This window comes from Telopea speciosissima, chromosome 1 (assembly GCF_018873765.1).
Source record: "Telopea speciosissima isolate NSW1024214 ecotype Mountain lineage chromosome 1, Tspe_v1, whole genome shotgun sequence".
NCBI lineage: Eukaryota > Viridiplantae > Streptophyta > Magnoliopsida > Proteales > Proteaceae > Telopea > Telopea speciosissima.
In genome coordinates, this window is record NC_057916.1 from 1126183 (window position 1) to 1186303 (window position 60121).

At 39.4% G+C, this 60121-nt stretch overlaps 3 protein-coding genes across 4 annotated transcripts; 1 reads left to right on the forward strand and 2 right to left on the reverse strand.

Annotated features, from left to right (window-relative positions):
* The first annotated feature begins 1456 nt into the window (after nucleotides 1-1456).
* LOC122639380 (nuclear speckle RNA-binding protein B-like) lies at nucleotides 1457-2318 on the forward strand. The gene has a single exon (XM_043832226.1). The coding sequence runs from the start codon at nucleotides 1474-1476 to the stop codon at nucleotides 2245-2247; it is 774 nt and encodes a 257-aa protein (XP_043688161.1). The 5' UTR covers nucleotides 1457-1473; the 3' UTR covers nucleotides 2248-2318.
* Nucleotides 2319-9029: 6711 nt separating this feature from the next.
* On the reverse strand, nucleotides 9030-14892 carry LOC122646493 (uridylate kinase). The gene is made up of 7 exons (XM_043840066.1): nucleotides 14596-14892; nucleotides 12085-12232; nucleotides 11928-11981; nucleotides 11609-11700; nucleotides 10268-10494; nucleotides 9621-9797; nucleotides 9030-9538 (listed from the first exon to the last, which is right to left on the reverse strand). The coding sequence occupies exons 1-7, from the start codon at nucleotides 14796-14798 to the stop codon at nucleotides 9435-9437; spliced, it is 1005 nt and encodes a 334-aa protein (XP_043696001.1). The 5' UTR covers nucleotides 14799-14892; the 3' UTR covers nucleotides 9030-9434.
* Nucleotides 14893-18729: 3837 nt separating this feature from the next.
* Nucleotides 18730-41875, reverse strand: LOC122648866. Of its 2 annotated transcripts, XM_043842151.1 has the most exons (7): nucleotides 41645-41875; nucleotides 32604-32689; nucleotides 20721-21044; nucleotides 20244-20480; nucleotides 19932-20153; nucleotides 19702-19826; nucleotides 18730-19627 (listed from the first exon to the last, which is right to left on the reverse strand). In XM_043842151.1, the coding sequence occupies exons 1-7, from the start codon at nucleotides 41645-41647 to the stop codon at nucleotides 18945-18947; spliced, it is 1680 nt and encodes a 559-aa protein (XP_043698086.1). In that variant the 5' UTR covers nucleotides 41648-41875; the 3' UTR covers nucleotides 18730-18944. The 2 variants fall into 2 exon arrangements, with proteins under 2 accessions (XP_043698086.1, XP_043698085.1); XM_043842150.1 differs by having other exon boundaries at nucleotides 20244-21044.
* Nucleotides 41876-60121: the final 18246 nt, after the last annotated feature.

Consider the following 60121-nt stretch of genomic DNA (forward strand, 5'->3'; position numbering starts at 1 on the left):
CTAGTCTACTGCGTCTCTCTCTCTCTCTCTTAAATTTCTTTCTAATGCCAAAAGGCATAAACAAAATCTTATTTCTTTTGAAGTCAAAAACGGGGACCGGTTGGCTAGGGAGACGTGAGAACTGTGAACGCCATGTAGCTTATATGATAAGATAATAATTACCCAAAAACATATCTCAGTCCTCCCTTGCTGTAATAAAATAAAAAAGAAAAAATCGCGTTCAAAGTTTGTCTTACGTCACCACTCCCCTTATCTGACGTGGTACAAACACACACCCACGTATACAATTTCAAAGCACCACGATAACCCTCCCACACTCCACCTATCTATCTATCTATCTATCTATCTATCTCACCCCGCCCAACACCAAATTGTTCGATCAACAGTAAAAATTATGAGGAAACGGCTCTCTAAACATGGGTTTTTTAATTCATTTTCTTTACAAGAGAAAAATTATAAAATTAAAAATCAAATGTGAATGCATGATTTCTATACCTCGTGTTCAGATAGACTTTTCTCAAAAATTATAATAGACTTAGTTTTCCTTGTCTCCTGAATAAACATGTTTTGCTGGTGGGATAGGATTCAATGTGGGTATTTCTAACCTTTGACAATAGAAGGAGAAGGTTCTCAAAGCAAATGGCATAAAGGAATTCACCAATGAGATGTGACAAAACAATATATTATATAGGAGACTCAATCGATTAAAGCTTGACATTAGGCTGACCGGTTTGTAATAAATTGCCTGGTGCTGGGTCTAACCTGATTATGGACTGTGTTGTTCTCGATGTTCGGCTTAGTCCAATGGACACAAACAAGACTAACCGGCATCATTAACCGATCGTTTAGGGCCCGATTAACCCGTTAATGGCCCAATTAGCCCACAAAGGACCTTTTGAAGCCCGATTAACATGGGTTCGATTAAAACCCATTGATCATCTGACCGGTCCACCAGATGGAAACGTGTTTACGCCTAATCAAATAAAGGGTCGGTGATGGCGAGGGCCTTTCATTGATTGGGCCCGAGCAGTTGAGACTTCTAATTAAGCTAGCCAATTCCTTTGTTAAAGTGCATTGACTTTGTCAAAGTATTTACAAATTAGTACTGTGCATCAATAAATTAATTATGTATTTATATCGGGAGAGGGATCTTGATGCCGCTAGTGCACTCTGTGCTTCGATCGCACACCAAGCCACCATCCACCAATGAGAAGGGGTGACGGCGGTTCGGTCAGCATGGAGCAGGGAATGGATCTAGCGGCGTGTACACTCCTTTTCTCATATATATAAATGAATATATTTGTAGAGATATTTATATATCATTTATCAAACAGCTGCCCTGCCCCTTTTATTAGTAGTAGTCTCAACTTTCAATAGATTCTGATCATTTCTATTTCTGTCTCTGTGATTGATTCGTTGAAGAATTCAATAATATCTATCTGTAATTGTTTTCCTCAAAACCCTCATCCATTCATGGACTCTCCTGAATTCCCCACCAGTTCTTCATCTCCGCCGAGGAAGGAAATTCAGATCCAGGGCCCTCGACCGGCGCCGCTGAAAGTTCGTAAAGACTCCTACAAGATCAAAAAGCCACCTCTCGTACCACAACAACCATCTCAGCTGCCGCCACCGCAACCGCCTCGCCAGCCGGTGATTATCTACACCGTCTCACCCAAGGTAATTCACACCACTGCAAGTGACTTCATGACACTAGTCCAACGTCTCACTGGCCCCAATTCATCTTCTTCTTCCTCTTCTTTTTCTTACACTACTGTCTCATCATCATCATCCTCATCGTCGTTGTCGTCATCTTATGTTGATAATACTGCTAGTGTTCTTGCTTCGCCGGCGGCACGATTCGCCTCGATTGAAAAGGTTAATAATAATAGCCCTACTTTCCAAGCGGTGAAATCAAGAAAGGGAAGTGGTAGTGTTGCTGTGGTGGAGAGCAGATTAGATGAAGACATTAGAGATGCAAGCGGTACAGTTGAAAGGACATGTTTGTTCCCAGGGATACTATCGCCTGGTCCATCTTCTTTCCCTCCCATCTCTCCCAACTTCTTCTCTCCAACACCTGACCCCAATTCATCATCACTTGCTTTCTTACAAGATCTAAGCCCTATTTTCCATGGAAACAGGAGTTATATAGATGGTACCATGGTGCCAAGCCCAACAACCTTCTTTTCTTCTGCTCCTTTAACTTCTCCTACTCCATTTATGGATCTCTTCAATCAATTTGATTTATAATTATGTTTCCATAGAGATCAGAAGAGAAGGGTTGGGATTGAAGAAAAAGTGATAGTGAATTTCTGTTTCTTTTTTTTGTAAAATCCAAAAGATTAATAATTAGTCTGTCTTGTATTGATAATACAATGAATGTCAGGGGGTGGTGGCCTGTGGGAGGAAGGGGAGAATGGAAGGAAGATTAGTCAGTGGTGCAGTTGGAAAGTCATTAATGGGACTTTTAATGTGGTGGGCCATTTGATGGGTATATTATTAACAGGGTTATATGTCTCTCACAAGTCAATCCACCTTCTTCATCACCCTTCTCCTTCTTTCCTCAGATACAATTTTTGTGTTCATCAAGTAGCTAGGTGTGGATTGTAATTTATGCAATAAATTAAAGCCCTTTCTAATCTTATTTATTTATTTTAAACTACTGAAACCTTTACAACTTACGTGGTTCTCTGGCAACTTGCTTTATTATATAGTTAATAAATCTCTATGAGAGTTACGTTTATGTTTTTTCTCTTTAAAATCTTAATAAACTCATGAATTGTCAAGAGCATGGTTCTAAGTGTTGGTATTGTATCACCGTATTAGTATCAGTCACCAATGACCGATACAGATGAATCGGTTATATCTTCAAAAGAAAGTGCTCCATTTATTTTATTTACACCAAATACAACCCAATCTGTACCATATCGGTATTAATATCGGTGTTGGCCAATATTGATATGGATATCGAGCACAAGTTGGTGGAACTATCCTTGATGTTAAGGGTAGTTCTGTAAATTTAAGATTCCACATCTTAATTATTATTTTTCTTTTTAAGAAAAAGAAATCAAGATACTGACTGATGCCTTTTTTTTAATAATGATTTCATAGATAATGTCAAAAGCTTAATGGGAGTTGTTAAGAATAAACCATGTTCAATGAAGACAATCACTCAAAGAAGCTTAAATTTGATATTTTTTTATGGACCGAGTTAACTTTGTCCTTATTTTATTAACATTTGATTAGGGCAAGCAATGCCTATCTATGAACAAAACACATTAGGAGTGTGGTAGGACTTTTTTCCATCACAAACAGAAAAATGTTTACGTCTGGGTTTCATACATTTATCATATAATAAATTAGGGATGCAAGTTTGACCCAGCGAGCTCAAGCCCGTTCCAAGCACGTTGGCGGCTTGGGAAAGGCAGGGTGGCCTTTTACAAGAGCATGGGAGATAGACAAACACAGCCTAGACAGCCATGGAGGGAGCTGGAGAGTCCAGCCCCACTAAATGACAGCAAAAACAGGAGTGTGCTGGTCATGTCACAGGTGGATCCCACTTGAGCCCCACCTATGAAATGACCAACCCCCCCCCCCCCTTTGAGCTGGTTTCTAAGTGCTGGACCCTCTAACCCTGGCCACGGCTGGCGGAGAGCCAGATCCCCCTTGCAGGGTGCCCAGACTTTTCCCATAATGTATACATAATTAATGAAAAACAGGGTCAAACCCGACCTGCCCTGAGCCTGACAAGGTCGATCCTAGGCTGTGATATACCATCTCTTCCTATGGTCAGGCTGGGCTTTGGTTTTCTAAAACCGGCCCAGCCCAGTACTGTTGCATCCCTGTTATGAACAATGATTTTGAAATCATGTAATCTTCAAGTGTAAAGGATGATAATTAGCACAACAATCAAGTTCAAGTAGGAGCAAGCCAAAGACAAGCAAATAGATTTAACTAACCTAACCATAGGTTTCTCACGCCTTTTCAATAATCGGTGTTCGTGTCATTCTCGGCCAATACAGATCGGACCGTATCAGGCAGATTCTGTACCTGTTTTGATTTGGCTGATCCAAAAACTGATATGATACCGATACAGAGCAGGTTATATTGGACCCTATCGGACAGATCCATACCATTTTGGCTAGGCTAATCCACTTTTCGACCAAGACACCTGACCCATATCAGTATCGGGCTCCGGCAATACCGAAACATACAGACATGTATGATACCGATACCTATAACCATGCATGTGGATGGCCCCATGGAACCACAGGTACAATGTTATGAGCACGGGTGTGAGATCGAGTGATCCTTGTAAATGAATCCAAGCTTCCTTGGACTGAGTCTTGAGCCAAGAGGGATAGTTCACGATGACGGCCCTTGTTCTTATTTCTACCTATGGTGATAGATAAGATGAGAACAAGAAGATAGAATGCAGTTTTTTCGAGGGAAACTAACCTCCACAGTAGCTTGTTACTTGGATAAAATCATACCCTTACATTATTGGCCGAGCCCTTTATAGACCTCAACAACGTTCTACTACAACTACCTTTCTAAAAGATAGCAGCAACTTCTCCTAAAGAATAGAGCTTATAGCAAAAGAATATGACTTACAAAAGACTTGGACTCCACTCATAGCCGTTACCCACAACGGACTTATTTTAAAGCAGGAAAATAGAAAAGCTAAATAGTCACGTAACATTCCTCCCTTCTCAAACAACACCCTTGTCCTCAAGGGTGATCTCGGGAAAACGGATCTTCATCTGTTGAATATCCTCCCAAGTTGCATCCGATGGTGGGAGGCCTTTCCAATGAACCAGAACCTCTTCTCTCGGTTTACGAATTCGACGATCCAGTAGAGCTTGTGGCTGAATGATAATGGCATCTTCCCCTCTTCTTGAATGCTGGGTAGCTCACCTTGTACTTGGACATTGTCTCCCACCTTCTTTTTAAGACACGATACGTGAAATACGGGATGTATTTTTGACCCACTTGGTAACTGCAGTTTGTACGCCACTTGACCCACCTTTTGAATTATTTCAAACGGTCCATAGTAGCGTGGTGATAGCTTGAGATACCTTCGAAGTGCTAATGAAACTTGCCGGTACGGTTGAAGACGTAGGTAGACGAAATCCCCTACATTGAAACTTCTGTCCGTATGATTCTTATCATACACCTTTTTTAATTCGATTCTGCGCCACTTGTAGATGTTCCCGTATTTGTTTGAGAGCTTGATCTCTTTCTCGACCGACTCCACTTGAGTTGTGCCTGGGATGTATGACAAAAGTGTGAGTGGGGTACGACTATATAAACTACTTCATAAGGCGTTGTTTTGGTCGCAGAATGCAGGCTAGTTTTGGTCCAGGGATAAATCTGTCCATATCTGGGTAGGATTCCTTGTGTCGCTGACACGTGTCACACTGCTTAATGTACTCCCTAATTGTGCTCCTCATTCCACGCCAATATTAGAAGACTGATTGTATACGCTGGTAGGTTTTGTGGTAGCCCTCGTGAGTGCTACAATGTAACTCCTCCACAATAATTGGAACTAGGGGAGAGTCCTTCAACAAATAAATATAAATAAATTCTGTTTTTAAAAATCAAAATCAAAATCAAAATCAAAATCCTTTCTCTGTAGTTCCATGGATGATGGACCCACCGCTTCTCCTTGCTGTATGCGACCAATTATGTCTTGCAACAGTGGATTCCCTTTCAATAAATTGCTGACCCAGTAAATAATGTCTCCATCGTTGCACTGCCAGGACCAACGCTAGCATTTCCTTTTCATAACTGGATAAAAATAAATTCTTACCACTTAATGCATGACTGAAGAAAGCTATTGGTTTCTTATCTTGATTTAGTACCCCTCCAATTCCCGATCCTGAGGCATCACATTCAATAACAAAAGTCTTAGAAAAATCTGGAAGGGCTAAAACGGGAGCAGCGTAATTAATGGGTCATCACCTGTTTGAGCTTTCTCAAATGCTTCTTCTCACCCAGATTCCCACTTGAAACCTCCCTTACTTCAACATCCTGGTAAGAGGAGCGGCAATCCGACCGTAGTTTTGGATAAACTTAGGGTAGTACCCTGTCAATCCCAAGAAGTCTCGCAATGCTTTTTCTGACTGTGGCTTGGGCCACTCGAGCATGGCTGTTATCTTCTCTTGGTCTACTGCCACTCCTTCCTTGCTGATCACATGCCCCAGATATTTCACCTTCTGTTGACCAAAAACTACATTTTTCCTGTTTTTTGCATACAATTGGTGAGATCGTAAAATTGAAAGTACAATGTTGACATGTTCCACATGCTCTTTCAAAGTCTTACTATAAATTAAAATGTCTAATCAAAGAATACTAATAAAAACTTACAAAGATATTCCTTGAAGATACAATTCATTAGTGCTTGGAAAGATGAATTGAAGGAGTGTTTGTCAATCCCAACGGCATCACCAAGTATTCATAGTGACCTCGATGTGCATGCGCAAAAGGCCGTTCTTCTCAATATCCTGCGGATGCATGCGAATCTGGTGATAACCCGATCTCAAATCGAGTTTGGTGATGAAGCTCATCCAACAGTTCGTCAATCATAGGCATAGAAATTTAATCCTTCACAGTACGCTGGTTGAGCGCTCTATAGTCCACGCACATGCGCCATGAGTTATCATGTTTCTTAACTAGCAATACCGGTGAGGAGTACGGATTAGTGCTTGGACGAATAACACCCGACTTCAGTAGCTCTACCACCATTTTCTCAATCTCATTCTTTTGATAATGAGGTTAACGGTAAGGTCGAGTTGAAACCGGTCCACTTCCTTCCTTTAGTGGAAGCCCTTTTGGTTCTTGGAAAACGTCCTCATAGGACTGCAACAATTCCTGGAATTTAGCATTATTAATACCACAAATGTCATTAGAAAAATCAAGACCTTGTTTGTCTTGCACTTGCATGGATAGGGAATAAATGTGAAGCAAGTGCCCCCTTTTTTTTTCTTCTTTTCAAACTCCTTATTAAACTCATCAACGTCCACCACTTTATCCTCTGCTGATTTCAAACCTTGTCCATGTTGAAGGACACCTGTAACTTAGAGAAATCCCACATAATGGGACCCAATGTACTCAATCATTGAGCTCCCAAGACAGCATCATATCCCTCCAGTGGCAGTAAATATAGATCTACTACAATTGGGATTCCTTGTAACGCCATATAAACTCCTTTGCAACGTCCAGAGCTCCTTTACTTCTCTCCATTGGCCACAGCCACTTCAAATTTTCCTTCACCATTAGGAACCAATCCCATTTTCTTAGCAATATTAGTATTCAAAAAATTGTGAGTACTGCCAGAATCAATCAAAAATGTTACCCTTTTGTTGCCCAACCTCCCTTGGACTCGCATGGTTTGAGGGTTTCGTACCCCTGAAATGGCATGAATAGAAATTTCTGGTATTTCTTCTTCTGGTTCTTCATTCACAGCAGCCTCATCTTCCTCATTTTCAGACCATACACCTTCAATTTAAAAAACCTTTTTACACCGATGGCCGGGGTTCCATTTTTCGTTGCAGTTGAAGCACAAGCCCTTGGATCGGCGCTCGCTTAGTTCAGTTGGTGACATTTTTCTGATTGGCATGGTGGAGCGACTTGAATTGGGTAGATTTGAGAAGGTCTTCCTCGGCTCGGTTGGTGCAACACGCTTCGTGAACTGGTTCTTAGCCTCATAAACGCGGGCAAGACCAATCGTAGCTGAGAAGCTTGTTGGTCTACAAGCTTGCACGTCCACCTTCAAGCAGTCCTTAAGTCCAATAATAAAGCAACCCACTTGTTGCTCTTGCGTCAACCGACCTGCCCGAATTAGCAGCGTTTCCAACTGGGTTTGATAGTCTTTAACCGTTCCTGTTTGCTGCAACTTAGTTAGAACTCCAAAAAAATCCTGAAAAAGGGTGGCGCCATACCTCATGTGAAGTGCCTCTTTGAAAGCCGACCATGTGATGGTTCCTTGCTCTTCTTTAATTTGCTGGAACCATACCTGGGCATCACCTTCCAAATTGAAGGACGCCAGTGGAACTCGCTCTTCATCGGTTGTTTGGTGAAAATCAAAAAATTGAACGGCACGACAAATCCAACTCGTTGGATCCTCTTGTCCATTGAATTTAGGGAAATTTATCTTCACCATTTTAGGAAGATACGTACCAGCAGTTCCATTGCTTGCCTCAGAATTCTGGACGGTACGATTGCGACCCTGCGTCACGTTATCCAGCCTCGTATTGACAGCTGCAAATAGGTGTTGCATCGATTCCATCATCTCCGTAAATTTCTTGTCTTGCGCAGCTGCGAGACTCCCCAACTCAGCCTGATCAGCCATGTCTGGCTCGGATACCAAATTGTTATGAGCACGAGTGTGAGATTGAGTGATCCTTGTAAATGAATCCAAGCTTCCTTGGATTGAGTCTTGAGCCAAGAGGGATAGCTCACGATAACGGCTCTTGTTCTTATTTCTACCTATGGTGATAGATAAGATGAGAACAAGAAGATAGAATGCAGTTTGAGGGAAACTAACCTCCACAGTAGCTTGTTAATTGGATAAAATCATACCCTTACATTATTGGCTGAGCCCTTTATAGATTCCAACAACGTTCAACTACACCTACTTTTCTAAAAGATAGCAGCAACTTCTCCTAAAGAATAGGTTATAGCAAAAGAATAGGACTTACAAAAGACTTGGACTCCACTCATAGCCGTTACCCACAACGGACTTATTTTAAATCAGGAAAATAGGAAAGCTAAATAGTCAAGTAACATACAACTACATCTATGCAAGCATACGGAACTGCAATAGGTGTTGTGCTAAAAATACGGTTAGATACATCTTAAAATCTACTTATCATATTACAACAGAAATACCATATTTTGATCCTACATTTTTAATCTAAAATCATTATTTTAAACTGCTAATTACAGTAGGGTTTTTAATCTTATTAGTGCCTACTAAAATTAGGCCAACAGGCTTAGGGCTGCCACCGAAGTTTAAGTTAAACCACCGATAATCCGGAGCAACAATTCAAAATGTCAATCTTATTATTCTCAAGAAGATGATTTTCAATATATAGTCCCTACACAAACCAAATACAAAATCTTCTTTTCAAAAATGGAATGCTTCAAATAAGTTTCATAGACAATGATTCTAGTAACCCTATAGAAATTATCTTGTTATTTACATAACCAAACTGCACTAGTCATCATCAGTGCTGAATCAAGTACACCAGATAGTCAAAACCAATCCTCCAAACTCGGAGAACCATTATATTTCATCTTGCACCTCAGCCTCATTCTGCTGTTGGTTCAGTTAGGCCTCAAAGCCATATGAACACTGTCAGCAAATTCACAACTTCAAGTCACAGTAAAAGGGCCACCCCAATCGGTAGGGTGAGAAGTCCTGCCTTTCACATCTATGCCATGAGTTCATTCCAAGACCTCCCAATCAAAGTGCCAACTCTTTCTCCCATAATGGCTTTGGAGATATTACCAGGTTTCGTTAGATTGAAGACAACAACTGCACCAGGAAAAGCATTGGTTTACAATCAGGGATTCACTTATTTATAAAAAATAAACCAGATAATGTCATCCAGCCATACCAGGAATGTTGTTTTCTTGACACAAAGTTATTGCCGTCATGTCCATCACCGAAAGATCCTTTGATGTCACGTCCTGATAGCTTAGATTGTCTAGCAGGCAGGCGCTTGAATTATGCCTAGGGTCATCATCATAGACCCCATCAACATTTGTAGCCTTCAGCAAAACCTCTGCATTAACTGGATCACAGATTTCACGTCTATATTCAGTTAACAAAGTATCAAACGTGATTGTAAGTATCAACATAGTTGTGCTCTAGACCAAAATGAATGGTTTGAATTATCTTGTCCTCTACAAGATTTACCTCTGAAATTTTATATTTTGCGTATTAGCTAGTTGGCAACGATTTTACAAGTAATGCTTAACTAAGTTGGTATTAAAATATGTAGGTGTGGCCGTGGCTCAGCTGGTAAAATCTATGGCATGTTGTTGCCAAGACCTTTGATCGAGTCCAGCCTTCAGCTTACTACCTACCGAGGAAAAAACGGATAATTTCCTCAACAAATGTTCTTATCAAATTTGTTGGGACATAGATTCTTTACAGCCATACCCACCAGTTAGACAAATTGGATTCCCACCATGGTCTGCAATTTAGTCCATATACTTTATATTACCAATTAGTAACTCAATATAGAAAAATTTGACTTACTTTCTGCACAACGGAGGGCTGCTGCAGTATCTGTTGTGAAGAATGGGTTCCCAGTCCCTGCTGCAAAGATAACCACCCTTCCTTTCTCCAGATGCCTGACAGCTCTTCTTCTAATGTATGGCTCTGCCACTTCAGACATGCGGAATGCAGTCTGAACCCGCGTCGGGATGCCAATGCTCTCCATTGTTGCTTGCAGGAATATTGCATTCATAACAGTTGCTAACATCCTAGTATCCCATTCAAAGAGTGAAGTTAACCCCCACCATCCAAAAAAAAACTTGTAAAGTATAAACACATGTTCAGAGTTCAGACACACTACTGACCATCTCCATCAACTTACTTTACTGAATTGAGGCTGTTTTCGAAGTAACAACATTACATCAAAAACACAAATACTGAAAATTTATTTTATCATGATAACATCAAATCTTGCTGCTTACCATCAGATCCTTTTTCTGCACCTAAGAGTGGTAAGGGTCATGCCAGGAAAGTAGGCAGCAAGAGGCCAAGGCCTGGGTTGGAGAAATCATAAATCTGGAACCAAATTGAGCCCGATATCATTCTGGTTCAAAGTTGAGCCTGATTTTGGCCCGACTTGCACCCCTACCAGGAAGAGTCTTGGTGCCTGTAAATTATACTTATACCCTCCCTCACCCCCTTCTTCCTTTTATCTAGTGGTTAAAAATAAAACAAAACAAGACAAAGAAACAAAAACCAGAAGCAGAAGTCCCAAAGTCAACCTGTTTCTTCCAGTTATATCACGTCATGTGTCGACAAGCTACATATGGCACGATATTTGACTAAATAATTTCTAGATAAACTCAAGCAAGCAGGTAGTTACAGGAGAAACAATGAGGGGGATAAATAGGAATTCAGGAGTACATGAGAAGAACAAAGTTTATGCCCCCTACACATAGGAGGGAAAGAATTCAAAGAAAAAAAAATGTGAGTAAACCAGCTTTTCAACTGGTATCACCTTATCATCTCCAATATAAATACAGAACAATATGGAATATGTCAATAATTTACAAATTACAGAAGAAAAAAAACAGGGAGCTGATAAGGAAACCATTAACTACTAATTATCTATTAGGTGATGGTCTAGTAGCTTGAAGCCCGAAGTACGTGACAGAAACTAAACTAAAGGTGGATTAAGAATCAAGACACAGATCATTCTTGACAAGATTGAGCATTGAGAAGACTCCCATAAAAAATGATAGGAAAAAGAAACCAAGAAGCCATACCAAAAGAATAATTCAGTAATTTAAACCCACTATGGAACAGGCAAGAATTTCAATTGAGATGCCAGATGCAGCAGTCAAAATCTGATGAGTTGATTACCCAATGTAATCGGCAGATGAACGGTCGAGGCCACTACAACCCGCCCAAGAAGATCCACGAAAGATATTCCCACCACCAACCACTATCGCGACCTAAAATATTCAACAAATGTAAATAAGTCAAATCTATCCAGGCAGCTAAGAATTAAGATGGCAACATCTGAGGAAGGTCAAATCTGAGTAACAGTGCGTGCAAACACACACACACACAAACTATAATAATAAGGACAATAACAAAAAAAAATGATAATAATAGTTGAATGGTACAAAGTAAAAGAGAGAGAACTAAGCTGCACACAAAAGCAGGAACAGAAGACAACCTCAATGCCAAGCCGAGTCACAGATGCCACTTCCCTTGCAATGGACATTGTAATCTGAAAAGGTGTAACAGATTACAGATCTACCATGCTAAATAAACTATCATGAAAGTCCAGACAATTGAGGATTCACTAAATTCTGAGTTAAACATTCTCCTACCTTTGGATCAATATTTTGTTTTTGATCTCCAGCAAGTGCTTCTCCACTTACTTTAAGCAGCACCCTTTGCCATTTATATGAAGGCTTAGACATTCCAGCTTCATCCAGTGTCAGTCCAAAGGGCGTCACAGTAGATATTTGAGATTGCCTGTGCACAATAATGATACTAACCAAGTGAACAACAAAGCACAAGGTTCTCTGAAAAAGTATCTCACTATTACTAAGCCTTCAAGTCAATAGTCAATTGAAAAAATGGAAAATACAGTCCAAGAACTTGACAGAAAAAGAAATATACTTGAACTAAATAATGATAAACAGATTTATTTTTTATGAAGCCGACTAAATTTTTGCACTCCTCTAAGGTCTACAAAACTCAATGGACTTAAGCATAACAAAGAAAATGGAAAACAGATAGTCTGGTTCCATGGAGCCTAGAAGGAAGGAAAAGTTCGTAAGCAGACCCAAGAGCTTAACGCAACTATGAACATCTCTTTCTCCTTGGTTACAAAGTCATTCAAAGCAGGTCATCTTGCAAAAGGAAGGGGACAATCAAGACCATAAATTGTATTGGAAATCCGCAGATATAGGGCTCTCTTTTTTCCTAAATTAAAAAAATTCTTTTGCTAGATCATTCCAACTAAAAAATTTCTGCAGTCTATAGCAGAAGGAACAGATAAAATATATTTTGTATTCCTCAGTCATAATTAAGATTCAGTATCAATGACATACCTAGTTACAGAAGAATGTTACATTATTCCAAGAAAAAATTGCATGTTTAAAATTTTAAAAGTGGTTTATAAGGAGGACATCAGATCCACTAAGTAAGGTGTTCATGGACATCCCTCTACTGTGAGTATTTCAACCAAAAGGATATGTTTCAAGTCAGCAGACCATCAGCCAATAGTTCCCTTTTCAGCCACAAGCAACACACTTATTGGGAACCTGACATTCATATCCATGTCCTGGATGTCAAGAAATGAACAGTACAACCTGGCTGCCCAATCAGTTTCCATATGCATCTGAGCACCTTAGTATGGTAATAACAGCGATTAGTGGTACCTTTCTGGTCATAACTCCATTTACTATTAGTTTTCCCTTAATTTAACTTCACTGTGGAGTTTGTGAACTCCTCTATCATGTTTACTTTTCGGATCTTGGTACTGCAATTCCAGAATGCAGTTCACACCCATTGACCCCTTAGGATCAACTCAAGTCTCACAAACAAACGAGGTTTTAATATTGGTTTAGATCTAGGTTTCAGATTGGCAGGAAAACAGAACTTTTCCCTGAATTCATCAGATTCTACTTGATCACCAAACCATGATCACCCTTCTTTCCTATCTCTTTTTATCTTTTACTTGGCTGCGTACATTATGACCCTCCCTAGACCCCGCTGTGGCAGGAGCCTCGTGCACTGGGTACGCCCTTTTTTTTTATTCTTCTCCTAATTCTACTCTAATTGTCAACCCTATTTTGAAGGCTTTTAAATTAAAAAATTCTAACAGAATTTCAAACCTTGCTCTCAAATTATCTCTTTGTTTTGGTAGCTGTCTAATAACCCTCCCCTCCCCCCCCCCCCCTCCTCAACAAAAAAACACACATTTGGTAGGTTCCATTGCACTTATTGTAAAAGGCTTCCAATCTTAACTTCTCTCCCATCAACAGGAATTGAACTACAACAGCCCTCCATGCTTTTCGGCTTTTACCTCAAGCAGAACTTCCTCCTCTCTAGTCCCATTAAGGGTTTCAATTTAAATGACAGTCTAAAGATGCCATTAACATTGAACTAAAACATTAAACCCAGATGTGAAGGTGAAGTGATTTTGCTAAGGAAATATATACTGCCATCTCTCTATGCATGCTCTCTTTAGTTTCTTCTTTCCATACACTTGATGTAGTTTCTCACCCTTCACCCATTGCTTAAGATACTTGTTTTGATATCCTTACCCTCACTGTAGTTCTATTTAAATTAATACTACAAATAAAGCTAAAGTCCAGTCCAACAAGTCAAGCCCTGCCGAGAGAATCAGTGTAACGAAGGCATCATTGGGATTTCACCAAGTTACGATCTTTTTTTTTTTGGAGGGGGGAGAGGAATTTGGGAGGGAGAAGGCAGCATTAACTAATAAATAATTTGATTATCAAATATCTAAGGGATATATATCATTACAGTGGAGGTAATGGAGTGTATCCTCACCCCTTTCAGAATTCATAAACTATAAAATAAAACCTTCATCTCCCAATCAAAGTACAGCTTGGGTTTCATGGCCAAGGGTGTTCACAAACAACGAAGTTCTCCAACATAAAAGCCCAAGTCCATTTTCTTCCTATTCTTCAGAAATACTTCACTAACTCAAAAGAAAAACTCACTGGTCATCATAGTTCCATCGAACGCTACTTACAGATTACAATAGCGGGCTTTCACTGAAACGTTGAACAAGTAATCAAAAGTAGAAGATAACATCCGTTATGCTATACACTGTATACCTAGATTAACCGAAACAGACATACCTGATATGCATTTGGTCTGATAATGGACCTATTTCAGAAGAAGAGCAGTTAAGCATCATCCTACGAACAGTTCTTTGGTAACCCATCATCAGACGGTTGCAGTGTTTGAAGGGAAAGAGAAGTGGAGTTGACGATGGAGAAGGCAGGGCGCCGAAGGACCCCATAGGAGAAACTACAACAGAGGAGAATGAAGAAGAAGCCATTACAAATTTACAGCCACGAATCGATAATCGCAACAAACATTGACTAGATATTGCCGCTGCTAAGTGGTAAGTGCTAAGCCTTCTTCAATAATTAATGGGTTTATCTACGCTTTTCTGCCGCTACTAAATGGTAAGTGCTAAGCCTTCCTTTATTTACCCAAAAAACTTCAAAAAAAAAAGGTTCGCTAAACCTTCCTTAGGGATCTGCCTTTATGATTTACCCGGGAGCAATTTGGATTCTCTACTGCCAAGCTACCCGACAGGACCCTATTGCTAGGGCTGTAAACATATCGCATTCGATTCGGATAGTGCTATATCCGCATCCGATTAGCTATCGGATGGATTTGGATAGTGCTAAATGGATACGGATCGGATATTTTATCCGTTTACATGTAAATATTGTTTTTCGGATAGCTATAGTCTATCCGAATCCGCATTCGTTTAGCTTTCGGACGGATTCAGATAGTGCTAAACCGATACGGACACGGATATAGAAACGGATTTCGGCTATTCATTTACACCTTTACCTATTGCTAAGACACAGCAAGACGGTAAATGACTGCCTTACTCCCATTCGGGCAAAGCGTTCGGGCAGGGGGTAAGGCGGTCAATCCTCGCCTTGCTGTGTCTTGGCAGTAGGGTCTTGCCGGGCAGCTCGACAGTAGAAGATCAGGGTCCACATAGGAAAGCAAGTTCTTCCTAGGTCCTAACTCCTAAGTGGTCAATTTGCCAATAAGGGTCTCAATCCGTTTGGTTTTGATTTGATTCAAGATATAATATGTACAAATTGAAACCAAATACCAAAATAGAATTAGTTCTTTTTTTAAAAAAAATTAGTTCTTATTCAGGTTTCATGTATTCGGTTTGGGGCTTTTTGTTTGGATTAAGGTACGTTTTATTCAATTTGAGTTCGCTTTATTTAGCTTGATTCGAATCTGTTCAAATCGACGGTTATAAATGGCCATGTTATGATTGAAATTGACACCCTTATGCATCATGTATAAGGGTGATGTTGGGATAGGATAGAGAGGGTATGATTTAGATTGATCACGCATAAAATTTTAGAGTCAAATTCAATTATATAATCACACAATTGCCATTTGTTTTGATCCATTTTCTATAAGTTTTTTTTTTTTCTTTAACCTCCATTTCATTAAATGAAGATAAAATGGTTTGAAATTAATATAAAAATTAAAATTTTTAAAACCATTATTATGTAACTTAATTAAAATAGGTAAGAATGATGCCTGATCATGAGGCCCCTGCACCAACACGGGGCCAATGAGTGGTTGTGCAAGGACATCGACTTCAGGGGAGTTTTCATTTTGTAGGAGGGCAAGGTGGTCATTTCAGGGGGCTGTGTCTAGAGGCACAATGGGCACACAACCATGTAGTGTTCTTTTTCCCTTTAAAAAATTGTGTGGTAATTAAACTTTGAAATAACTTTCTTAGTCCTATCATACATTTTTCTACTAAAGCCTAAAATATTATGCTTGAAAAGTAAAAAGAAAAAATTACTATATTTAGTAAATTGTTTAGTTGCTTAAATAATGATTAAAAAAACCAATTTTCTTTCTTATATTATTTTCATGGGTTGATGTTCTCTGTGCCGCAGCGTTGACTGCCCCCAGACACATGAGCCTGCCATTCAGGGGGCAAGGTGGTCATTTCACTCACCCCCATATGTTTGGGCACAGCCTGTGCCTTCGGCTCAGAAAACGTTTGGCCGATTTTCATTTCCCTTCCTTTCCTTTATTTTCCCTTTCCTTCATATTAGTTTCAACGAGTCAAAACCTTTTAAATTGTCAAATTCTTATTTGGACACCCCACCCACTTCCCCTAACCGAAAAAGAAAAAAGATGGAATATGTTTCATATATGATAATTACAAAAAAAGAAAACTATGGATGGGTACCTTATGTTGCTGCATGGCTATTAGATGGGTTGAACTCTTGTTTGTAGGTTTACTTGATGTAATCATGATGATGACCATTTAATGCTCACTGCACTTTTTTTCTTTGTTCTATCGTCTTTCTTAAGCAACTACTCTTTTTTAAACAATATTTTGGTGGCATTTTTTTTCTTTCCACATATATATATTTGCTTAGAAAGTAGAATTAATAATTTGTATTTTGAAACTTGTGAGTGTATCATGGTAAGCTTCATTATAAACTTAAGGTCCTCCGGTAGTGAGTTAATCCCACATTTAAATGAGTCCTCAAAAAACTCATAATTAAATGGTCATCTCTGATCCTTTTTACCTTGAGTTTTTCCTTATTTTCTAATTTATGTTGAATCTTCTCCTTTTGAGCTGCACCATTACCCTAAGGGTTCCGTTTCACATGTTAAGTTTCAATCAAATCAAATCCAGCCAAGTGATAAAACAAAGAGTCGAAACGTCTTAAGTCTATAAGAAAGGATGCAAGAGCATATAGACACAATTGGGAGGGTATACAAATCCACGAAAAAAGGCGTATGATTTAATTTGGGCCTAAAGTAGACAAGTAGCAACCATTCCCTAGACACCCAATAATCAGAAATACCACATCACTCTTCTACAAAGCAAAATGAGCACCCCACCTTTCCCCCAAAAAATTGAGATTGTTATACAATAAGAAAAAATTTCCTAATAAAGACACAATAATTGTTTTCTGTGCAGGTTGGATATGCTTAAGTTTTGTAGACAAGTAAACTCCTAGGTCCCTCATTTGGATATGGATTTTCATTTATATATCTTCTTCAGGCTCATGCTCAAAAAAGGGCATACTCAGTACATGAAGCTCCCTACCACTGTAGGGTCTGGAGAGGGTCATAATGTATGCAGCTTCACCCCTGCTTCGCAGAGAGGCTATTTCCAGAGACTCAAACCCGTTCGTTGCACCCATGGTTCTAAATATAGGTATTATATCGCCCGATACAGGCGATACATACCGGTTTTGCTAGTCACCGATACCGATACCATGTCAATACCGTATCGATAGCACGGTACAAACAACAAGAAAAATGATTAAAAAAAACTCATTTTTAAAGGAAATTCAAGGGTAATTTTGCCCGTATCGATTTTGCGGATTACCGATACCTGTTCCCATACTGTGCACTTTAACCATGGTTGCACCAAGGTCCACCCCCTCCTTCAGGCTCAGGCACAATTACGTGCAAATCACAAGAAATACAGCATAGAAAAAACACCTTTCACCCGAGCAATTTGTTCATATTTTTTTAAGTAGGTCCAAGGGGCTGACCAAGAGCATTTGCTCTAGAGTGATTCTCGCTCTCAAGGTGTTAAGTCCCAAGTTCAATCATAAGAACGCCCCCATTTTTCATTGATAAGTTTGGGAGAAAGAACTAAAAAACCATTTTCTTCTCTGTTACTTGACATCTTCAATGTTTCAACTTTCAACCCTTCAAGAACATGGATGTTTTTTCTCGACAACCAGAAAACCAGAAAGAAAGTGGATGCTCAAGTTCGCGGAAGAGTCAAAGACAAAACCCCCCTGATGTTAACTCCAACCCTTACATTTGTAATGCGTTCAGATTTTGATGTCTCTCTCTCTCTCTCCCCCATCTTCCGTCCCATCTCCCTAATCTTTTTCCTCTTCTTATTTCCTGAAAACAGGAAATTCAATGAAGCACAACAAAGCAATGAATCACACCAACAATGCACAGATGATATAGCAGGCACACAATGATAAAATGAGTTAGCATTTCGTAACGTAGAAATTTACAACCTAGTATTGGTCACTTCTATTTTTCAAAGTCAAAATTTCTTACATGTCATTTCAATTTTTCCATCTAAAATCTGCAAAAGAAAAGAGAAACAAAAGATAATGCTATTCAAGAAGCAAAGCATTCATCAACAAGCTCTTCTTGTAACGAGCATGTACATACCAAAAATCATCAGAGCATTTGTCTCTCACAGGTTACAGGGACCACCAGATCATAACAATAAGAGGGGGCCCAGGAGATATATCATGACAACACTTGCAGTATTTTGCTAGCCAAGGCCAAAACAGATAACATGTCAATGAACTCTTTTTGGCATCGAAAGGAGACTAGAACAGCTTTTCTGTGTCCCCAAGGCTGCCCTATGTCAACCATTTTAAGCACAAGGAACGGCATACACACCTTAGAGTCATAGTGTGAACTCTTAAAATGCCGTGTTACTTAGACCAAGAGTGCAACATTTACTTATCAGCTGCTTACACCCAGGTGACCTACTTTTGGAATCCTCCCAACCAGATCGACCTAATGCTAACTCCAGGTCAACATCACTACTGCCTCTCGCTTTTGAAACAACAGCAATATCTTCCATCTCTAATGGAAACAACTCCAAACAGGATCCTTCAAAACCAATATTTTCCTTGCTTGCGTCCAAGGAATCAAGCCATGGCCCTCCACTGTGTAATAAAACCACATCACAATCTTTCATCTTCACCTCCCCTTCTTCATATTCATGCTGTTTTTCATATGCATGTCGCTCTTCCACTTTTTCATATGCATTCTGCTTCTCCAGGTCCTGTTCATTATCAACTGCCTTCTCAATAATGTCAGGACAAGCAAATACAGAAAAGCCAGACGGCTTGGCTTTCTGATGCAAAGGAGAATGTGGTGAACCAGAACCATAGCTGCTAAAAGGACTAAGAGGACTCCACTGGCTCCACGTCTTACTGGGGCACCTCCCTTTTTGACTGCCAAAATCATCTGCTGTCATGGATGGCAGGTCACACTCAATGCCGCTATCTCGAATCAAAAGATGCTCAGCAGGTTGTGGGGGATGTGAAACTTGCTTCCCCCTAAATACACCCCAGAGATAACACTCTCCATGAAATCCTGTGAATCATCAAGTCAATTGTCAAGCTCTTGCCAATCTAAGGAAAGATAAGAAGTAAATGTTCCTAGCTTACTCTGGAATAGTGGTGGCAATTGAAGAGACGAGAAGATTAGGAGCTCTGCATTATCAGTCACAAATTTCAGCGCAAGGTCCCGATCAATTATTTCATAAAGAAGCCAATTGAACACTGCTTTGTCTCTGTAACACTCAATACAACAATTCATCATGTTTGAAGAGAATGTGTCTTGGAAACTAGTACCAAAGATGATGAAAAAATAAATAACATAAGAACCAGAAAAATACCGTTTGCTTTCAGGGAAGAAATAAAGACCAATATTGTCATCAGTGGGGGACATTCTACTGAAACTCTTGGGCCAGGCATAAGGCCTTGGCAGCATTTCTAATCCAAGAAAAACTGGCAGTGCATTTGTCCCCTCTAACACCTTGAAGCATGCTTTGTTTGATAAATGGGCAACAACACCTACTTCTTTACGAGACTTTTCATTACACATGCTAAAGCATCCCCTATCAGGACAAGCCAGCAAAAATAGGAAGTTAACATCAGATATTAGATTTGCAGGAAGCAAAACACAACAAGAACAACAGTATTCTTACCTCCAGACAGGATCAATGACCGGCTGTGCAGGGCCATAGTAACCATGTTCTGGAGATGGCTTATGGCTTGAAATACCAAAAGGAGCATTCCTGACATCTGGAGCTACTGGAGAGTTTCTGTCTTCAGCAGATCCAGTATCCTCTTCTGAAATCTCCTCATCATCCAGTATCAATTTTCTTCCCAGCTTTTTCGACTCCTTAGCTCCTTCATGATTACCATCAGAAAAGTGTTGATCAAAGTTTACCTTGCATTGAAGAGGATCAGCTGTTACCTCAGCAGGAAGATCAAAAGGAGATGGCTTATGGCTTGAAAGACTAAAAGGAGCAATCCTGACATCTGAAGCTACTGGAGAGTTTCCGTCTTCAGCAGATCCAGTATCCTCTTCTGAAATCCCCTCATCATCCAGTATCAATTTTCTTCCCTGTTTTTTCGACTTCTTAGCTCCTTCTTCACAATTATCATCAGAAAAGTGTTCATAGTTTCCCTTACATGGAAGAGGATCAGTTGTTACCCCAGAAGGATCAGGCATATCTTCATTCATCTGTGTGTCTCCCTTCAAACAAAGGTTATGAGATTGTAGTGCAGTAGAGTCGCAATTCTGCACATTTGTCTCAGTTTTTGAGAAATTCAATACATCTTTCCTCTTCCAAATCTTTTTCCTCTTCCTAATCCTAAGACGTTTACTCCTCCTGACCGGGTGTAAACTAAGCCTGTTTAAGGGAGATGAGGACCTAGGTGCACATTGCTCACATAACCAAGTGACATATACATCTCGATCAGGCCTGTTGTCTAAGCAGTAGCTGGGGGAAACAAACGAAATCACACTTTTAGTTAATAAAATTTCAAATACAATACAAAACACATTAGTTGTTATCTTCTTGCTTTTCTTTCCATCCAACCCTTTTGTAAGCATTTATGTGCTTTTTTTTTGTGATAGGTAGGTGAAAATTGATGAGAGGGAGTGGTGTAGCCTAGGAGGCTATCATGCCAGGACCAATTCTGGTGGAGAATATTATCCGGGTCTAAAATAAAATACATGCAATGGTGATGAAAATGAATGATGGAGTTGATGAGGATGATGCTGATGAAGATAATTGAAGATGAAGATAGATAAGTGGCAGCCCAGAGTCCCACTACTTGCCCAGACATAGGAATCCCACCTAAGCTGATGCAGTTGCCTTAGCCTGGGTGGACCAACATGACCACTTTGGAAGCCCAAACCAAGGGCTGGTCCTAAACCGGTTTTTTGGCCTAGCAAGGGCTGGTGGTTTAGTTTAGGATGCAATATTTGTTTTATTTCATGAGTAGATTACGTAGGAGCTTATTAGGTAGTTTCCTTTTTCTTGGATATGTCTTATTTTGATAGTTTCCATTTTGGATTGTTTCTATTTTAGTTAGGCTTCTATTCCTATGCAAGACTATTCTCTATTTATTCATTGTAATCGTGGGAGAGCAACAGACATGAAAATTTGATTAATGAGAAGATTTATTTGTGAAGCTCTATGAGAGCGTGTGAGCATGAGTTCCCCCCTACTCTTTCCCTTTCTTTCTTCTAATTCTTCTACTGTTTTCTCTGTGAAGCCCCTCATAGCAGATCACCCCCACTGGGTCTGCATTATAAGCACACTTGATTCTCACAAGTTCTCAAAGAGAGGATTTTCACAAAGTTTTGGATGCTGTAAAATGCAAAGGATGCCTTTGATAGCAGCCAGGATTTGCATAATATAGAGGTGGAAGTCTTGAGTACAGCAAAATAACATTAAAAAAACTCTTAGAATTCCAAAACCCCTTTGAAATTTCCCATACAAAGATAACAATTCCTAGACATGGAAAACTATTCCCAAGACATTGAAAGCTACAATCAAGATATTGGAAATTGACAATGGGAAGTCTTGGAATATGGAAGGACACAAAAGAATCTGCTAGAAGATGGAATCTGTTGGCCAGAAATTTTAACTGCTCTAAGAGTCCACGATTTGGCTGGAAAGGGATCTGAACCAGGCCAGGCTAGGCACTGGGTCTGGTTTTGGACTTGGGCTGGCCTCCCTTTCTAGAGTTACTTCTTGGAGAAGTACTGATCAGGCCTTTTTGAGGGCCCGGCTGCTGGATCAGATGGATGATCTGCATCAACTCTCCGCTGCTTGAAAAAACCTCGACCACGAGTTTTGCAAAATGAAGGAATCAACTTTGTATGGTGAACATCCATCTTCAAACCATAATAGTACTTAGGCAGCTTGTGCATGTTAAGAATGTAGTCTACAGGTCGTGGATCTTTCTCTTCAAAAAATTCAGGTGGGATCAAGAACTCTATGTGATCAACATCAATATCATCAGTCTTGTCGATGGGGTCATCCACGAATGTGTCTTTGACCTTCCCTGCTTCAAACTCTAACTTTTTAAGTTCTTCTATGTTGTTCACAGTCTCCTCAATGGTTTCTTCAACCAACTTGTCAACCCCAGTTCAAAATCTCGTTTCGTTTCGGTAGAAATTTCGAATATTTCGAGTATTTCGGTCAAGTCTAAATGAATTGCAACATCAAAATGAAAAAAATGCAATATTTCGGAAATTTCAGTGAAATCTCGGAAATTTCGGCCATCTTGTTTCGGAAATTTCGGTCTAAAAATGCATGTTTCATTGAAATTTCAGTTATTTCGGTCATTTCGTTTTGGTATTTTAGAATTTTACACCCACAAATGGCCAAGCAAAACTCATAAAAATACAATATTTAGCTCGAAAATTTTGGTCTGGCCAAAACGGCCTTGCGAAACGAGATTTAATACTATGTCGTCAACTGTAGTGCCAAGTTCCACATTGTCCACTGCCTTAAATTTGCTTGCTTCAAATTCTTCAATGTAAACCTCGACATTTGAAACATCAAGGACTGGATCTTCCTTCACGACAGAGATTGCTAAAACTTTTTCAACATAAACCTCAATTTCAGGTTCTGGTTCTCTGATTGGAGGTTTCTTCTCTTGTTGCTCTTTGGAAGATGAAGGTAGAGTGTTTGGTTTGCCCCAACTCTGTTCAATTAGAGTCAACCGAGTATCTGGCTGGTTCATCGACTCACGTATCTGATTCATTTCTTCTTGTTTGTGTCATTGCTCCATTGCCATCACTCGATTAGTTAAGGACTTCAATGAATCCACAATTTGTTGTAAAGTATCGGATTTACTTCCTTGTGGTACAGAACTATTCTCGTTTCCAGCCATGCTTTGATACCAATTTTGGTGTAGCCTAAAGGAAGTTAACATGTCAGGACCAATTCTGGTAAAGAATATTATTCAGATCTAAAATAAAATACCTACGATGGTGATGAAAATGGATGGAGATGATGATGATGATGATAATTGAAGACGAAGATAGATAGGAGGCACCCTAGAATCACACTAGTTTCCCAGCCATAGGATTCCCACCTAAGGCACACTCTTACAAGTAAGTTCTCAAAGAAAGAATTTTCACAAAGTTTTGGATGTTGTAATATTCAATGGGTGCCTTTGAGAGCAGCTAGGATTTGCATTATATAGAGGTGGAAGTCTTGAATACAGAAAAATAACATTAAAGAAACTACTAGAATTCCAAAACCCCTTTGGAATACCCCATACATAGATAACAATTCATAGACATGGAAAACTATTCCCAAGACACTGAAATCTACAATCAAGCAATAATAACTACTTACCTAGGAAAACTAAAAGACTACTTAAAACTATAAAGGAAAGTAAAACCCACTACATTCATTAACCTAGAAAGATGAAAAGGCAAACTAGAAAGGCACAAATTGAACAGTCAACTTTTAGGGAGCGTAGGCTGGGTCTTGGATGCCCGAATGGATCCATGACAAGGCTGAGAATAGCCTGGCCAGGCTAAGCCATGGGACAGGGATGAATTGTCTTGATCTGGCCTCTTGTGATGGCCCTTTTAGGTTGTGGAGCACCTGCATCAAGGAGATTCCTCAAAGTAATTATTTTAGGTATCTAGGCTCAATCATAAATAAAGAAGGTGATATAGAGGATTATGTTCCACAGAGAATTAAAATAGGATGGATGAAGTTGAGAGGTGCATCTGGAGTGTTGTGTGATCGACTTCCTTTAAAACTTAAAGGGAAAATTTTATAGGACAGTTATATGACCGACTATGATGTATGGTGCGGAATGTTGGGCAGTTAAGAAGCATCATATAGATAAACTCAATGTAGCAAAAATGGGGATGTTGAGATGGATGAGTGACAAAACTAGGAAGGATAAAGTAAGGAATGATCATATTAGAGCTAGTTTGGGAGTAGCTCCAACGCATGATAAGTTACAAGAAAGTTGTTTGAGTTGGCATGGCCATGTTCACTAGAGGCCTTTGGATGCTTCAATACAGAGGAGTAATTTTATTGAGATTGAAGGAACTAAAAGAGTTAGGGGCAGACCTAAAATAACCATATGAGAAGTGAGGAAACACAGGCATACACTCTTGGTACGATTCCTACTAAGAGTTGTTGACTTATAAAAGGGGCTAGACCACAATAGGGGCATTCTATTCTCATTGTGTTCTTGTTGATGTACACATTGACGCTGCCCTTCCTTAACAGTTTGAAATTTTAGGTGAAACGGTAGTGAACATGGTATCAGAGCAAGGAGGTTGAGTGTCTGACTCCTGGGAAGTGCATCGGAAGAGTTTTCTAGACATTTCTTCTCCCTCAGTGCCGCGTGAGCTTCACATGCAAGGACCATGGAATCTTGGCCTGCATGTGCGGGGGAGTGTTGATGTATACATTGACGCTGCACTTCCGTAACAGTTCGAGCTTTTAGGCGAAATGGTAGCGAACAGTTCTAGCCCTCTGTCCTTCTCCATCTCCATATCCATCATGTTCACCTTTCTTCTTCTACTTCTTTCTCTTTCTCTTTCTCTCTTATGGGTACTGGTTTACAAGTTCAGTACATTGTCATATGGTATCAAGTATCAAATCCTTATTAACCAGTTCCTTCCTTTCCTTTCTGGTTTGCAGCAATCTAAGCTGCTATATCTGATATATGAAACTTTAGTTTGAAACTCCTTGAAAATAAACTAAGGTTTCCCCCTTCCTATATTGCTTATTGTGTTCCCTTTGCTTGGAGCACCAAGGAGGAAGAATCTTCCTCATTATGTTTCCTTCATCAGGTTTGATGTTTTCCTAAATCAATTTCCAGTTTTCTATAAGCCTGTGGTACCTTGCTTTTCTGAAGTTTCTGGGCAGCATTAGTATGTGCAATTAATCCAGATCTAACCACTAGAGCTGATTGAGACTTAGGTCCTTTGACCTGAGTTTGGGACAGATCCCAGCATATGATTTGATTCACTCATAAATCTCCCAAGAAACAAGCATGCGGCACTCAATTTTTTAACAGAATTGGTTTTTAAAATTAATCCAGATTTGTTCATCAGATCCGATTGAGATTTTAGGGCTTTGTTGGCCCCTATGGTAATTGAGGATAATCCAAGCCTCTAATGCTTTGTAATTGATCTTCTCCAAGGGGCTGGAGATGCACAGTTATCCTGAACTTTCTGGACAGGTTCTTATATATCAGACCATCAGTTCTGTTTGAAATTTTTTGTTAGCCCACCTGAAAGGCTGCCTCAACCAGAGTTTGGTGTAAATCTGACACCACCTACTCTGATTTCTGCAAATCATCAAAATTCAGGGTTGGTTATTTCAGAATCTTCTTATATTGCTGATAAATTATATATCCACATTAGATTTATTTCATATTGTAGGGTTTTTCCTCCCCAATCATAATGTAGTTCTAGACTGAAGTAATCAAACTAGAAGACAAAACCAGAATCTGTTCTTCAAAGGGAGACTCGATTAGGGTTAAACTAATTCAAAAGGCTAAATTTAGGGCTAGGGTTTAGTGGGGTTTAGGGTTTGAGGTTAGAGTTAAGGTTAGGAGATATGTTGGAGTGTTCCAGTGATGGTTTAGTTAGAAAAATAGACCTGTGACTGCTGGACAGAATCGGCAGCAAGGCGGGTTAGGTTATGCAATGGGGAAATACTGGTTGAAGGACTTTGGCTCGTAAGAACCACCTGGTATGGATCGAGTTTCCTATTGGGTGTGGGGAAGACTCTATCAAAGTGTGGAGCTGTTTCTATGGTTAGTTTAGGCTGGGTGATGTTAGTGTTCTGGGAATTAATGGAAAAGAGGGAAGTCAGTTCTAGGGTTAATGGCTGGGCAGAATTGATCCAGCTTTGGATCGAGATATCCAAGGGGGCAGAAGAACACTCGGTCAAGCTTGGGTAGGGTTTTGATGGTTGGCTTACGGCTATGCTGGTTGTGGGTGGTCTAGAAGAGAAGAAGAGAATGGTTAGTGTTTTGATTCAGGTTCACACTTGTGTATTGAAAACAGCTTTGTTGATGTAGAACAATCCTTGAAACCAGAACTTGAATGTAGACAGCAATGGAGAAGACAAGTAACCAATTCGAACCACCTGGGCTTCCCACCACAAGGCGTCAATCGGATCAAACACCGATTCCGTCAGCCTTGATCAAACACATGACACGATCTCCTTGGACAAGACAAGTTGAATCAGCAGCTATGAAGAGTATTTTTTTCAAATTGGGAGGTAAAGAGGAGCCCCAAAATTTACTTTATTCAGCCTAGGAGTGTAAGAACCCCTAGCCGACTCTACATACAAAACACATCCTCCTCTATGAACCGTGGGGAAGAGTGGATAATGTAAGGTTGACCTCGAACCAGGGAAACCAGAGTGAAATCGATTGCAGCAGGATCAATACAATAAAAAAGAAAAAAAATTAAATAACTAAAACTCTTGATTGCTATTTTCTGTTTACATATGAAAGAAGAACATCAAAGGCTAGGAAAGAAGAAGAAAGGCATATAGAAGGGGAGGGGAATAGGATCAGCTATCTCAGCCCATCATCCTCTCACCCACGGTATCTCACCGTTGCCACATCTCACAACTTCATCAATTGCTCTTTTTCTTCAATCTCTCTCTCTCTCTCTTTTCTGTTCAGCCACATACATGTATTTATAATAAAGCAACCCAATCCTAATCTAAGTAAGAAACTAACAATAAAACCTATAAAATATAAAGAGCTAGACTCTAACTAGGATTCCTAACAAAACTAGGATTCCCAATTAGGATTACAACTCAAATGGAAACTAAATAAGTGTCTAATAATAAAAATAACACCAAGCATCAACTCCTCTAACCCAGCAGTCCATATCAGCCCCCAAATCACTGTTCAAGTGAAAAGTACCCTCGCGGTAATGTTTACATAAACAGTTACTGTTTTTTTTTTTGGTCTTCTTCATGTTTTGATCTACATCAACTCTCCCCATCTTGAAAAAAAAAATATCGTCCTCGAGTTGCGATCATTCTTAGACAAGTTTCTTGTTGTACTCATCCATCTTCATGGCTGACCATAGTAGGCTCTAATACCAAATAATATAAGACTAGAACAAGAATAGGTCTAATCCCAGGTAGGATCAAATAGAAAACCTCCAGAGAACAAGAATGGGATCCCAAAGAGAACAATGGAATCTCAAAGAACAAGAATGATGACATCTCAGAAGATAACCAAGAGACAAATTGGTTGGAGGAGAATGATATGATCTCGAATTAGTAACCACAAGAGAAGTAATAAATATAAATCCACAAATTTGTAACCTGTTGAAGCAGCAATCAAGAATAAATATTCTCCTGAATAAAGAGAAGCCACAACAATTGAACCAATGGTGTTGAATGACTCTTGAATCTCAAACCTTGATGCAAACTCTAGAATACACACCCGATGGCTTGGTTGCAGGTTGTAAAACAAAATAGAAAATAGAAGAAGAATGGGGATCGAGTAGGGAAGAAAAAGGGGGAAAGGAATGGTTGGCTATCTCAGCTTGGGCATCTCACCCATCCTATCTCAGGATTTTCACAAAGGCTCAAGCCAATAATCAAATTCATGTACAATTTTGGCCTCCCTTACAAACTTATATAAAAGACTCAAGACACTAAAATGGAAAAGGCCTAACCCTATCCTTAACTAATAAGGTAACCTAAATTGACTAGGAAAGTAAAATAATAAAGAAAACAGACTTAAAACATGACTCTAACTAAACTAATGAAGTAAATCCTGTTTTCCAACTTTCTACCCATATTTTAGGCCCATTACATTGGCCAATTACAGCAGGGGTAAGGCTGCGTACATTATGACCCTCCCCAGATCGCGTAGTAGCGGAAGCCTCGTGCACTGGGTACGGCCCTTTTTAAAAAAAAATTGACCAATTACTAAGTAAACCCATGAAATCAAAGTCCCAATACATATGACCCAACCCAAAGCCTAATTTCAATAAAATAAACATTTAGATGACTTATCTACATCAGTCAAGTTCTTTAGGTTCTTCATCTATGTCATATTCAATCATCTCAGTTGACGGGACCAAGCACAAGACATGTGATTCATGAGCTTCCTCTTCAACATTGATTTGTTATCACATGTATTCGTTGAGGTCATGTCTCTACAATTTTTGTTATGTATCTAGTACCATACCGCTTCCTCTGCCGCCAACACTCTTAACTCAGCCCAGACCCAGCTCAGTCCTGATTGACCCTGATTGCGCTAGGATGGGCCGTGTTGGCCCTGATTGACCTTGTCACTCCTTCAAGCTGTCAAGCATATCCACCTTCCTTTTATGCACTTCCTTTATATATATGGGTGTCAAAAATGCCCCCTCTATAGGTGTACTTAGTACTTGACACTTTGTATTGCCCCTTGTCTTATTTTCAAAAGTTCTTAAAGTTAGGGGCATAATAAGGTTGTCAAAAATAATTTGAGAGTGACATATCATTATGTCATAATCAAAAGATATTGCCATGCACATTTTTCTAGTACGCATCTGAAATGACAGTATTTACCCTCATGTGAAAAAATTGTGTGTTACCCAAAGGGCAAAAAGTAAACTTACAAATTATTTCACGCTTTGAAAGGTGTCAATAAGAAAACCCCTATATAGAATCAGATAGGGCCCAGCCTGAAAATCCCAGCCCATGACCACCCTATGGGCTGAAAAGCTTAGACCAGGCCCTGCCCGGGCTCAGGGCAGGCTCGGGTTGGCAGGGCCGTGTTTTTTTTTTTTTGGGTAACAGCCAGGCCAAGTTGACACCCTAATAACCTAGCATGTTTCCTAATTTCTAGTTACACTAAAATAGAAACTGATTAGCAACTTAAAAATAGGAACAAAGATAAAATCAAAAAAAGAATCAAAGATACAATAAAATCTCCTTGAAGCCCCTCCTACAAAAGTCATTCAAAGGATATGTTAACGGGCCCCAAACCAAGCCCATTAGATGGTCACACTGGTCCCTTGGCTGGCCCATATGGTGACCAAAACTGGGCTGGCTTGATGGGAGCAGGGCTGGTTGTTCTGGCCCCTCTTCAAGCCCCCTCCTTCTGCATCAGGGGCAACCCAGGTAAAAAGGAGAGCAGGCAGCATTGAATAATTGTTATTTAAAAAAAAAAAATCAAACATTAAACTCTCAAGAGCACTAATTATATGAATGAAAATGCCAGCTGTAATTGAACGCTATTACAAAGTTTCTCGTTATTAAGAGAGTAAAAATGCCAGCTATTATTGAATGCTCCAGTGGCAACTATGGGGGGAGAGAATAACAAACTGGAACTAAAGAATCAAAGGATCTGAAACAAATGTTCACTGCTTCTTATATATCTTCTGTCTAGTCTCTTGGTTTCTGGGAGCCAGGGAGCAAGAGTTCTCTTCCAAAGGTTGGCTCACAAGGAAAGTGGGCTTCATTCAATGGAATGTTTTGTTTCCCTCATTTCTGTCTCCCTCGACATCCCAAGCAGAAATTCGAGATGAGTATCAAATGTGGGCACCTCGACCAAAGTGGGTAGAGCATAACAAGTGGTATTGAAACAAGAAACAGATGGGAAGTCTTAAAATTGATCAAATTTAAGTTTGAGAGAGAGTGAAGGTGGCCGTAGATTAGGAAAACCAAACAAAGAAATGAAGCAAGTACTTCAGGGAAGGACTTGCAAACTCCAAAAGAGAAGAAACGAAAAGAGCAGGTGGCATCGCTCAACGCCTTCAGGCTTTTTTTTCGCATCTGAATGACTTTAAAGAAAATCCAAACCATGTTTCAGGATCAAAAAGGTCAGTCGAACAGGATAAAAGACAAGTGCCTAGTGGCGAGAAGCCCACAATGAAGATCTGCCTTTCAGAGGGTAGACTATTTCTGGAGTAGGCAGGAAATTTTTGGCCAACATTCTTTAAATATTTCCTTCCCCTCAAAATAAACCCAATAAACTGAAAAACTCGGAGTTCAGAAGGAGCCCCTCTCCACCCCCTTCCAATATATATATATATAAGAAAAAGGTGGCTTACAGCTGAATTTTTTATCAAGTAAATAATTAAAGAGTTTCTATATTTCAAGCCACAGATTCCAGAAAACTCAAGCAGTCAAGTCAGGAAAATATTTTTTGGTATTAAATAAAAAAAAATGGGTCTTTAATTAGATTATTCTTCCAAGAGCCAACACAGTTTAAAGACCAGAAATGTTCAAAAAATATGTTGATTTGGAAACAAAAGAAAAAGAATGTAGTTGGGGATGGTGCTACCATGTTCTTCTTCTATGAGTTTTATACTAGCTGGGGCTGGGTGCCGGCAAGTCCATGCAGAGCCCCGTGAGCCAGAGGACACCCAGGCCTCGTGCTTTACGAATCCAAATTTTGTGGCATATACTCGTGGGGGATGGAAAAACAAGTAGTTTACACTTTAGTCTACCATTTCACTAGCTCTAGTATCCACAGGCTTTCAAGGTATGGACTATTACCAAGCATTCACCCTCCACTATTTTGGATCGTATTTATTAGGGGTGCCAACTGGTAGGTCTATGCCGGTTTTAGTGGGGTTTTAATCGGTACCATCAATTTGTGACCTCAGAATGTGAACACCCGATTAAGAAATCTATCTCGAAAACTCTACACCATGGCCAACGGTCAAGAGTCGGTCTGTTACTCGGCTTAATCGGGCGTGGATTAAAAAACCAAGAAAAAAAAGGAGGTTGTAGCCATAGAGTATTGTTGAGATTGGCCTGAAACAGATGGGAAGAGCTTGCAGCACTGTGATGGGAAAGGGTTACCAAATTCATCACAACTTAGGTTTCACAAAGAGAGAATATGAGGGAGGCCGGAGAGATGGAGCGTTCTCACATCCTTTTGTACAATGGTACTGGATTGGAGGGCGGCTGATGCAGACAACGTGAAGCTGTGAGGCATGAGGACAGTGCCGCGGTGAAATCCTCACCTTGCAGAGTCGCAGCGGGAGGTTGGAACAGAGAGAATTGTTATAAATAATGAAAAGTGAGTAAATGTTGTGAGCCAAAAAAGTAAGGAATTTTTTAATAAAGCGGACGTGTCGGGAAGTAGAACATTATAGAGAGAGATAAAAGAGATGGAGACGGGTCGGTACCGTTGGTCTAATGAAATTGTTATAAATACTTTCTTTGTAATAGCTTTTGGTCGGTACCGTTGGTCTAATATCTTACACCGGAAACAACTGAATAATAATTGGTAGGTTCCTCAGCCCGGCATATATATAATTCAGTCCGGACGGTTTTACCTGTGTGGGCTTGGAATTGACACCCCTAGTATTTATGGCTCCACCTTTTCCATAGCATCTGGCTTCAAAAACTTCCTGGCCAATTGTTCCACATTAGTCAAGTGTGGTCCTCTACGGAGTATGGGGTGTGAGTTGTGTCAATACTCTGAAGGAAACTTGTGTAAAAGTGCCTATAGGTGGAAGCAGTCAAGTTATTAAAGTATTATAACTGAAGATTTTTTTTTTTCATTTTTCAAGAGAGAAAAAAAAAATCTTTACATCAACAATAAGCATAATATGAAATTCCACAAGCCATGATACAACTCATAGTTGTGTCTAGCCATATAATTCCCCATGTTAGCTTTTTTTTTTTCTTTTCTTTTCACTAGATAATAATTTCATTTTCTTCAAGATATTCAGTGTTTGGTCTTCACCATTTAGACTAGTTTACAAATATTAGTTTCCACTAGAGGGCAGGCCTCGGCACAATGGTAAGGTTTCTCAGTTGCAATCTAGTGATCGCAGGTTTGAACAAGGAAACAGCCTCTTCACAAAAATTGTAAGACTGCATACATATGCCCCTCCCCAAACCCTGTACTAGTGGGAGCCTTGTGCACTAGGGTTGTCCTTTATAAATATTAGTTTCAACTAAGGTTAGAAGTTAGAAGTTAGAACTAGAGTAGTAATTTTTTAGTAAATTAATAACCTTCACTAAAACTAAAGGAAGAGAAGTAGAGAACTACTAGACCACAATGTAACTTACAGATGCTCAACGGCCACTTTACACTGGGAACAGTAAATTAGACAATCCAAATAACCCTTGTCACCACATTTTTGGCAAATCTCCGCCTGTCAACAACAAGACGAAACAGTTAATGTTCCATATTTACGTCATGAGATACATTATCAAATATCTAATATAAAAAATAAGGCAAAAGGTTATGTGCATGGCCGTGTATGTACACGGTTGTCACTTCAACTGTTAGATAACCATAAGGTGACAACTTGTGATACCATTTTTGCCCCCTAGAAGACAAATGGTTGATGCGCTATATACGCCCATGCACAAAACCAAACCCAAAAAATAATACATTTTTTTTTAGGAGATCTAAAGCAGAAATATATATTGAAACACAGTTTCACAAAAAATTCCTAACTCTTGCAGTTTTATCAATAGGAGGGGGGACTCTTGCAATAAACACCAAGTTCTTCAATGCTAAAGTCATTTGGAAAAAAGCCTCCATATTTTAGTTCAACCATTTTTATTTATTATTTTTGGTTTTCAACAACTAGTGTAAGATCCACCATTTTGATTCACAACAATAACAAATGAGCAAACAACTTCAATTTTTCATGAATGAACCTTCAGTGTGGCTTTCATGAGAACATTATATCAGGTCATACAAATCAATACTGTTCAAAGGATATCTAAATGTTGTAGGTAGATCAAATAGCATGCTGAAAAGCTTATAGACCCTCGGTTCTTTTCTTCTTTAATTTCTCATGTTTGTGCCATAAGGGTAATTGGGTTTAGGTAATTTTTTTTGAAAGGTTTCAAGTAATTTTAACCAGCTTTTATTTTGTTAGCATCTTCTTTTTCATTTTTGTCAAGATTTTGATGTTTGTATAGTTGCAAATTATAAATAACTGTGCAAGCATGGTTTTTTCTTAGAATTGAACACAAGACGATCTCCACCCTGATCTTTTTTTTTCTTTTAGGATAAATAATTCAATGATCAAATGCACAAGAGAGAGGATGATCCTAGCACCTAAGATGCAAGCCACCAATAATCATATAGTAACTATTTTACTATGGAAACATTAAGGAATACAAACATAGGTTATTATGTCCAATCAAACATAGTTGTCAAGGCGGCAAGGCAACCTAGGCGAAAGAGGGGTGCCTAAGCTCTTATGCGACAAGGCGGCCAAGTGTTATTTTTTATTCCCACTCTTTTCTAACATTATTTAGAATGTTAAAATATACACTTTATATAATAAAAAAAACAACATTAAGCCACATTAAGTCATCAAAAATTAAAATTTAGTCACATCAAATCTTCAAAAATCAATATGCCAACCCCCTCCACAACAAAATGGGGTGGCTGAGAGGAAAAATCATCATTTGTTGGAGGTTACTAGGAGTCTCCGTTTTGGCATGCATGTCCCTAAGATCCTTTGGTCTAATGCCCTTCTTGTTGCTGTCTTGGCGCCTTGCTGCTGCCTTCCTAATCAATCGGATGCCAATTCAGCTCCTTGGCTCCAAATCCCCACTGGAAATCCTTTCACCTTAAGCTCCTGCTTTTTTCCCTTCCTCCTAAAGTGTTTGAGTGTGTCTACTATGTCCATGTCAACAAATCAGCTTGGACAAAGCTTGACCTCAAAGCAGTCAAATGTCTTTCCCTTGGCTATTCCTCATCTATTAAAGGGTATAAATGCTATCATCCTTCCTCCCGAAGGCGACTTCTCTCCAAAATGTCACCTTCTTTGAGGTTATTCCTTTCTTTTCTCCTCATCAGCATCCTCTTCAGGGGGAGACTAATGAGAGTGAACAGGCTGCCGATGTCATACCCTTTCTTTCTCCTTTGCCTATCTCCCCATTCTTACATGATATTGGGAATCACAAGGAAGTGGATGTTGTTGACATTGATACTCATTCAGATGTTGATGCTAGCAATGAAAAAGAGTTAGTTGTGTACAAAAGAGATGAATGCTTGAAGGAAAAGGGAAAGAAGACCTACCAAGTGTCCTCTTTGGATTCACATCCTGAGCCCCATCTTCCTTAGTTAGATAACACTTTTTCTCCTCCCTCTAAGTTAGATCTTCCCATTGCTACCCGAAAGAGGAAGAGAGTTTGTACTAATCATATAGCCAGGTTTGTTTCCTATGATGTTATTTCTCCTACAGGTATTGCCTTTTCTACTGCTCTTGCTTCTTCTTCCATTCCCAAAAATGTCACCGAGGCTTTGTCTAACCTAAAGTAAAAGGAGGCCATGTCTGAGGAAATGATGGCTCTTGAGAAGAGTAGTACTTGGACACATGTAGATCTTCAAGGGGGAGAGTTCCAGTTGGATGTAGGTGGGTCTATACAATTAAGTATCGATCATATGGTGCTGTGAAAAGATATAAGGCTCGGTCGGTGGCCAAAGGGTACAGTTAGGTGTATAGCATTGACTACCAAAAGACATTTGCTCTTATGGCCAAGCACAACTCAATCAGAGTTCTCCTATAAGTGGCAGCCAATAGAGATTGGTTGTTGTATCAACTAAATGTAAAGAATCCCTTTCTCCATGGGGACCTAGAAGAAGTGTATATGCAGCCTCCACCTGGTTTTAAGTTTCCCTCAGCGGAAGGAAAAGTGTGCCTCCTAAAAAAGACACTTTATGGCCTCAAACAGTCTCCTAAGGCTTGGTTTGAGCAATTTAGACAAGCCATTCTAAGGAATGGGTATTCCCAAAGCCAGCTGACAAAACTTTGTTTATCCGGCGAAGAAATGGTACGGTCACAGCCCTCATTGTTTATATTGATGACATTGTAGTGACTAGGAATGACACTGCCGAGATAAGTAGATTGAAATCTTACATGGCCCAACAATCTGAGATTAAAGATCTTGGACTTTTGAAGTACTTCTTGGGAATTAACCAAGATCAAAGAAGGGAATCAATATTTGCCAGAGAGAGTTTGTATTGGATCTATTGAAAGAGACAGGAATGTTGGGGTGTAACCAGCAAACTCCCCAATTGATCAAAATCACAAAGTTGGTGAAGATTATGGCACTCCTCTTATAGATGCAGGAAATGACCAAAGTTTGGTTGGGAAACTGATTTATCTCTCGTTGACTCGACCAGACATCACTTATGCAGTAGGAGTGCTGAGCCAGTTCATACATGCTCCCAAGAGTGGGCACTTGGATGTTGTATATCTCATTATTAGGTACTTGCAATCTTCTCCAGGAAAAGGTCTCATATATGCCAAGCATGATCATTTGAGAATAGAGGGCTACACTGACGTTAATTGAGTTGATTCAGTTTCTGATAGACGATCTACATCCTGTTACTGTACCTTTGTAGGTGGTAATCAGGTTACATGGAGGAGTGAAAAACAACCAGTTGTAGGTAGATCCAGTGCAGAGGTAGAATTTTAAGCCATGGCTCATTGAGTGTGTGAACATATATGGCCGAGTTGGTTGATTCAAGAGTTGGGGTTTGACACTGAGGGACCTATGCGGCTCTATTGTAATAACAAGGCTGCTATAAGTATTGCTCATAATCCCGTGCAACATAACCGATCAAAGCATATTGAGGTTGATAGGCACTTTATCAAGGAAAAATTGGATTCTGGTTACATTTGTGCTCCCTTTGTGAAGACAGGTGATCAAGTTGCAGATATCTTCACCAAGGGTTCAATACCCTCTAATGTAAGCTAGGAATGCATAACATTTATTCTCCAACGTGAGGGGAAGTATTAGAGTTTATGTTGTAAAGGGTGCTTTTGTCACTAGCTTGTTATAAGTTATATTAAGTTTTAATTTTCTCTTTTGTTCTTTTTACCTTTTACCTTCCCAGGGAAGCATTTGTAATTTCAAGATTGTAGTTAATGAAGAAAATAGGTAAAAGGAGTCCATTCTCTCACCATGATTTCTCTCTCAGCTCTTCTTCTTTATCTCTTCTTTTTCTTCCTTCTTATAGCTATTAATTCTTGTTCCTTTGTTAGCATAGTTATCAAGGTGTCCAGACTCCTTTGTCACATTGGGCGCCTAGGCATGCGTCTTTGACGCTTTGGTCCACCTTGTCAGTGTCGCCTAGATTTTGGACCCTCTCCAACGCCTTGCCGCCTTGAAAACTAAGTTTGTTAGAATCAATCCATACCTAGTTTCTAACTGAACAGGGATGAGGAGAAGGCAAAGGTATCTAACAGGGAGGGTACCAATGGAGAAACCAGTGAGGTGGATGAGGTGGGCTTTGGTGGAAACAGAGACCCCAGATAGGAAATTATGGGATTTGAGGAGGTAAATGCGGAGACCCAAAAGGCCTTGGAAAAGGTGAAGAGAGGACAAGATGGACTAAATGGATAGGGAGTCGTAAGGGTGTCAATTGGTTCAGTTCCATTCCTTGATGGTGTGAACCGAGAACCGACTCCGTTCTGGAAGTGGAAACCGAATCCGAATCTGCTCAGTTTGGTTTAATAATGTTTCTAATTCGGCTTTTCTATACGGTTCAACAATACAATTCCAATTCGGTTTTCCAATACAGTTCCACCCGTTAGGATACCAATTGTTGTTGCCATGATGTGTTCTCCAGAAACTCCATTTGTATAAATAAAATGCTCACAAAACCTTAAGGAACCAAAAATATAAATAAATAAATGAGAATCCCAAGTGAGTTCTCCACTTTCAGATCTTATCTTTAAGCTTACCCATCAAAAAAGTAAAACACATCAAAATTATAGTTGCAAAAGGACAGGCAAAACCATTAAAAAAAAAAGTTATAGGTTTTGGATTTAAGTGTGGTATTCGGTTCGGTTTCGGTTCAAACCGATAGTTTTTTAAGTAAAACCAAAACCGAACCAAATTAAATGCTCATATACCATAACCGAATTTATTTGGTTCAGTTTATTCGGCTCGTTTTTTGTTTGGTTCTGCCACCCTTAGGGAGTTGACCTTGGAGAAGATCATAAGGTCATCGACGAAGGCAAGGTGGATGAGTGGGGATGGGGGAGATAAGGTGTTGTTCAATTTTGGATTCAATGTTGCGGGAAAGGACTTCAAGAGCGAAACAGATAAAAAGGGGGGGGCGGGGAAGAGAGGACAGCCTTGGCGAATTCCAGCGGAAGAGGGGAAGTACCTATCGGGCTGCCATTGACGAGGACAAAGTAGCGGGGTAAGGAAATACGGGAGTGGATCCAGTGAATGAATGTTGGAGGGAATGACATATGGAGGAGGGTTTGGGAGATGAAATTCTATTTGATGGGGTTGAAGGCTTTATGGATGTCGATTTTGAGAAGGGTGAAAAGGGAGTGGGACTTGCAGCCAAAACCACGAACAATCTCCCGACAAAGAATGATGTTGTCAGCAATGCTGCGACCAACAATGAAGGCCGATTGGTTAGAACTTACTAGGGAATCTACAACAAGCTTTAGGTGGTTCGCCAGGATTTTGGCGATGAATTCAAAGAAGATGTTGCAAAGGGAAATCAGCGTGAAATCAATCATGGAGGAAGCTCCCGCTTTCTTGGGGATACGGCAGGGAAGGTGTGTTTGATGCTTTGGATTTGTTTCGAGTTAAAGAAGAAGCTTTTGATGGCAAGGATAAGATCATCCCTAATGATGTCCCAGCAAGATGGGAAAAAACCCATGCTAGATCAATCAGGGCCAGGAGCTTTGTTGGGCTTATGAGAACGAACGACTTCAAGGATCTCAGCTCCGGTAGGGATTAATTAACCTTATTAATGGAACCGCTTCCTCTAAAAGGAAGACCTTGTAGGAAAGGGAGGAAACAATATGTATATCATACAAGAGCTCTAACACAGTGGACTATTCAAAGGGGGACACGGGTGGATAAAAAATTCAACACCTGCTTGCTCCCATGGAGACTCGATACCGTGACTCCTGCCTAGTCTGATACCATGATAGAACCACTTCCTCTAAAAGGCTGACCTTGTAGGAAAGGGAGGAAACAATATGTATATCATACAAGAGCTCTAACACGGCGGACTATCCAAACGAGGACACGGGTGGATAAACAATTCAACACTTATTGTTGCCATTGAACCAAATACACCATCACTGTGACTAAACTTCTGACATGTTTTCCTTAATTGGTGAGCATAAAAAAATTCACGTCCAAAGACCTAAGTTACATTTCAAAACACATGGCTCAAACCAAAACGATATAAAAATCAATTACATATCCATAAAACAAAATGCAATGAACAACATAGAGTAAACCAATTCTCCAGTAGCCATACAAATTATTAAACATAAAAAGTAAATGAATTAATGTAGATAGATAGTTGGACCCCACAGAATTACTTAAACACAAGGATCAAGAGTTAAAAGACAGTGTACAATCAGAATGGCTTCAAAGTTGTAATAAGATGCTAAGGAAGCACTTTCAAAAACATGTACACCAAGGAATGCTATTCAAAATTTACACAAACGTTCTAGAATTAAGAGGGTAAAAGTTGTGGGTTAGTTAAGTGGCATGCAAGAAATGAACAAAGCAAAGTAAAACATATAAATGTATAAAATATTAAAACATGTATTAAAAGTTTCACCAACAAAGGCCAAAGGGCCTTTGGCAAATCATCAAGAAAAAGTTGGAATGCCAATAAAACTTATATTCATTATGTATCAGAAAAAGCATCTTCTTCAACAAGAAATAAATCGTCTTGCTACAGAGGTACAACATGAGCTTACATATAAAAGCTAACAAGGAAAAAGGGTAAGTTGCTTAAAAAGCTAAGAGAAGCTAACTTGACCCTTAGGCTATGTTTGGTTGCATGGTTGCTTTCCCTCATGATGTAGGAAGGGAAAATTGAGAAAATAATAGGATATGCAATTGATTGCTCATGAACTTGGGCAACAAGAACCTTTTAGGGGAGGGAGGACTGCTGCTGAAAAGATAACCCCTGGTTTTGTGTCTCATCTTACATAGGTGGGGGGACTGTTTATAAGGGAACTAAATCTCGGTCAAAACCTGCAATTTCGACCGAGATATCTCGATTTCGCTGCTGACCGAGACGAGTTGAAGGGGGAGTTTTAAAAAAAACAATGAATCGACCTGTTTCGCACTTATTTACGTCAAAAACCGTGACAAACACTTATTTATGCCAAATATCATTTAAGTAAATGAAATTTATTCTTTTTCACAGCATCCACAAAAGAGGAAAACTAGAACTTTAAGCTAGTTTTAAAACAAGGGCAAGGAAGAATTCCAACTCATTCTAAAAATGCTCAATAAGAGCATTTTCATGGAGTTTAAGGCACGTTGATCATGGCAGTGGGTAAGGGCATTAAAGCACACAACACGAAAGAGACTAAATGCAATAGCAATTGTTCACTTATGCCAACAGGCATGAAGGAAGGCCAACTGTTAAGATATTAATTATAAATAAGAAATTAACCTCTATTTATATCCAATAAAAATAGTTCAAAAATCAAAATCTAAAAAGATAAAAAAATCAACCCCCCTAGTTCAAGATCAAAATTTGGATTTTCGACATTAGGTGCAATTTTCAACTTTTAAATGTTGGGGTTTTTCTCATATCTAAATCTTAATATGATAAAACATTGCTAAAGACCAAAATAGCAATAATATATTCATTTACTTTACAGTCCAAAAAATTATTTCCATTCAGAACGATTTTAAACAGCATTCGCACACACCAAATTAAGTTTGGCCAGAAAATAACTCCTTCAATATAAATTAGATTTAAACAATCTTGGATTTGTTGGAAAGCTTTGCAAACCTTTCAATACCATGTACAAGAACAATATATGCTATCAAACTTGAGTAAAAATCACAAGTAGTATTTTGAGTGTTCTTTATGTGAAACTGATGCATGGATTGGGTTCAAATGTCAAAAATAGGCAGCACAATAAAAATTAGAGCGAAAAACAACTTCTGGGCCTCGAAACCAAGGTTTGATTTAGCCTGGAGAAAGTGTCAAGTTTCGACTAAGATATGGTCGAACCGAGATTGTCTCGGTTTCTGGCTGGTCGAAAGATTTAGAACTTGCTGCTGATGGGAAAGATCATCCCTAACTTTGTGTCTTTCTCATTAAATGAATATTCACTTCCGCCGCTCAGGGGAGTTTCAGAAAAAAGGCTGGCAATACTTGGCTTCACCTCTCCCTCTCACAAGGTTGGAAATACAACAACAACTAATCAGCCTTATCCCAACTAAATGGTTTCGGCTAGAAGGACCTAACGAAGACAATATAAAAAGATAAAAGGAAAAGAAAAGGAACACAACAACAACAAGAATTCTTAGAAAACTAAACAACAATGATGAATTATGTCGTATATTTTCTCTTGATTTCTTAATTAAACTAATAATAACTGAGGGAGATTTGTTCTCTTTTCTTTTTCTGTTTTTTTTTCACCCGATAAGACGACCAAAAACAGCATTAAAAGTTTTAAACCCCAAAAAATAAAACATATACATAAGATAGAGTCCCCCTTGCAAAATAAAACACTCTATGCCCACATAAGAAACAAATATTCCTAGGAATCAAGGACTAAAGGCTAGGTCCTAGAAGTGGTATATCATATTTCAGCTCAGTTACAAGTTTTCTTAATCTAATATCAAAAATTCACATAATGGAGAATGAACTATTGATAGATTAAAAATAAAATATCTGAAAGAACAACGTCAACAAACACCCCCTCCCCCTTGTAGAATCTAGAAATTAACTTCTCCCATGGATATTCTAATAAGATATATAGAGATACATGTAATAGAGATGAGAAAGCCTCAGCACTGAGCTCCTCCATAGCCTTCAACTTTCTACAAAATACCAAGTTCCAAAAGACAACCCACAGTTGCTAAGCAAAAATAACATCATTATAGTTTTCACCTTCCGATTATAAGGAAAAAAGCAACGACACCAAACATCCTCCCCAAACTTATTTTCTATTCACCAAAACATAGAAGTGACATTACCAGATACAGAAAATCGATGCATGGAGAGCATTTCACCATGGTAGGGTGGAACAGTCAAGAGAATAATCAAAACTATAAGGGCAACCGCATTCACTTTTCAAGCAATTGTAATCTAAAACATTTTTTTTAAAAAAAATCACCATAATCACTGCAGCTTCAGAAGGCAGCACCGTAGCAGGAACAAGAGAGTGCAACAGAAAGGATCTTCTCGTCTGCTGAAAAGCACCGCACAAAAAAATGAAGGTTCAAGGGCTTTGAAGAACTTCGAAGAGAATAACAGAGGAAACAAGTGTTGCTGGTTGAGACACAGTGCATGGTAGTAAAGAAGACGGAGACAATGAGAATGATTGATGGGAGTTTTGGGGAAAGGACTGGAGGACGGAGGAGAACTTGAATATACCACACAGATACATAGAGAGACAGAGAGGGAGTCGGTGTCTGCTGTTGCTTTCTTTCTGGTCTCTCCTCTGAAACAGGCAAAGCAATTAAATAGGCTAATATTAATAATAGGGAAAAGGTCGCTCTCACTTCTCTGTTCTCTCTTCACCCTCCTAAAAAGAGAAGAAAAAATAAAGAAAATCCTCTCTGTTTCTCTTCTCTGGTGGAGTCCTAGTCCTATTGATAGTCTGGTACTTCTTTCTCTCTTCTCCGATTCCTACTGATAGTCTTCTGTTTTTTTTGATAACCGATTCCTACTGATAGTCTCATACTTTTTATCTCTTCTCACGTCCTCTTTATGCGCTGATTGGTTAGAGTGGGAGACGGCATTACGCCCACTTTTGTATTAGTGCGCTTATTATGTCGGTTGACCCTTTTTTCTTTTCCCTTTATTTCTTTTTGTATGTTTTAACTTTTTATTATTCAGAACAAGGTAAAACTCGGGTCTCAGGATCAACTCGTTTCTTGGCAAAATCGAGATGAGTCAAATCAAGATATCGTCGGGTTGGTGCATTTATTTTTTTTCAACTTGAAGCCTGAACTTTGGGTCAACTTGAGATCTCACCAAGATCTCGTCGAGATATGTCGAGTTTTGTCCAATTAGGTAAGGTATTTAATGGGTAGAAACCGAGATCCGAGATCTCGCCAAGGTATTGCATTTTTTCAGTTTCGGATGCCATCTCGACTCGGTATTACAAAAGACCGAGAATCTCGATGAGATTTCGCAAGATTTCGGACTATGATCTAGAATAGTACACTTACATAAGCATACACCGACAATACAAAAAAGGGATATTTGATTGAGATAGACTCTGAAGATTGACATGTGGTTAATCTAAGCTGCCTTCTATATCCATCAGTCTAATTGAACATATCCTGAATCTACCACTCATGGTAGATTGAGGATAGACTCATGGAAGTGCTAATGTAGGCCATACTTCCATAACATAAGTTTTTTTTCCTACATAGATATAAGAGAATAAACATTATTTAATTAAAAGAAAAATTAAATTTCATATGTGTGGTGCTCGGGTCCCAGGAACCATCCTCGTACGAGGACCTAAGCCCGAATTCCCACGGTTTGGCTTCTCATTTGCATGGTTCCAATGGCTGCTAGCTATGGATGAGTCGGGGACAAGTACATGGATCTTCATAATCTCCTCTTAGCTTTTTCCCTTAACCAGTATTTATTTGAATTGCGATTAAAACTTTCCAAAATTAGGAGAATCCCTTTAATTGACTTGTCAAGAATCAAGAAATCTTTATTCCAATTGCAATTAAAACTTCCCAAAATTTAATTGACTTGTCAAGAATCAAGAAATCTTTATTCCAATTGCAATTAAAACTTCCCAAAATTAGGAGAATCCCTTTAATTGACTTGCCAATAATCAAGAATGGTAAGCTTTCATAGGCAAGAAAGGCAAGAATGGAAAATCTTCATAAGCAAGCAAGGACGTGTGGTACTGTGGTCTCGGTTGAGTACAGCTGGTCTAAATCAAGATTGGTTGCGACCTTCTTGTCCATGGTTATCTTGGCCAATCTCTTAAAGGATTTGGGGTGGTAGAACTTTGCTGTCATATGATCTTCATATGCTGTGGTTGTAACAGCGTTATTTGCACATTTCATGGGAGTGGAGTGGTTATTTTTCATGTATCTGAGGTTTTAAGCGCAAGACATACGCTCTCTAACAAAGTTCCTTTTTCCAAAATAATATAATACGAATTATATTGTAATAAGATGTTTCCTAATCTCATATAAAGGCAAAAAATATAATTTTTATGAGAAAAAATCAAAATATATTAACAGATACAAGAAAGAGTTTTTGCACTTGAATTCCTTCTAGGTAGTAATAACAAAATTAGAAATGAAGTTCGTTAAAGAAAGGAAATATTGGTTTTCCATCTCTGTCTACGCCACTACGTTAGGAAACATGCTTTAAATTTGGATATGGGTGTGAGAACGAATGTTATGGTTGAATGTTGAATTTTGCTTGTTTTTTTCCTTTCTATTGATTTATAGCATATATCGGATCAAACTGAAACGAGACCAATAATTAATCATTCCATTAAATTCAAAGGAGAGGGTTTCTCCCACAACGTCTGAATATTAATTTGGGCGCATGAGAAACTCCCCATACAAATCATCAAATAAGGGTTTTTTTGGGAAGAGAGAATATATGTGTAGTCCTCATTTATGTGAGAGGGTGTAGAATCCCACACGCAAATGATGTACAGATCTTTTGCCCAAATTCAAATCGAAGCTCGTAGTAAACGGTTTGTTCGGTTTTAATCTCGATCTCTTTATCGATAAAACCAAATTTTTTTTACTTGATTCGTTTTTTCTCAGAACTTTTATTAAGACGAGTCAAACCTGGTCAAGGCGAGTTTTTTTTTTTTTTTTAAACATACATAATACCTAGAATGAGTAAGACCTTTGTTATTGAGGCCGCCAGAAACCCTAACGCTCGGAGAAACCCTAACGCTTGGAGCTCCTTGTAGAGGGTTTTCCCTCTCTTTTAGCCGGAATCATGGTTCCCTTGGCTACATCCTGGTTCTCCGTGGTGGATCCTCCTTTCTGTTAATCCTATATCTGATCAGTGGCTTCGTCTACTGGTTCTTTTACCGGTGACTATATGGTTCCCTGACGTGGTTCTAGTGTAACATCAGCGATCTTCACCCGATGTTTCTACATGGTCATCTACTGTGTGAGGTAAGGGGTTTCTGATGCAGCGTGGTGGAGTTTCCTTCCTCCAAACAGCTCTGATCGATGTGCAACTTGGCTTCCCACTTGCCTTCTTCACCTTACCTCTGATGCTCTTAGCATAAGGATTTGTCTCTTGGATTTATTAGTTTCTTCCTCCAGCCAATAGTATTTGATTTTAGTTGCTAGAGGACATGGTTCCACAGAGGTATGCCTTTCACTAACCTATCAGCTGTGAGTTTTATGCCTCTCCTTCTGGTTGTGCTATTATTGCGTTGCTTGTTATATCCTATATGGTCAACATATCTGAGATTGATTTGCTGCACGATGACTTTGCAACTTGTCCTTCGCTCTGATCTATGCTGCCTTAGCCTATTGTTGTATTTTGGTTACTGTAATTTTTATGAACTGTTTTTAGCATCTATATGTCATGATTATGGCTACGATTATCTGTTCTCTTCGTTGAGTAAGAATGGGTACTTAACCTTTGACGAGCTCAGCTATTTAAAGGTTGCTAGTGAAACCTGGATTGGATCCAAGACAGTCCTTAACCTCACCGTTAGCGGTTTTCTGGATTCTGTGGCTCAGTTGTATCTACTTCAGTTTCTTCACTCTAAGATGCATCCTTCCTCTCCGCTATCTTCTCGCCCAGCTCTGGGTGACATTGCTAGTACTCACCTTCTTGTTGAACAGTTGGCAGCAGACTTTGCCACTAAGCTTGATCTGTCTAATCGACCAACCCCCACGGTGACTGTTTCGGAGACCACCAAGCAGAATGCAAAAAACAGCCTGCAGTACTCTCTGGTGGGTTGGGTTATGGATAAAGTCCCTCTTTCACTATTGCAGCTAAAGGACATGTTCAACAAGGTTGGAGGAGCTAAGGCAGTCAAAGTCGAGGACATCTATAAGGTGGAACAAGCGTCAGATCATTTCATCGTGAAGCTTAAGAATGCTCGAGACATGAGTGTGATCTTATTTTCTCAGCCTTGGATCTACCAAGGACATCTAGTCCCCCTTCAGAGGTGGCATCCTGATATTCCTCCACATCAAATGTTGTTCACCATGGCTATATCATGGGTGCAAGTTGAAGATCTTAGCTGGATGTTCCATGAACGTGATCTTCTATTCTCCATATTTGAGCATGCTGGACGTTGGCTGGAAATTGAAAACCCAACGGGCATTGCTTGTTCCAATACTAATCCGACAGCAAGGGTTCTAATACCTCTCTCTCTCTTCCTCTCACAAAGGAGGTTATAGTCACTGTCTCTCTGGAAAATGCAGTCACAGTGAGCTTGGCTTATGAACACAGAACTGCCTGCGTATGTCCTAACTGCCTTCATCTTGGTCATCTTGGACCTTACTACCCTTTTAAGCCGAGAGCAAATTATCTGGCTGCTTTGGCTTCAGCTGTTCCTAAAGCCGAGGAAAATTTACTTCCAAAATCTGCTATTCCCCCTCGTCGTCTTAGTCTCGTGGAGGAGGTGGGAAGGGTCTATGATGATTTTTTCTCACCTAATGCAGATCGTATACCTATTAGGGCAGTGACAGGTGGTGACAGTGGAGGGGGACAGTTCTCGGTTCCTTATTCTCAGCAACGACGGGTAGAAGTGCTGCAGTCTATCATTCAACTTGCGCATGTGTTTGGGGTAGAACTCCCCTTGACTTCAGCTAACACCAAAAAAATTATGATAGACCTTGTGAAAAATAACCCTGCGCTACAGAACATGTTCCCTCAATTCACTACAGCTGGTGCTAGCTCGTATTGGAACTCGTGGTCCTAAGGCTTCCTCTCAAAAAATGAAAGGTCATGTTCAGGAAATACAACTACCTCATCCTGGCTCTATGTCCCATGTTCACGCCCAAGCCTTCCCAGGTCTCGGCAAGATGTGACCAATGGTAGCTCCGGGCATCGCCCTAACAAGGCAACCGATTATGAGGGGGGCATTCTGTGGAGGATTGTGTCCTATCTTACCTCAGAAAAGGCCATTTCTTATTGAGGAGCACGACCCACTCACATTGCAACTGTTTCCTTCTGGGGAGGACCATCAAAGAAGGCGAGACTTGATACTAGTACTACTATGATACTTGACTCTAAGGCAATGGTGACCAGCCAAACTAGGTCACCCAGTCCTAAATGAACTTCATGGCTCTCAATTGTCGAGGGATTGGTCCCCCCTCGACAAAAAGAGAGATCCGCTTTATTGTACATAGGCTTAGACCATTTGTGTGCTTTCTGTCTGAAGCTAAGTCATCTTCTAGTCGTCTTCACTCCTTCTGTAGGTCAGTAGGTTATGAGAACTTTGTATGCAGTCCAGCAGTTAATGGGGCAGGTGGCCTTCTTTTGATGTGGTGTAATGCTATCCGAGTAGATGTATTATGGCAATCGGAGTGGTGCTTTCATGTAAATCTCTTTTTTGTGGAAAGAAATGAAACATGGACTATGTCCTTTGTTTATTTAAGTTGCTTGGATGTGGTTAAATCTAATCAACTTGCAACCATTGCACATCTTGCTGATTTTGTTGATAACCCTTGGCTCTTAGTGGGTGATTGGAACTCTTATCTATCTTCAGAGGACAAATTTGGAGGGCGATCAGTAGCTCCCTCCCAACTAAGGGAGTTTAGCCATTTTGTTTGCATAGCTAAGATTCCACTCACTGGTTATCCATATACTTGGACTAATAGGCAAGTGGGTTCAAATAGAATTGAAGCAAAATTGGACCGGTTCTTCTCTACTATGGATTGGTTTTCTCGCCATCCTAGGGTTGCTGTTAGAACCGAGTTGCTTGCAACTTCTGATCATAGGGCGATCATTTTATACACCGAAGATTTAAAACCCTCCTTCAAGCGCCCTTTTCGATTTGAAGCCTTATGGTTGGTTGAACCGGATTTTCTAAATGTGGTCGCTTCTAAATGGAATTCTTCACAATTTAGAGGATCATCCTCTTATCGTTACTGCTCTAAGCTAAAGGATTTACAGGGAACTCTCAGAAGCTAGAATAAAAATTGCGTGGGGGAATATTTTTAAAAGTATAGAGGAAACACAAGGAGCACTGCATACTCTCTATCTTGTCCCCATTGAGCTTAGAGATGAATCTTGGTTCTTGGCTGAGAAACAACATGTGGCCACCTTGAGGAAGCTGAATCATCAAGAAGAATTGTTGTGGCAGCAAAAATCACACTCTAATTGGTATGTGAATAGAGACCGCAATACTAAGTTCTTCCATCTCACCACGTTAAAAAGAAGAACAAGAAACGTGATTAAATCAATCAATGCGGGAGGGCTCACATTGACGAACAAGGTGGATATTGGTAGAGAGTTCCTAAGGATTTATAAGCGAATCTTCCTTTCACAACACCCACCTGCAGCCATTGATTATCTAAGTTCCATCAGGAATCAGGTTTCTATAGCTGACAATCTGAATCTCATTAGACTAGTCACTGAGGAGGAAATTTTCAGAACGGCCAAATCTATGCCAGGTAACAAATCTCCTGGTCCTGATGGATTCTTTGGTATGTTCTATCATAAATCTTGGGATATCATTGGACAGGACATCATCACTTGTGTTAGAAGTTTCTTTCCCACAGGGACATTCTCTCTCCAAATGAATCTCACCCACATTTCTTTAATACCTAAGGTAGAACATCCAACATCTGTGAATGAGTTCCGTCCGATTAGCCTGTGCAATTTTGTATATAAGATCATCTCCAAAATCATTGTTAACAGACTTCACCCGGTATTGCATAAGATTATCTCCTTCAACCAGAATGGATTTATTAAGGGCCGTCATATACAAGACAATGTGTTGATCAGTCATGAGATTCTTCATATAATCAAAAGAACCAGAAGAGGTGGTAAAGGATTCTTCTCGCTAAAGATTGATATGCAGAAGGATTATGATAGGCTGGAATGGTCTTTTCTCAAGGAAACACTATTGCAATATGGGTTCGATCCAACCTGGGTGGATAGGGTCATGTTTTGTGTGGAGAGTCCTCAATTTAGTATTCTACTAAATGGCTCGCCGTTACCATATTTCAGCCCCACTTGAGGTATACGGTAAGGAGATCCTCTCTCCTCATATCTCTTTGTTCTATGTGCCGAAGTCCTATCAACCAAGCTGGCGTTGGCTCTGCAGGACAGAAAGATCCATGGCATACAAGTCCATCGTGGTGGAGAGAGAATTTCGCATATGGCCTTTGCCGATGATCTTATACTTTTTGGTGAAGCTTCTATGGCGGAGGCTCGAGGATTGGATGAGGTGCTCAAGGAATACTGCCGGTTCTCAAGACAATCTATTAACCTCTCCAAAACTAGAGCGCATTTCAGCCCAAATGTGGATTCTAATGTCAAGAGACAACTGCTCGATTATTTCCAAATCAGAACAACTTCAGAACTCAATATCTATTTGGGAATTCCATACATAGGTGGGAAAATAAAAAAGAGTCACTGTCCCAATCTGATTAAACGTGTCAATGGCAAACTATAGCTGTGGAAATCACAATTTTTATCTCTGGCAGGTAAGACAATGCTCGTGCAGTCTACCCTCTCTGCGATGCCATTGTACACGGTGTCTTGCTTTCAGCTCCCCGCTTCTTTACATAAGGAGCTAGATGGGATAAGCAGGAAATTCTTATGGTTGAGCGGTAACAAAACCATGATTCCAACAGTTGCGTAGAGTACTATCTGTGAGTTGAAGAGATTTGGAGGTTTGAATATCAAGCGTTCGGCACAGATGAATCAAGCTCTATTGGAAAAAAAGGCTTGGGAACTATTGCTGGCACCTTCTTCCTTATGGGGGCGAATCATGAAGCACAAATACTTCCCAAATACTAATTTCTTGGAAGCTCGTTGCCCGTCCACTGCCTCATGGGGCTGGAAATCTATCTGTTCTGCTAGGGAACTGATTCCAAGTGGACTCTTCCACAGATTAGGTAATGGCTTATCCATCAATCCCTGGTTGGACTACTGGATTCCTAATTATCCTCCCTCTTCTGCACCATACCCCCTACAAAGGGGAGCTCCTATTTTGGTCAATGCACTAATGGATGTCACTACTGGTTCTTGGAAGTGAGACCTTGTTTTCATTGGTGGCCCCCTGATATTGCTTGGAGGATTGTATCCATCCCAATTCCTTTACTACCCACGGAAGACCAATTTATATGGGAACCAACTGCTTCTGGGATCTTCACTGTTGCCTCAGCTTACAGTATTGCCATACATGGTCTCTTATGTCAGCCTCACAGTAACTGGCTCAAAGTCTGGCATCCTCCAACGATTCCCAAGGTTCAACATCTAATCTGGAAAACACTTCACAACAAGCTTCCACTTCCAGATTTACTTAACTTTAGAGGATTGAATCTCAATCCTTCCTGCAACCTCTGCCACACTCATACACAGACGACGGAGCACTTGTTTCGGACATGCCCCATTGTTTCTCCTAGCTGGAATCAGATTGAAATTCCAGGAGTGACCGATAATCATTCTTTAATCGAAGTGCTGGGAATCCTACTTCAAGGACTAAAGTCTCCTACCAAGGATAGCATACTGAAAACGGCCCTGATTTGTAGCATCTTCTGGTATATATGGGTAGGCTACTGGGATTTTACCTTTCGACAGGAACCTTTCAACACTAATGGCATACTTCTCAGAGCAATCACAACAGCTAAAGAAGCAGTCCACCACTTTCATTTTCGCATCCAAAGGCCTACAAGACTATTCAGATGGAGACAACCTCTACCTCCTTTATACAAATTTAATATAGATGGCGCAAGCAAGGGCAACCCTGGGAGCGTAGGTATAGGAGGGGTTTGTTGGGCTGACTCTGCATAATTTATCTGTGCCTTTTCGGAGGGCATTGGTTGGAATTATGTCTTAGTAGTTGAAGCACTTGCGGCCAGGAAAGCACTGACTATGGCACGTCAGTTCAATCTGACAAACATTATTCTTGAGAGTGATAATCTCCTTCTCGTTAATCTTCTCAACGGGATCACTACTGATGCGCCATGGACGATTACCAACATCATTTCTGACTGTCGTTCCCTTTTCTCTTTTTTCTCTGTTCTTCAGTTTGAACATGTCTTTCGTGAGGCCAATAGCGTGGCTGACTCGCTTGCCACTATGGCGGCTGATTCTCAGCAGTCCATGTGTTGGTTGTCCATCCCGCCCCCCTTTATTTCCCCTCTTTTGTTTGATGATGCCTTGGGAACGTCGTTCCCTCGTTAATGAAATGCTTTTGTCAAAAAAAAAAAAGTAAGACCTTTGGACTTTTTCACAATTAAAAAGATAGTTTAGTGGCATTAAATGTCTCATTTCCCTAAAATAACCAATAGATTATCATTAATATTCATTATTACTGTGAATAGTAAATACATGTATTAATATATAATCCGGTCCACCAATCTTTGGACTTTTGCATAGGAAAGTGATTATTATTAATACTCATTATTATATAATTTAAAAAATCAAAACCGAGACCAAACTAGAAGGGAGTTTGGTTCAATTTTTTGGGTTGAGCCTGATTAGTCTTTCAGTTCCACTTCCATTTTGACACCTTTACTTTAATCCTCCTCTTTTAGCATGTATGGTGGTGAGAAAATTTTATTTTTCTTAGGATTATGTTTGTTTGGTAAGAAAAATAATAGAATAGATCAGTTGCTTATTTGAAAAGAAAAATTCTTAAGAAACAAAATTTATTTTATTTTTTTTCACAAAAAAATCTATAAATGTAAGGATACTATAAAAAACTAAATTTAATTTTTTTTATATATATTTTTTTGTAAAAACAGAAAATAACAAGTTGTACTACCATTTTTGCCCCTACAAAATGAAAGGTCGACATGTCATATATATATATATAACCATGCACACAATTGACTTTTTTTATATTTTTTATTCATTTCTTAAAATAAAATATTTTTATGCAAATTTTAATTCCCCACCCCCCCCCCCCCAAAAAAAAAAAGGTATACTCAACAAAAACTAAACTGTTAAACAAATGAACAGAATTTTCCTTCGTTACCATTCACGGTGAGGCGAAGAACATGTGTGAGAGAGTATTTTCAAATTTAATTATACTAAACCCTATAAGGATTTATGAATGATGATGGGATCATGGTTTGAGTGCACAGTATCGGTCACCTTGATACGTTATTAACATGGAGCGCCGTATCGAACAAGTTTACCCTTGATTTCCTCAACGAAATAGGGTTTTGGATTATATATATTAGCATGGTGGGATGAACCTCCGTCGGTGGGATAGTAATAAGAGAAATTTTGGCCTAAAAAATTGTTGAAAAAGTCACAGAAGGGAATATTGATCACTGATAAATAGTAATGTGGGTTTTCACCAAAACAGTAATGTGGAGTTGCAGTTTATGTGGCCCAGAATAGTCCAGTGGACTAAATAATAGGTCTTGCCGTCATGGGCCTACTGCCTACCTATGGCTGTTACTTTTAAACTTTCGTGCATGGATTGCGTTGCAATTAATTGATTCTCTTTGCGGTCTGGTCAGCCACGCTGCTACCTTCTTCCTATCTTTGTCATTTCACATTAAATTGACCTTGTGACCTTTTCGTATGCACCTTTTTTTCATGTATGAAATCGTTTCGTCACCTGTAGTGCATAACACAGCGAGTTTCGATCCTCTGCATGTACGTATTGGTGCAGAGAAAATTATCTTCTCTAGCCGGTATAGTTCCGTAATGTCAATGCAAAGAGGGGAGAGGATCCCATCTGGCCAGTGTGTTCGGACAGGGGGTAAGGTGAACATTTTCACCTCCTATGAGAGGATCGGACGAACTAAAGAAGATAGAGATCCATTGGTATATAGGCAACCATTTGTCTTATTATTGCCATTTACAAGGTGGGAAGGGTATTCACATAAACAAAAGAAACAAGTGGATGACTCTCACACGTATGTGCACCAGCACGAACGTGCAGATGATCCAATCTCCATTCCTACTACTTGTACTCTTGTAGGGTGTTTCCCCTCCTCCCCCATCCCACCCCCCAAAAAAAAAAAAAATAAATAAAAATTTACTTATAGGTTGTCAGTTGGTTTGCTTGGCCCGATAAAGTTGAATCGATTTGGATCGAAAACTAATTTTATTATGTGAAGATTCAATTTTGATTTCGATTTGATTTGAATTTGGATTTTTGTTGGTTTGATACCAGGTTCTGTTTGATTTACAAACATAATTATGGGTAAAAACATGTTTTTTTTTTAATGTTTTTTGAGCTGGTATCGATTTTGTAATCAAATTGGTTTTGGTTTAGATTTCGGTGTAGTCCAATTGTCAGCTTGTTCCACAATGCCCAAATTTGAACCAAACCATATTGGTTTTGATTTGATTCAATTTAAACTTTTTGATTGGGCTGGTTTCATCGGTTCAAGCTAGGGTTTGACACCCCTACTAACTTGCTCAAAAAATCTTCTTTCTTTATTAGGAGAGGGATTTATACGATACCAAAGTGTAGTTTCCCACCATAGGGAGGGGGAGAAGAGAGAGTGTGGCATACTAACCGATTTTTTGAGTGAATCATTTTGGATTTGAGTTTTCTTCAAGTCCTATAGAGAAGGAGAAATTCTTCCACCAATGGCTATGGTTGTGCTTTGTATGGATGGGGCATTTCAAACCTTCTACATAAAGGAGAGTAACTCTAACCTTAGACTCGCACGTGGGTGAAGGAAAGATCCCATACGGATACTTAGAACCATTAAACCTCCTCCAACCCCAACCCTCACCCCAAAAAAAAGAAGAAGATATTACCTTTGATGTGGACAGTTACAGCTGGAATGGGTTAGTGCAAGAAATAGGTGCTTAATGCTTAGGTGTCAAGAGGCTGGTAAGGTCAAATCTGTTCCTTGAATTCGTTGGTGTTTTTGAACTCCAATAATCTACATCATTATTATTGGGACTTGGATCTTGTGCAGCTGTGGTGGGATCCATCTATGAAATGATCACTTTATTCTTGTTTTTACTGTGATTTAATGCTGCTGCACAAGTGCAGCTCCCGCTGCATAAGATCCTTTTCCTCCTTATAGGGGCACCCAATATAGCCTTTTCATCTTATACCATATTAAATGCCCCCCTTGGGCAAATTGCCTCGTACCTCCAATGGTCAGCATTGGTGAGAGAGAGGGAGAGAGCTCTGATTTTGGCATAACACAATCTCCTAGCAGACCCAATGTTTAATGAATGAACATTTCCAGTAGTCCATCACTTTTTTTTGGTTGGATCACTCCATCGTATAAAATATTTGACTATGATGCAAAATGATTCTATTTGTTAAAAATTTAAGATGGTGGAAGAAGATGCCAATGGCTTGCTTGAGGTTTTATGATTTAAGGTTTAAAAAAAAGGTTTAATATTTTGACGGAAAAAAGATCTCTACTTGATGGAGTTTTCTATGTTCTCTCATAGGACATTATGAAATGACTCCTCAACCCCTTAGGTGATATCCAAACGTGCTCTCCAATTGGCTGTGTAGTGACGAAGTAGAGATCTTTTGCCCTATTTTGACGATCTCTCTCCTTATGACCATCTAAAAAAAATTTTAATCTTCACTAATTAATTCTCTCCCATCTTTTTGATAGTTAAATTTGCATTACAATTTTTGTGGGTCCCAATACGTGGGGGGTAGGCAGGGTAGCTCATCAACGTAACAATATTTCTTTGTTTTCGATTCTCTAAGATTGACATATGTATCTCTTTTTTCAAAAGAAAAGAGTTATGATAGTTTGAATTTTGATTATGCCGACAGGGTGTAAAGGTGTTGAGATCCGTAACGTTTACGATGGTCAACACTCAACATGGCTCCAAAGACAAACAACGGTCATTAATTTTAGAAAGCAACTACGCAGCAGTGCATGTCAAAGAGACGGTGGGACGGTGCAACATATATTCAAAAGAGTGGGCAGTCCCGGCGCTAAGGGTATATTTATTAAACTCAACATTAAACGCAACACATTAATCTGAGCCGTTTATTTTATTTTATCTTTTAATCGTAATTATTGAATAAAAAAAACCTTTAACCTGTTCACCGTGACATCAGATTTCTTCTTTCTCCTCTCTAAAGTGGGTCTCGCTACCGTCGTCGTCTTTGAAAAGAAGGAGAGGGAGAGCAAGGCTTCCATCTTCTACCTCCAATCTTTCATAGATTAACTGCTTAACTCAATGAAGATCCTTCTCCAATCTCTAAGAGAAACAAGAGAGAGATTAAACAGTGAAAAATTATTTCCTGGTTAAGAGAGAAATCAAAATAGGTTTTAATTAGGTTGACCTAATCAGAGCTGGTCTTGAAATTCCCTACAAAACGAAGAACAATCCCCGAGAACTCTGTATCAGAGAAAATTCAGCTTCAAGGTTATCGCACCACACCTCCATAATTTGAATATCCCCTTTCGATGGAAAAGAAAACCCTGAAATCAAAAGCCCTATCTTTTCTTCATTCTCTCTATATCTTTGTAACTCCAATTTCATATCTAATACCCAAAAACTAGGAAACCTGAAATGGAATCTCTTCTCTTTAAACCTCTAAAACCTCCATGATCAAAGCAGATTAAAGAAAAAAAAAAAAACACTCTCCTTTTCTGCTTCTTCTTCTGTTTCCTCTTTCCATACTCTGTTATGGACAGTAGTAGCAGCCCCAGTTATTCTGGTTTGATCTCCTCCCTCACCAATCTTTGTTCCTCAAGCTTTAGGGTTAAGATTCCCCACCTTAGGCCGACTGAAACCCCAAGTGCTTGTTGCTTAAGTCTTCCTCTGCTATGAGATTCGACCTCTTGAAGAACCATGAAAATGTGATGTCGCCAGATGTGATTTCAAAGCTTCAAATCTCACTCAGTTGTTGATGCTTGGTGATGCTAAGGCCTGTAATCAGTGGAGAATCGAGTCATCACCCTTCACCTGTAATCTTGAGCTGATTGTCGGGAAGATGGAGAGCCGTCACAGAATTGTTGGACAGATGGTTTGCGGTGTTGTGAGAGAGGAGAGAGAATGGAACCCTACTTGGTTAGAAAGCCGGTTGCCGGTTATTTAATTGACGGTTTAGATTTAAGTTTATTTATTCAACGGTTGAGATTTAACCGTTGAGTTTTAACGGTGCGTTTATCCTACTTTCCCACTCGCGCTACGACTTTTTTCGCTATTCAAAATAAAACTAATACATATACAAAGAGGAACAGAACTGGCAAATGTGATCAAGTCCATTTGAACGGCTAGAGGGAGACAATACATACAAGATTCACAATTAACGTTCGATCCTAAACAACTCCCCCTCTCTCTTTGGATAATACATACATGATTCACTTTTAAACTTGTTTTCCCCATATATTTACCCAATTCCCAAACCTTTCCCACTTTTAAACTTGGGAATCCTTAGTGGATTCTTCCGGCCAACAAGGGGTCTCCAGGTGGAATATATTTAGTTTGGACTGCTGGGAATTTGCATATATTCAATAAAATCATTATGAATACAAAAAAAATTTGATGTTAAAATTGAAGAGGAGGACCAAGTCCTTATTCTATTGTGTTATTTACCTTCTTCGTATGAGCATTTTGTTACTACAATGCTCCATAGAAAAGACAACTTCATAAGGAAGATGTTAAATCTTCGTTAAACTATCAAGAATTAAGTAAAAGAGCTCTAAGAATACTGGATCGAGATGGACGGGCAATATTGAAGGCATAGTTGTGTAGAGAGGAAGAGGTTTTGAAAATGGAAGTTGATTCAGATATAATCAAAATACTAAATGCTATTATTGCCACAAGAAGGGACACATTAAGTGGAATTGTACAAACCTTAATAATAAGAAAAAGGGACAAAACCGTTGATAGATAGGAGCGTTATGGAGAGAGGACTGATAGAGAAGAAAGCATATGAAGAAAATGAAAATATAAATGGAAAAGAGGCAGCCCCAATCCTTTACCATGGGTGAGAAAGGGACGCTCAAAGTGACTATCTCCTCATTCACATTTCCGTTCTCCGAAACAACAAACGATAAAGATTTGATGAGCAAGCTAGGAAGCATTCAAAGGGATGAATGATTGGACTTCCTACAGGACAGTTACTGGAGCGAAAAGCCAAAATGTAGTTGTGTTGTTGTTCACCACCAGGAATGTAGTTGTGTTGTTGTTGTTCTTTCACCTACAGAACTCTTGATTGACTGAGTACCTGAAAAAAATCACAAAACTACTGCCACCACCATGACCACAATCAAATGTTATTGCTAGTCTAATATGCAAACTAGTTGCCTGTTTTTTGTTGCTGAATCAAGCAGCTCTTATACATCAATGAACATTCAATATTTGAGCTATGATGCTGATGCTCAAAATAAAAGTTTACATCTTGCACTTGCTTGACACGGACAACTGATGAGATGATACAAAATAAAATGAAATATTGTACATTATATGACAGCTATAAATACAAAAAGACTTTTGAATTAACAATCTATGCAATTGCAGAGGACCACACTAATGTAAGTGTAAATTGAAAAGCTAACAATTGATTCTCCTCCTAACCTAAACATTGCTCCCGGGTAAAACACCGATAACCATCAGCTTATCATGAAAACCATAAGACTTTTTAATGCAAATGCCATGTCATTAGCAGATGCAGCAGTCTTCTCATGTCCTGAAATTGAATTTATCTTAAAGCCAACCACCAAAGCTGGTATGGTAATGAATTGCGTCCATATTTATTCCATTCTTTGATTCCCTGACATTCCTGAATTTCATCTTTCAACAAAATATTGAAATGGACTTTGATTTTGCAGCCCTTCCAACATGAGGCTTTGGTTCACTTACTGCTGTGGAGAAGTTCATAAAATGCTTAGATAAACTCACAAAGAGCTGGCGGTTGGGTTGTCGCAGCAACGGATTTCTTCTATAGGCTGATCAGTTGATCTTTCTAACTTGGCTATAACAGAATTTTATGTTTGCCCCTGCCATAAACTCAACCAAAAATGGTAGATTCATATGCACCCAAATCTAGTACGGATTTTCTTTTCTTTTGGTGGTGATGGTTGTGGTGGGAGGAGGGAGGAGGAAAACCAGGCATACAAGGGCAGAAAAAGATGTGGGTTTCAGATGACATACATAGCCAACCCCCCCCCCCCCCAAAAAAAAAAAAAATGTTTCAAGCCTAGTCTACCTGGAATACTTTCTATTTGACTAGCAATAGTACAGTGAAAGGGAAAACTTGACTCAAGCTCTGGCCTCTGATACATTAACTGAAATTTAGGAGAACTCCAACTCCTAGATAGGGAAAATTCACGAAAATACCTCTTATCTTTGCCTTTCTGGAGCAAATTTCTAAACTGTGTGCTGCTGTTTTCCCCATTGCCTCTACATAATACTATTCAAGCCATTTGCTTACTTGTCCACCCCTACTACAGTTGCTCTATTCTCCCCATGCAATCTGGCCAGGAGCTCCCTAAACCTGAATACTTGTGGTTAAAACAAACCACTTTATTCCTCTTCTAAGGAATACATCCAAGTAATGCCACAAGTTTTTAGTTTTCGACTCGATGAAAATCTTTCCAAATCCAAAGCCATGGTTCATAGATTAGTTTCTTAAATCCAGGATTCTGAATGAAGCTATGGTATCCCTCTTAAAATTATCCAGTAATTAATATAAAAAGACAGCAAGTGTGCCTTATCTGGTTCAAGACAAGACCTTAAGCGCTCACTTGCTTTGTGGTCAAAGGTCAATTGGTCTTTAATAGGCAATGTCACCTGTTGTGCACTCTGCTCCACAAAAAAAAAATTGTTGTACAATGCTCTGGGTCATCAGGGAGACTGCAAATTACACTAGAAGAAGAAACTCTGGACATGGATAGTGCAGCCAGTAAAGAAAGAATGCACTAGCAAACAAGACAGTAAGAACAAAACTAAACAAACAAAGATAGAAAGCAAGAGCTCATAATCAGTGAGATGGGAAGAATTAATCCAGCTCTAGCAAGTTGATGTGCAAAGCCACAACACAAGCTAGGAAGTATCTTCAATAAACAGAAGAATTTGAGATTATCATATTCTCAAGAAGCTAACTAGCAACATAACAAGCACCAAGTAAGATCAAAATTTCATCATTTTGGAGGCATCTGGTACAATTATAAACAACACAAGTGGACTAGAAGAACCTCTCGTGAGGATGAAAAGATTAATTAAGAAATTGTCCAAATTGTTATCCACCCAATGGGAGGGGGGTGACCAAGCTTTAAAACTAAACTCTGAGGTATACTTAAACTTCAATCATCAAGACTATGTATCTTTACAACAATTGATTTCATTTTTTGTTTTCCACTAACTTTTCAATCTGTTGATATGTTTTGATTTGTTCCTCATGAGTAAACCCCTCAATTCTCAATTAAAAAGTACTCAATCAGCAACCAAAAATACATCAAGGCAATTCCATTAAAGACCACATATATCACATTTGCTTCAGCAAGATAGAACCTTTACAGACAAGTCAAGCAAATCAAACAACAATTGATGCCTTCCTTTCATCCTCCAATTAGAACCCCATTCAACACCCTCCCCCAACACCTCCCCCCCCCCCCCAACCCCAAAAAAAAAAAAACCCGGGGGGGGGGGGTTCAAACACAAAAACAGTTTCGACTTGATCACAGTGGAAATCTAAGAAGACACAAAGAATACTAGTACCACCCAATGTAACTCTGCACAAACCATAGACCCAAAGGCTTGCTCATTCTTCATCCAAACAACAAAGTAAAGAATTAAAAAAAATTCTGAAGTGGCTTTTTTACCTGCCATAGAGACCTCAGAGGACAGAAAATAGTCATGCTACCAATGTCAGCCAATGCATTTGTGTTTTCACTTGTACTGAACTGGAATTTTTTTCGTAAATGGAAAAAAAGTTTGTAGTGTGGTTTTGTTGAAGTTCTATTTATGTAACCATGACGCTTGAATGGAGGCATCAGCTAACATGGAAACTTTTCTACAAGGGATCTATAACATGTCAGCATTATTGAATGCCAGCCAGAACAAGGTCAAATATTGTGGGAGCCTTTTGAGTCTTTGATGAAGCAATGCTAAAGCATAGTGCCAAGTGCAAAGTAGCATATTTGTTTGAGTATAAAAAACTACATAGTTAACTAATATAAAATATATCAGGAAGAAAAATGCAGTTTGTGTATCCGTCTAATATGACAATTCCACAGAAAAAGGCTTCCTAATTGCATTAACAAAAATGATTATCCATTTGCACAGAGAAAAAAAATAGTAGAACCATAATAAATGGGAGACAAATACTTACCGAGTATGAATGTACAGCAAAGGTAAACTTATCCCAATGTATGCGACCATAAAGCCTCCAAATAGCCAAAAACACATTGTTATCGGGAGTTCACTAATCACAATTGGATCAACAGGATGAGTCTAGGTCCATCTGTTTATCTTGCAGATAATGATGCAACAGAGCATGCCTAGCTGTCTCAAACGCAAAGTAACCCAAAGC

Coding starts and splice junctions, on each gene's coding strand:
- LOC122639380 (XM_043832226.1), top strand. CDS start 1,474: ATGGACTCTCCTGAATTCCCCACCAGTTCTTCATCTCCGCCGAGGAAG.
- LOC122646493 (XM_043840066.1), bottom strand. CDS start 14,798: ATGGCTTCTTCTTCATTCTCCTCTGTTGTAGTTTCTCCTATGGGGTCC. Junction 12,233..14,595: donor TCAGACCAAATGCATATCAG/GTATGTCTGTTT, acceptor TATTGTGCACAG/GCAATCTCAAATATCTACTG. Junction 9,539..9,620: donor TCAAGAAAACAACATTCCTG/GTATGGCTGGAT, acceptor TTCCTGGTGCAG/TTGTTGTCTTCAATCTAACG.
- LOC122648866 (XM_043842150.1), bottom strand. Junction 21,045..32,603: donor AAAGTGGCCGTTGAGCATCT/GTAAGTTACATT, acceptor TGTTTCCCCCAG/CTACTGCTTAGACAACAGGC. Junction 20,154..20,243: donor GTCATTGATCCTGTCTGGAG/GTAAGAATACTG, acceptor TTGTCCTGATAG/GGGATGCTTTAGCATGTGTA.